This window comes from Cornus florida, unplaced genomic scaffold, assembly GCF_030987335.1.
Source record: "Cornus florida cultivar Cherokee Brave unplaced genomic scaffold, ASM3098733v1 CherokeeBrave_3.0.0_Hap2_Chr03, whole genome shotgun sequence".
NCBI lineage: Eukaryota > Viridiplantae > Streptophyta > Magnoliopsida > Cornales > Cornaceae > Cornus > Cornus florida.
In genome coordinates, this window is record NW_026775573.1 from 91,870,844 (window position 1) to 91,942,932 (window position 72,089).

Below are 72,089 nucleotides of genomic sequence, written 5' to 3' on the forward strand. Positions count from 1 at the left end.
GTTCAAACTTCCAAAAGTTCGTTCTAACATAGATTCAAACTTATGAGAGATTCGGTCTACAAAATCTTCTAACTTCCGCCCTTGAGAATAAGCGGCTTTGGCTTGATCTTGAGCATACCTATCTTGTTGGAAAGCCATCATGCGGATGTTACCATAATAGGCCCATTTGCCATTACTTAAGCAAACTTTTCAACCATATCTTTTTCTTTAGGTGCAACTCGTGAACTTTCCACTAGAAGTTCACTAGCTTGCATCTTTTCTAATTCGGCAGGGTCATAGATAGACTTGCCTTGCCTTCTTCTACTAACAATGGAATAATATGTCTACATGTCCGGTCGGGCATGCCAATATGTTTGGCTCACAAAAATCATATCCCTTCCGGGTAAATGGAAAGGTTATGGGCATGCCAGGAACTGCTGTCGTTCCAAAGTGGAGCTCCAAACAATATTCCAGTTGGAGATTTTGGGATTAGGCAATTGTATGAAGGACTGGAATGACCACCTTCAAAGGTTCTTTTTGCCTTGAAAAGGGACTTCGGGATTGTTCTAGTGCTAGTGGAAAGGAAGATGAAATTTAAAGTGCAAGACTTTGAAATAAAGCAACTAAAATGTAATTGATGGAATGTAAGAAAGGAAGTACTGCACTTGTAATTGAAAGAACTATGAACTACTTGCTGGAAAGTAGGAAAAGAAAATGTTGGACTTAGATATAATATTATGTAAATACATTGCAAGGAATGTAGAGATACTCGAAATGAAAATGATAAGCAAAGTGTTGTGTTGTTGTGTGTGTTGAATATGATTTGATGTTGCACAAAAATGTCCTGTTTATAAAATCTTCCGCACAACAATTGAAGGTGTAGTTCTGTGACGACTCTGGTTTTTAAGCCAACGTGTCCTGTGATGAACCGTAAGGATGATCCGATAACGGATCCAAATGCAAAAGCGAAAATAGAAAACAAGACTCTAAGAACTCAAAGTGACCTTCCATGAGGTCGTGGAACTCAACAAGAACTGATGCGAAAGCAAAAGATCGAAAATATGACAAATAAGCCCCCAGTGGAAAAATAGTCATTTCTGAAAACTGCAGATTCGGGTGCCATCGAGCACACCGCTGGAAGGACAACAAAAAACTAATCAAGATGGACTCAAGAATCGCATGATTCGGAGTCCGGACAAAGGAAAAACAGCATGACGAAGAAAAACGAGCACTTAAGGCAAAAAGGGTAAATTGGTAATTATTCAGAAAGAACTGGGTGCAACCGAGCACCCTGTTGGAAAGACAGTGAAAAATTAGTCAAGTTCAAAAAAAAATTCACTTGAATCGGAGTCCGGACGAAGGAGAAAAGCCCAAAAGAAGAATTGACGTCACGGTGGCCCGACGAGGGGCCATGACAGCCCCATGCGCACGCCCATGCGCGCGCCCATGCACGTCGCGCGAGCGCTGAGTGCACCATGGCTGGCAGCAGCAGCCCATAAAGTTGCTATGGGGTTATTTTTCAGAAAAATCCAGAACAGAGGCTGAATTTGGAGACCTAGATGAATTTTTTGCAAAAACACAAAGAAGAAACCCCTCTCAAAATTGAGTTTTCTATGTAACTCGCAAGAGAATTCAAAAAAAAACGCAACGTAAAATGCCCAAAATGCCCTCCCAAGGAATCTGGTCCAGCGGGTCAAAAAAGCTGCTAAATAGAAAACTGAAAGCTAAACTTTGCGATCGATTTTCGGCACCAAGACGACATTTTCTGGAAAAACACAAAAAAGAAACCCCCCCCCCCCAACCAAAATCACGTTTTCTATTCAACCATGTTGAAAGAAGGAAATAAAACTATAGTGAAAAGTCTATAATACCCCTAGATCAGAATATGCAAAAAAAGTTCGAGATGAATTCACAAGAGGCTCAAAACACAAACTATAAGGTTTTGCCCGGAAACGACTATGCACACAAACGTAACTTACCTATTTAGACACGTTACAATGTTCCATGACTTAAAAATATAGCCGATGCAAAATCCGACCCCCCAACGAGCAAAAAGGTAAAAATGGACTTGGAATGGAAAACATGAAATCCAAAAATGTAAAATGGAGTCAAATGACCATTTGGCCCTTGACCACATTTCATACAAGATTAATAAGACCCTATGAAAGAATGAGAATGGAATTCTCACACCCAATGCAACCATGGTAAAGCAATGACTTGCGATTTTTCAAGATTTTCACGATATTTCATGAAGTTAAAAAGTACATAGAATACAATTTAATGTTCCTTGGCCTCCGGCCACATGTCATACATATCAAATACATTGAAAGAAGTGTACTTAAGTACACATTACATACATGGAATCAAATATACATATTTTGACATATAAGTCTACAAAATGACATTTCATACTAACATTCGCATGAAATGGAAACTTGAAAGCTACACGACATCCAAGGAATGCTAGGTGTCACGAACCAAGTCTTCGTACCTAAAATATGCTCCAGTATCGTAGGGGTGAGTAACATAAAGCTACTCGTAGGAGATGAGCATGCATTAACCTAGCATTTTACAAATTTATCACCTTAAGGTGAAACATGTTAAAGGGGATCATGCCACCTAACATCTATGTCCAAGTGAGACTCGGGGAGCATCCTAAGCTACCTTAAAGTCTAAGCAATAAGAATCATGATATACATACATGTATAAAATGAATCACGGTTGGGATAATCCAAAAAACATGACAAGAAGAATGCTTGAGCATAGATTAAGTCTAGAGTAATCCATACAACATGACAAAAGTATATTTGAATACAAGTTAATAAGAATCACATTATCCATGCAATTCAACAACAAAAGAGCATGTTATACAATGCAACAAGGTTTAAGTTCTCAAAGCCATCAACTTAAAATCTAAAGCACAAAATAACAATAGTGGTTCATGCCACCTAACGTCTTTGTTATAAATGAATCAATAGGATCAATCCTAAGCTTTATTAGAACGTCAAAACACGATTTTCAATATCGATGCAATTTAACCAACATTGGAACTTCCAATACAACGCATAAAGCACAATTTCGCAAAGTTAACATCCTGTAACTTAAAATGGAACGACAAATAAGAAACAACAAGTTACAGCATCATCTAGTTATCAACTTGAAAATGAAATGCGAAATCAAACAAAGTGGATACTCGGACGTCACGCCGGATCAGACCGACAACATAGTTACTTTAGGGTTACTAGCCCATGGGTAACCTCCTGATGTGCGCACTAGACCATATAGAGGGACTATCTCCCGTACTAAAACCACGTCCTAGCCATAGTCAAACAACGACATCCCCAAGTTTTCAAAATTAACAAGTTATGCAACAACGCATATATCAACAGGAATATGCAAGATAATCAACTATCTACTAAGCACAACCAAATTTGGAAACCTATACAATACATGCTCTATATCCACAACTAATACGATATGATGAATGTCGAATCTTTAGTGTGAGATTCGTTACACGCTATATATGAAAGATGTTAAACACGAAGTGTGCAAATCATTACACAAGGTAACAATATATTCAATAAGGAAAATATATTATCACGAATACAAACATAGCAACTATGTTATCCAATGTTCAAAACATAACCAAATGAATATACAACAAGTCTAAGTCCATAATTTGAATATAGAAACCACTTCTAAAACACAACTAGATCATAAAGCAAATTGATAGAATTTAAATAGATAAACACAATTAAATTCTCTAGATTCCGATTCAATTCCAAATAACCTCAATTTAATACATGTTAAAGGACATGGCATGGTCATCACCTATATCCATTCTAAAACTCAATTAGGTTGTTGGAACAACAAAGTAGAACTTTAATTAAATCATGCTAATTTAATTACCAAAGTTCTAAAACAACTTCTAATAGTCTAAAATTAATATATACTAGTAAACAAGTCATGGCCAATACAAATATCAAGTTAAAACCTTAATTAAGCTAATGGGACCACAAAATAGATTTTAATTAATTCTTTTAATTAAAATCTCTTGATTTTCAAACTTAACCAAATGCTCTCAAATTAACCTATGTTGGAAAACATGCCAAAGACTAATGTAATATCACATTACAAGTTTATTTCATTCAATTTACGATCATGCGAATTAAACCTTCACTAAAGTTAAATATAAAACAAAAGTTGCAATTCTCATGTAATAAATCCCAATTTAATATATATGAACAACCATACCAAAACTTAATTTTCTAGCATGCCACAATACAATTCTGAGTTGTATATCACCATGAGGATTAAATCTTAAACATGGAATTTAATTAAATGAAAGGTTTCAAAACCTAACCGAATATTCTAAATCAAATATATGTGAAGCTATATGGCATGTAAATCAAGAATATCAAGTCGGAATTCAAATAGAGTGAATAGTGCACTCGGGGCAAATTAATTAATAATTACTAACTTTCAAAACACCTCCAATAACTTTCAAATTCAACTATGTTGGAGAACATGCTAAGGCCTAATTTAATATGCTAACACATATTGATTTTAAGTTAGTTAGGGCTACGTGAATTAATCTTTCACCTAAGATAAATATTAAATAAAATCTTTAATAATTATTCAAATGTTTCAATTTTAATACACGACGATGAGCATATCAAGGGGCAATATAAAATCATGCTATATGTTTAAACCAAGTCATGAGCAACCAGGAAAATTAGATCCCGTACAAGAAAAATAAATAATAAAATCTCTAGATTTTATATTTAATCATGCAAACAAGTAGTATAAGCATCACAGGCATACTATATAACAAGAATTTAAATCTAGAACATCTCCTACCTCAATTTGAGATGAAAATCCCAAAGGCCCACCAAAATAAAAGTGCTCCGAATTCGACGATACCGAGGTTTTGTCTGGGACAACACGATCTATATGAAACTCCAAGAAGCCCCATGAAAATCCAAACTTGACCTCAAACCCAAACTCAAAACTTGGCCAAAAATGGTTTCTAATAAGGGGTAATGGTAGAGCACGACGAGGCGAACAACAAATGCTAAGGCCGAAGGATTTCTACCAAGGAAATCAAGTGGAGGAGAAGAAAGAGTGAAGGCAGCCCCTTAGGCTCCCATGGCTGCCAGCCAAGAGGAGGAAGAAGGTCTGAAAATCTGATTTTAAAAATTAGGGCAACCTATTTATAGAAATCTCAAAAAGTGCCCCGAAAAGGCCCCACCGAGTCCGGAAAAGTGGATTTTGAGCAAACGCGCTCAAATGGAAAAACTCCATGAACAAAAAGGATTTAAAATAAGAAAATATGAATAATGGAAGAAACGGCGTCAAAAACTAAGTCCCGGGCAGAAAGTTATGCCCCGAACAAGTTCGGCGGCAGTCGGGTCCAGAAACTCTGAAACTGGGGAAATATGACCAGAAGGAAATTCTATGAATTTACCAGTCAACGAAAAATGAAAATGAATCCCGTACAAGGATTCAGGCTCCAGACGAGATATTTTGCAATAACTTTCGTTAATTGCACAATAGCCCCTACAAAAAGGGTTAACTGCGAAACTGTCCCAGAATGAAATATCTTCCAAAAGATATTTTCTTAGATACCCCTGAAATAAAATATCTTCAAAAGATATTTATGAAAAATACCCCAAGAAATGAAAAAGATTCTGAAGAATTGTGCATCTATGCCCCTGTGGACACCGGGAGCAACTAGAGTACTTTCTTGCAAAAGTGAAGATACGTATTTCGAGGAAACCACTCAAGATAAAGGCACGTGAAGTCAAAAACCAACTCCAAGCATGAGAAGTGAGGTTGTGCCAAAAACTAACAAACGGAGATAAGACAAAATAGGGAAAATGACAGAATAGGGAAAAGATGAAATAACCCATAGTGTCTGAAAAAAGAAAAATGCGAAAATGACTTGGTCCTCAAAGAAAGTTGTCAATTCACATGAAAGAGTCTCAGAAACCAATTCCGAGCACTCGAGATGACACTAAGCGACACGAAACAGAGCTCAGAAAAGAAAATTAAACGAAAAAAATTCATTCGTAAAATTTCAGGAAAAAGGAAAAGAAGGCAAATGACCGGGTCATTACAAGTTCCATCAGCAACTGAGCCTTCCACATGGCTTGTACTTAGACTGCCAAGTGTCCCACAACTTGGTAGTTTTCTTCTCCTTCGGAGTTCTTCTCAGAATTCTTCTGAAGTGTTGTACTTTAAACTTCACCCATGTTTCCCATGAATCCCAGTAACGTCTAGTAGTTGGCCATAGTGGTTGAATGGAGAAACTAAAAACTTACACTTGGCATGCTTGTACACTGCTAAGTGCCCCATATCTTAGTGGCTTCCTTCATGTCCGCAAAGTCCTTTTCTTCATAAAATTCTAAACTGCATACATATTATATACTTACGTATATGTATATGTATGTTTCTCTCAATTTTTGGTAACTCCTTCCTTAGCTGAATTTTCTTCTTAGCACATTTCCAAAGCATTAAGTCCCCACGATCAAGCAACTTCCTCTTAGATACACTAACTATATATATATATATATATATATATATATATATATAGTTATATATGTAAAGATACATTTCCCTATTTTAGAGACTTGCTTTGATTTAGCATAAAGATTCAATGCACCTGGACATAATGGTTTTCATGGTTGTTGGCACATCCCTGCAAAATAGGAGGAATTGTAAAACCATGTTCCCCACTTTCTTCCTTTACTTGGTCAACCTAATCTTGACATATCCTGGAAATTTTCATATAGCAGTCCTATGCCATATGGGTTCGAATTGTTTTGGTGACACATGGTATCACCTGAATGGTTTCTTTCAAAACCTTATTTTAATAGGGTTAGCATATTATGGCAAGTTCCATAGAACTCACCACATGTTTTCCTTTTATTGGTCTAACATCATTATTTTCTTTGATCTTATTCCACAAATTCCATGTGGCGATGGCTGAATAGTTACATGTGTCATGTCTTGGATGATCAAGTGAGGTTGTATGTATAGTAATATCTCCATGTAACTTCTTTCTTTCCAAATTATTGGAATATTGATCCGGTGTGGTAAGTTCTATGGAACTCACCATACTCTTGATTTAATGGACTCCAAGTGGCAAAAAACAAGTGGCTTAATGGTCATTGCCTTGAATTATTCAAGTGAAGTCATATAATAATGTTTCATTGTGACCTTCCTTCTCAAGTTTGTTGAAATTGTAATCTGGTGTAGTAAGTTCTATTGAAACTCACCACATGTTTCCTTCTTATTGGTGGATGATTTCTTTCTTAATTATCCACCTTATACGTGAGTTTATGTGATGACACTTGAATGATATATCCCTTATGGTCATTAAATCAACTTAAATGCAGGATGATGCTCTAATGTAATTTTTTTTTCAAATAATTAAGCAATAATATGGCATGGCCAGTTCTCTCAGAACTCGCCACATGTCATCTTTCCATTTGTCCAAAACAATGGGATAACACAGTTATAAATAGAGAAACACAAGTTATTTACCTTGAGTGAAACCGACACCGAAAGTCAACAAAATAGAAGTATATCCTGGGTGTTCATAAGTCTTTTTCATCTGCATACACCAAATAATTATTGGATGCCCAAACTCATCAATAGTATTAGGCGGACAACAAAATAGTGTTTCTTTTGCTTTCCTTAAACATTATATCTTCTAAGAAAAGTCAATTTCGATAATATAAACATGCAACAAAATAGAGGTGAGATCTTTGAAAGAAGATATGATAAGCGAAAGTTCCTCTTAGTGAGTAGTGTTAGGATATGTGTGCCCTAGCATAGCAAATTCTAATTTTGGATTGTAAAAGTCATGGTTTCTTATCTGGATATTATTATTAAAGTATTATACAATAGGTGAATGGAATGTATTATTTTTCGATTCATTATGGAATTGATTGTGTCCACTTGATTACAAAATATATTTATATATGTATATAATGGCAATTAATACTATGTTATAAATTAGTAATCATAAATGGTTTAAAGCCAGAAATTATGGATGGACATTTAATTAGTTAAGACTTAAACCAAGTCCACGATAGATTGAGATATATTGCAAGAGCTGTCGTATGCAATTGCTCTCTATCACAGTCATGGCTTTTGACTCTCAAGCATGAGAGAAGTATAGACTCTTTTATTAATTAATAATTACTTTGATTTGTTCGGCGGATACCTCGGGATCCTTAGATCGACACTTTGGGTAGTTATGTAATTAATAGTTAGAGGTCTATATTCTCAATATTTGCATCAGTGCTATTTGTATTCATTTTGTTTTGATTATGGTTGATCACAAATTAAATTCGAAGGCCTTCATATGTTTTAGACAAATGTTTTTCTATATTTATTTATTTAATAAATTATTATTTTTTGTCAAATAAATATTTTATTGTGATCGAGCCGGAAATAATCAAAGGTAACAAAATAATTATATTAATTATGTTGTCGGATTGATGGCTTTAATTATCCGATAAATAATTAAGCACAGAGGGGTCAAAGTGCAACATTGACTTAGAGGTTATTTACTATTTAATTGGAGTGCAATTAATTTCTTTTAGTGGAGTAGAAATTAATTTATGAATTAATTAAATTGGGTCCATGGTTTAATGGACCGGACCAATTATTAATTTATAGGAGCCAAGAAAATAGTAAGCCCAAAAGGATTCTCACCAATAGCCCAAGTTGATATTAGAGTCATGTTAGAATTGAGAAAGTTGAATTAGAGATGGAGAATGATTTATTGTTTCCTTATTCTTATTTTTATTTTGCCTATATATACATGAGTTCATGTATATTTTAGGTGTGACTTTTAGAACAAGAAAAAGGAATACACTTTCTCTCTCTAGATTTTAGGGTTTTGTTTTCTCTTCTAAAGGAGGCTACCACAAGCCTAGATTCCAAGGTCATTCATCAAGGCATATTGGTGATTCCTAAAGGGAAGATAATAATCAAGAAGAAGGAGAAAGGATCTTGCTAAAGGGATCTACAATAAGTGAGAACATTCACTTTAGAGGAAAGTTCAAAAGGTTTACTCAGACCTTTGATGTAAGTATTCAATCTATTTATTGAATTATACATCATTTTTATTTATCTTTGCATAAAACTTGTCTCTATGTGATGAATCAAGATCCATGATTGCAAATCTCTCAAAAGTTTTAAAAACTTGCACGTTTCCTAACAGTGGTATCAGAGCCTGACTCAGCCGGAAGTGTGCCGACGAGGACGTCGGGCCTCCAAGGGGGGTGGATTGTGATGACCTTGTGGGCGGGTGCGAGAGACACTGTCAGGCTACCACACTGACGAGCTACGGGTGCACAAGTCCCACATCGCCTGGGTATAGGAAATGTGAAGTGCTTATATGTAAGTACATCATCTCCAATTGGTATGACACCTTTTGGGGTGAAGCCCAAGAGCAAAACCGTGAGGGCTCAGACCCAAAGCGGACAATATCATACCATGTGGTGGAGTGGGTCGTTACAAGTGGTATCAGAGCACATGGTTTGATTCATTACTAGAGAACATGTGTTTATAAAAATCATATTCATTGATCCAAATTATATATACATATATAAAATTATTGATATATGTTGATGTATGATTTATTATGTTGATATATATTAATACATGATGATATATGTATAATTGTGAATAGATGATGATGTGTGTTTGGGCCATAGATGAAGCTTATAGGTATATAGAATGTAATTTTATTTTTGGATGAATGTAATTAAGGCTTTGTTTTAGCCGTTTGAAAATTCAATGATGTAATTTAATTTTTTCCATTGTATTTCAAATTGTAAGTATTTATTAAAGCCATGTAATATTCATCAAAGGATGCTATGAAGCTTCAAGAGGGTCCAAAAGGGTTAAATTATGCTTCAGTAATTTTTTGGAATTTTTCTAAATTTTTCAGAATTTTTCTGGAATTTTTTTGAGGCTTAATTTAATTTTCTAGAATTTTTCGGATTTTTTGGAATTTTTTCGGCGTTTTTCCGGTGGCCGGAGCTTCGCCGGTGGCGAGAAGGGGCGTTAGAGGTCACCCGGATCAGATGTAGCGTAAGTGGGTGAGCCTAGTGCGTGTTCCACACGCGCTAGGGGTAGACACATGCTGACGCGTGCATTGCACGCGCCAGCCAAAGAGGTTTTGCCCTCCACGCGCGTGATGGCGCGTGGAGGCGCGTCCCACGCGCCCCAGGTGCGTGGGAGTGCGTGAGGGCGCGTCCCACGTGCCCCAAGCGCGTGCCGGTGCGTGGGGGCGCGTGGGAGCGCGTGCCGAGTCTTGCAGCCTGCCCTAGGCGCGTGCCAGCACGTGTGGGGTCCTCCGGGCTCGTTCCAAGCGGCGTTTTGCTTCTCCTGACGCGTACAAGCTTCCTATGGGTGTTTACAGACAGTTAGAGGACGCCCGTACAGCAAGAATAGTTTTTAAATGTTAAAAGCTGAATCCATTGGCCATTTATATTGCTTCTGTCTGTTATTTGATGCATGGAATAATTTAATGTTGATTATAATTGTTCATGCATTGGATCCATGATTTTTTAAATAAATGGCTTGATTTATATTAATTAAATTATGAAGATAAATTGGATTTGATTGCTAATTAATTTGAGGGCTTTTATTGGGAAACAGAAAAATTATTTTTAAATTATTTTTTGCCTCAAATTAAATATTAGTGGATCATTTAAAATCCATATATTTTCTAAATTTAATTGGATTAAAGTCAAGATGTTTTGCATGCATTAAATCATGAATTGAAAACCCTAGTTTTATATTATTAAAAATTGAGCGGGAGCAAGGATTTTTATACATTACCCCATGGCCTTCGTAATTATAACCATTGTGATTAGATCTTTAAAAATAAGGCTCCACGCATGATTTAAAGAGTCTAAATTACAAGAATGGTTGTCTCACGAAAATATATTTATTAAATAACCATTATAGTTAGATCTTTAAAAATAAGGCCCTACGTATGATTTAAAGAGTCTAAGCTATTAATGGCAATATATTTAATATTTGATTTTTTGTTGGAGCATTAATTATGTTATACGCTCAATCTAACATCAATAGTATTAGCTCCCCAACGGAGTGGTCTATACTAGGTGATTTTAGAAAGGCTAAATCTAATCGGGAATTATTTCATATATAGATAAGGCATTGTCTAAAAAGATATGGAAATAATGAGTTGTTCTCGTCAATAAGCAATAATGAATTCCGCCAACCGGATAAGTTATTGGCATATTGATTGCCCGATTTTTCATGCAATGTGGTTAAGGTACCCACAATTAATTAATTATTTTATTCTTGCATGATTATTATTATTAACTTTATTTATTGTATAAATGCTTTTATTTTCAGATTTATCATGACTAGTCCATTCAGTCCACTTGCAAACATACTAAAAGAAAATCGATTAACTGGACCTAATTATATCGATTGGAAAAGGCAACTAGATATTGTACTCACATATGAGGGGTTGAATTATGTGCTTACTACTCCCAGACCTTCTCCACCTTTGCCTGAGGATCCTCCTAAGGAGCATGAAGTTTTTAAGAAATGGAATAAAGCAGATGAGATGACTAGGTGCTACATTCTTGCTTCACTCTCGAATGTACTCCAAAGTCAACATCTTCAATATCTCACTTCTGCAGACATCATGCTTAACCTTAAGGAAATGTTTGGGCAAATTGGTAAGAGTGCACGCCAAAATGCTATGACAAATTTGATGACCATTAAGATGGTCCAAGGTACTTCAGCTCGGGAACATGCTTTAAAAATGATTGGTTTTTTAAATGAACTAGAGATCCTTGGATGCAACTTGGATGGTGAACTTCAGGTTGACATAATTATCACTTCATTGCCAGACTCATTTAACTCTTTTAGGGTTAATTATTATTTGAATGAGCTTGAGTACACACTCGCTGAACTTTTGAATGAGTTGGTAACCTTTGAAGGGATAATCAAAAGCAAGGGTGCATCTATCAACTACACTCAGTCTGCTGGACCATCCACTTCTAGGCCCAAGAAGAGGGGCAAGAAAAAGAAGAAGGATGGTGCCAAAACTGTGGTTGTGCCAAACAAAGAAATCCAAAAGGATAAGGGAAAGAAGAAAGTGCGGGTTGAAGGCGAAGGAAACTGTTTCCATTGCGGTCAACCGGGTCACTGGAAACCTAACTGCCTAATACTTCGCACACAAGGCAAAGGAAAAGGTATATTCATTGTTGAGGCATGTAATGTGGTTGAATCTATAGATTCCTGGTGCATAGATTCTGGAGCCACTAATCATGTTTGCAATTCATTGCAGGGATTCCAGGAGTCCAGAAGCCTCAATGAAGGAGAGATATACTTGCATATGGAATCTAATGCTAAGGTGGAAGCTACAGCAGTGGGAGTGGTTCATATGCAGTTTGATAGTGGGAGGAGTCTTATTTTAGAAGATTGTCTTTATGCGCCAAATGTTAGGCACAATTTAATTTCAGTTTCTTCATTGGTTTGCAAAAATTATATTCTTACTTTTGGAAAAAAAAATTTTAATTAAATTAAATGGTTGTGTTATAACTTCTGGTGCATTGAAAGATAATCTATATGTTTTAACTCCTAGCTCATATCAAATGCAAAATTATGAACTAAATGCAACTTCATCTAGATTGAATGTTAAAAGAAAAGCAGTTTCTCCAAACTCATTGTATCATTGGCATCTACGATAGGGTCACATCAATCAAAATAGAATTCAAAGGTTGGTTGAGGCAGAGGAGCCTATGCCAACTTGTGAATCTTATATTGAAGGAAAGATGACTCGAAGGGCTTACTCAGCCAAAGGATATAGAGCCAAAGAACAATTAGAGTTGGTGCACACAGACGTGTGTGGTCCCATGAACACCCAAGTGAGAGGAGGGTTTGAGTACTTCATCACTTTCATTGATGATTATTCACGTTTTGGATATATTTACCTAATGCGACACAAGTCAGAAGCTTATGGAAAATTCCGTGAGTTTCAGGCAGAAGTGGAGCGTAAATTAGGTAAACTTATCAAAACACTTCGATTTGATCGAGGAGGTGAATACCTCTTGCGGGAGTTCAAGGATCATATGGTCAATGAGGGTATTGTGTGCCAGTTATCCGCACCTGACTACCCTCAACAGAATGGAATGGCAGAAAGGAGAAACAGAACTTTACTTAACATGGTTAGATCTATAATGAGTTTTGCTACATTACCTCTATCATTTTGGGGATTAGCCTTAGAATCAGCGATGTATATTTTGAACTGTGTTCCATCCAAGTCTATTTCAGGAACGCCATATGAGCTGTGGTTTGGACATAAACCTAGTTTAAATCACATGCATATATGGGGGTGTCCAGCACACGTGCGTAAGAAACAGGCAGACAAGTTGGAAGCAAGATCAGATGCATGCTTGTTTGTTGGCTATCCTAAGGGCACTAGAGGTGGATTATTTTATGATCCCAGGGACAATAAGGTTATTGTCAGCACTCATGCTGTTTACCTGGAGGAGGATTATATTATGAACCACAGACCTAGTAGCCAGATAGTGTTAGAGGAGATGGTTGGCATATCAGATATACCCCCTGTGGACACATCTAATATAAATACTGAGAATGATGAGACACAAGAAGTCCCTGTTGAATTACCATCCTCTAGAACATCGATTCCTGCACCGGTCCTTCGGCGTAGTGGGAGGACTATCATCCAACCCGAAAAACTCACGCTTTTGGGTGAGGTCTATGAGGCCGTCCCCGATAAGCATGAGTCAGACCCAGTAAGCTATGCGGAAGCGTTGACCGATATAGATGCAAATCGTTGGAAAGATGCCATGAAATCAGAGTTGGAATCTATGTATTCTAACAAAGTCTGGGATATTGTAGAACTTCCTAGTGGGGTTCAGCCCATTGGTTGTAAGTGGATCTACAAACGAAAGAGAGGAATGGATGGGAATGTTGAGACATTCAAAGCTAGACTGGTTGCCAAAGGCTTCACTCAACGTGAAGGTATTGATTATGAGGATACATTCTCACCAGTTGCAATGCTTAAATCTATTTGCATTTTTTTGGCCATTAGTGCTTATTATGACTATGAGATATGGCAGATGGATGTTAAGATGGCATTTTTAAATGGCCATCTTGAACAAGACATCCACATGAGGCAACCAAACGGTTTCGTGGTTAAAGGTCGTGAGGACTGTGTATGTAAGTTGAATAGGTCTATTTATAGACTTAAGCAAGCTTCACGCACATAGAACATTTGTTTTGATCAGGCAGTCAAATTATTTGGCTTTGAACAAAACGTGTTTGAACCTTGCGTTTATTAGAAAAAACAGGGTAATGTCATCATGATTCTCGTTTTATATGTTGATGACATCTTACTCATTGGTAATGATGTAGAGGCTTTGTCATCAGTTAAAAGGTGGTTGTTCAATAAATTTGAGATAAAAGATCTTGGAGAAGCAAGCTATATTCTTGGGATCAAACTTATGCGAGATCGGGTTAAAAAGAAAATAGGTTTGTCTCAAGAGTCTTACATTGACAAAGTTCTGATCAGGTTTGGAATGGAAAACTCTAAGAAAGGGTTTTTGCCATTTAGACATGGGTTGGCTCTTTCTAATGAGCAATCTCCCAAGACTGATAAGGAAATTGAGCAAATGAGGCAGGTACCATATGCTTCAGCAGTTGGTAGTCTCATGTATGCCATGGTCTATACCAGACCGGACATCTGCTACTCTGTAGGGATTGTCAGTAGATATCAGTCCAATCCTGGACTTGATCATTGGTCAGCTGTGAAGAATATCTTAAAATACCTTAGAAGATCTAAGAATCTAATGCTCATTTATGGAAGTGATGATCTGGTTCCAGTCGGATATACGGATTCTGATTTTCAATCAGATCCAGATGCCAGGAGATCTACATCTGGATATGTGTTCAAGTTCAATGGAGGGGCAGTTAGTTGGAAGAGTGTCAAGCAGGGTTGTACTGCTGACTCAACCATGGAAGCAGAATACATTGTAGCCTCTGAGGCAGCAAAAGAAGCTGTTTGGTTAAGAAACTTTCTAATTGAACTGGAGGTTGTGGAGCATATAGATCGGCCTATGACGCTTCATTGCGACAATAGTGCAGCTATAGCCCAAACCAAGGACCCAAAATTTCATAAAGGAACAAGACACATTCAGAGGAAACATCATGTGGTTCGTAATATAGTAAAGCGAGGAGATATACTTGTGGCCAAGATTGCATCGGAACATAACCTTGCTGATCCATTCACAAAGGCTTTACCGATCAAGATGTTTGATCGTCATATGGAGAACATGGGAGTTAGATGTGATTCGAATTGGCTATAAGTGCAAGTGGGAGCTGTTAGGATATGTGTGCCCTAGCATAGCAAATTCTAATTTTGGATTGTAAAAGTCATGGTTTCTTATCTGGATATTATTATTAAAGCATTATACAATTGGTGAATGGAATGTATTATTTTTCGATTCATTATGGAATTAATTGTGTCCACTTGATTACAAAATATATTTATATATGTATGTAATGGCAATTAATACTATGTTATAAATTAGTAATCATAAATGGTTTAAAGTCGGTAATTATGGATGGACATTTAATTAGTTAAGACTTAAACCGAGTCCACGATAGATTGAGATATATTGCGAGAGCTGTCGTATGCAATTGCTCTCTATCACAGTCATGGCTTTTGACTCTCAAGCATGAGAGAAGTATAGACTCTTTTATTAATTAATAATTACTTTGATTTGTTCGGCGGATACCTCGGGATCCTTAGATCGACACTTTGGGTAGTTATGTAATTAATAGTTAGAGGTCTATATTCTCAATATTTGCATCAGTGCTATTTGTATTTATTTTGTTTTGATTATGGTTGATCACAAATTAAATTCGAAGGCCTTCATATGTTTTAGACAAATGTTTTTCTATATTTATTTATTTAATAAATTATTATTTTTTGTCAAATAAATATTTTATTGTGATCGAGCCGGAAATAATCAAGGGTAACAAAATAATTATATTAATTATGTTGTCGGATTGATGGCTTTAATTATCCGATAAATAATTAAACATAAAGGGGTCAAAGTGCAACATTGACTTAGAGGTTATTTACTACTTAATTGGAGTGCAATTAATTTCTTTAAGTGGAGTAGAAATTAATTTATGAATTAATTGAATTGGGTCCATGGTTTAATGGACCGGACCAATTATTAATTTATAGGAGCCAAGAAAATAGTAAGCCCAAAAGGATTCTCAATAATAACCCAAGTTGATATTGGAGTCATGTTAGAATTGAGAAAGTTGAATTAGAGATAGAGAATAATTTATTGTTTCCTTATTCTTATTTTTATTTTGCCTATATATACATGAGTTCATGTATATTTTAGGTGTGACTTTTAGAACAAGAAAAAGAAAATACACTTTCTCTCTCTAGATTTTAGGGTTTTGTTTTCTCTTCTAAAGGAGGCTACCACAAGCCTAGATTCCAAGGTCATTCATCAAGGCATATTGGTGATTCCTAAAGGGAAGATAATAATCAAGAAGAAGGAGAAAGGATCTTGCTAAAGAGATTTACAATAAGTGAGAACATTCACTTTAGAGGAAAGTTCAAAAGGTTTACTCAGACCTTTGATGTAAGTATTCAATCTGTTTATTGAATTATACATCATTTTTATTTATCTTTGCATAAAACTTGTCTCTATGTGATGAATCAAGATCCATGATTGCAAATCTCTCAAAAGTTTTAAAAACTTGCACGTTTCCCAACAAGTAGAGGGTTCCTCTGGTTGAGTGGAGGTTCTCTGCAGTGTCAGAGCTTCTCTTTTTTCTCCTTCTTCTTATATTCAATTTTGCTTGTTTTCTTACTCGATCGTCTTATTTCCTTTTGTTTTGTGTGTCTTTCTCTTCTCTGTTGGTTGCTTTGGTCCTAGTCCCTTGCACAATAGAAGGGTCCTACGTTTGCATCTCTCTTTGGTGGTGTTCAATCAACGTTCTGTTTTGTCATTGGTTTTTGCTGTGCTGGAGCTTTCTCCGTTCTTCTGTCCATCGTCTTTTCAAACCAGGATGGCATTGTTTGATTTCTCAACACGTTCTTTTTTGTTTTCGGGTATCTGGGTGCTTATGGTTCTCTTGGGTGATCGGTGGTCGTTTGTCACCAAGCTCTGGTTCTTCCCCAGTCAAATGGGTGTATGGTGATGGTGGTGCGTCTGCTACTGAGTTTTCAATGATGGCCTCACCCTCGTTCATGTCTCTTTGTCCTACTTTAGCTGATCGATCTCATGGGAGGCATCTGTATCGCGCAACGTTAGATGCTTTGCCGATTCGCCGGTGGGTCTCTGCTGCCGGAGATGAGTCGTCGGATTCCTTCCTGTTGCTGGGTTGTCTTTCGTCAATGTCGATGTCGCATCTATTCTTTTGCATTCCACGTGTCTGGTTTAGGTCGGTGAATAGTCTGCACATAGGCCCACACCTTAATTACTTCATTATAGTGCATACTTTGCTTGTGGAGGACGACTGGATTGTGCAATCTGGTGTAGGAAATTTCTGGAAGGGGCCTATGGGCCAGACCCAACACATAGCCTCAAATGGGCCCTTTAAATTTCTGAGTTTAAATTTGATTTGGGGATTTGTTCAGGCCCATAAGCTTTCTGCTCTTGTTATTGGGCTGCTTAAGTGCAATTTTCCTACTGGATCCGCTAACATACATGTGGGTTCTTCAAGACTTTTTCTTTTTTGCTTAGCGGATCTTCGATGGGTTCACCCTGGTGATGGACATATCCTGTGGGATATGAATGTTTTTTTATTGGACTACTTTTCAAGTAGGAGGTGCTGAAGTAGCCTCTCGGAGCTCATGGAGATATATCAAGACTGTGGTTGTCACTGGTTTATTCCCAACTCACACTGCTCTCTCGGCGGTGGCACAATATTTTCGGGTGGATGCTCTTTGCAACTTTCAACCGTTTACTGCCTTTTGCTTTGGCGAGTTTGGCAGGGCGTTTTATCATGTGGTAGACAAGACCTTAGAGTCATCCAGTGTAGGTAGTTTTGGTGTGGTTGCTTTATTTTCTGTAGCAACTTTGGTGCTCCGGGATGTTCTGATGCTGGTGATCGAGCAACGTATTCCCCCTTTGGTGTTTGACAAGGCCAATAGGTGGCGTTTCATGATTTTTCTTGATGATCATGGTTTTGGCCGAGTAACATTTCTGTGTATGGAATGTAAGAATACAGAGCTCCATGTTGTTTCATGTCTTGTTTGTTGTGAGCTCTTCTTCATGTACATGTTCTTCAGCGGTTAGTAAATCAGTTTTTTTTGCCAGAAAAAAAATAGAAAATAAAAAAATAAAAATAAAAATAAAAATAAAAATCTTTGAAGGAAAACATCTTAAGATAGAAAATGTTTCAATATAGGTTATCAACAATTGATTGTACATTTGTATTTATATAAAATAAAAAACAAGTACTTGTACATTCGTAAACAAAACTACAACCCCTTGTATGCTACCAAAAATGCTATAGATAATTATCAAGGTTATAGCAATGACATATTAATAATGACTCACTATACTCCAATACTACAATATAATTCACAAGTCCATTATTATTGAGCCTATACATGACTGATACATATGGGAAAGAACATGCTGAACTTCTCTTGAACTATGCTCACTCCGAACGAGATCTACCAACAAGGGGAACAATTGTGAAATATACCTCCTAAAAGAATCACTTCCCAAACCACTCAAAATCCGTAATGCTGACACAACCACAGAAGTTCTGGCTGCCAACTCTTCCTTCTTTGCCGAACCCAATGGAATAATCCAGTGAAGCACTGGCTTATTAACTGGCTTCTGCTTGACGGAGCATAAACCAGCACAGTCCAGGTATATCTGCAAAACCTTTTCACATACAGACACAAGTTGTGGTTCTATGTTTATCTCCTCAGACAAACAAGGATTATTCATGAGTAAATCATGCAGAAAGTTGATGTAATTCTGGTACGACTCATTTTCAAAATGAACCAGGGGCGGTTCAGAGATCTCCAGGATGGAGCATGCTCTCTGCAGTTTCAGTTGAAGAGCTGTTTCAGAGTTCAATAGATGTGCATGAGACGCAATAGATGAAAAAATTTCGAGCAGCATCATGACATTGCCTGCTGACAATGATTGTCGGTGCATCTTGTACAGATCAGTTATAACCTGCAACAGAATGATTCAAATGAGATACTCATTGCATTTTCAACACTAAATGCACAATTACAGGAATCTTCCAAAAAGATTCACAAGCTTCAGTTGTTATATAACTATTTTACTTATTCGACCAATGATAAATAATCTATGTAGTTAATTCCATCTAATATATTTAAGGCAAGTAAAAGAAAATAAAAGAGGGTGCAGGATCACCAGTCTTTCTCACAATAATCAGAAACATTTATTATGTTAATGATCTTTCAGACATCAGTTCTATATCTCTATAAAACAAACTTGAGAGAAAAATACAAAGCAGCTCATAATTCAAAGATCAGGAAGCAGATCCGCAGATTCTAACATGTTTGCATCATTTATGTGCACCAGGATACATACCGTTACAACAACCAACCATGAACCAAGAAACAATCACGAAACACGACAAAAACTAGCACCACACAAAGCACAAAGATTTAGCGTGGTTAGACACAAATTGTGTCTACGTCTATGGTTAAGATCTGACAAAAAGTTTCACTACAAGAAAAAAAAGGAGATTACAAGTTTCAGACCTCCAAACCCTAGCTCTCTCTCTCTCTTCTGCAATTTTCAGTGTCTCTTAATATACCACTCCAAACCCTAAACGCCCTTATAGAGAGGGCTACAAGAGAGACTAAACAGGGTCCATGACCCGCAGGCAAAAAAGGGGTCAAAATGCGACCCAAAACCAAATTTGGGTCACATCACACATACAATTGTACATATGTGTGCAAACATACAAATAAAATTATGCATCACATATACGCTACAAATATACTATAATCCAAGGCTTGCAAAATTTGCACACAAATACAAATGTATAATAGTAAGCAACAAAGATAAATACATTATGCATCTCTTAAAATTCTAAGATCTAAACAGAAATTGCAAGTTATAGAGTGCCTGATTCGTTTGATTTAGTCTTCTGAAAACAATTTTTAAGAACTTGGAAAACATATAACAAATTTCATAGAACTACAATTTCAGAGAACTGCATCTGAAAACATGCTTTCTTTAAACTCAAATTCTAAGAAAGTTTTCAACCAAATGAAATTTCAAAATATATTCTGTTATTTAGTTCTTTTAAAACAAAAAACAATTCTTCGAAAAGTGAACCACATGCCCAGAATGGTTGCAACACTTATGCATGCATAAAACATGCACACACATATAAATGAACCAATATTGCATAGTTGTGATGTTCTGGCCCGAATTTGGTGCCGGGTCACGCCTGACCTTTTTTTTTATTTTTGTTAAATGGTTATTCTATTTCTTAAGCCAAAAATTATAACTTTTGGCAACTTCTGAAACTTTTGTTCAAAAGAATAAATAAATAAGAAAGCCCAAGCGTATCACAGACGGAACTTTTGCTCAAAAGAATACAAAAATAAAAAAGCCCAAGAGTCAAAGTAACAAACAGAGAAAGAGCAAGACTGTGAGACGAACAACAAAGCCCTAGTTGCAGAGACAAATGACGAAGCAAGGTCAGTTCTTTCTTCTTCTTATCTCTCTTCTCCTCTACTTCTTTCTCTTCTCCCTTCTCCTCTACTTCTCTTTCTTCTCATCTTTGCTTACTTCTCTCTTGAGTCTCTTCGTCTACTCCTGTCATTTTTTTAATTTTTTGGGCTTTGTTTTTTTTCTCGTTTTCTTTAACAGCTTCTCTCTCTTCATCCACTTTTTCTGTCTCTGCATCTTTTTTTTTTTTTTTTTTTTTTTTTTTTTTTTTTGTGGGCTCTGTTTTTTTCTTTCTTGTTAATTGTTTTTATTTCTTTCTGTTTATTTTATTTTTATTTTTATTTTTTGTCTGTGCTCTGTCTTCCTTCCTTTTTTTTTTCAATTTTTTATTATTATTATTATTTTTTTGTATACAGTTTTTCGTTTTTTTTTTTTTTTTTTTTTTTTTTTTGTCCCCCTCTCTGTCTTCGTCTTCTCTATCACTCTTCTTTTTTCTTCGTCTTTGAATGTTGTCCCTGCTTTTACTTTTCTTTTCTTTTTTCCCTGTTCTGTTCTTTGGAATTGGATATATGGATTTCCTTTTTCATTTTTGATATTAATTTTTAGAATATTGATGACTTATGAGATATGAATGCTTCCAGACAAACTAATCCACCATCAAGAAAGAGATGTACAATTTAGGTCACAGTTCAGTGCCTTCATATTCCTAGTTGATCTCTAGACACCGTAAGATAACAAACCTTCAGTACGCTTGAAGATTTCCAAGTCATTATTCTGATCTGTGGACAACCTTCGTTCTTAACGAATTTGCTTCTCTAGTGATTACTCTCAGTAATTAGTCATCCAGATTGTGTGTTTGTGTAGAAACACTTCGGTGTTGGTGACATTTAAGCTTCACAAGATGATGAACACCTTGCGCAAATTATATCCTGGACTTCAGTTCCCAATCAAATATTTTCCTCCCGAATTAATCTCTTTTTTTTTTTTTCTTTATTTCTGCATCTCTAAATATATCTGAATTTGGTCAATTTTAAGTAATTTGTTAAATTTCACACCAAGCACCCAATCCAATTTAGGCATGACTCCATCAATTGCTATGAGGTTTTAAACAATACTTCAAATGCTACTTTACGAAATTCTTGGTCAAAATTTTTAATCCTGAATTTAGTTATCTTTCATTCGGGCGTCACATTAGAATTTCTGTACAGAAAATTAACATAATTTTAAAACAAGCATCTAATAAAACTCCTTGCCCAATAACCAAACCCTGGAAAAGAAAGAAAAAAAATGTTTGATTCTAAAATCCACCATTATAATAACGATATATTGAAGCAATATTCTGAATATCAGTTACCAATATGCTAGCCTAACCACACTTGAATAACATCTCAACGTGGAAGGTTGCAGGTTGCAGAACTGAGTCTGAAAAGAGGGTGGTATAAATAATTTGCATATCATGGAGATGTTTCTCCAAAACAGATAGGCTAAGCTGGACCAAACGGACTGTGCTCCGGGTCTATGCAAGTGAAGCACGTAGATCAAGATGAAATTACTTCTCAAGAAAACCCTATTATTCTTTGAAGATATATTGATATAAATATAGTTATAGTGTTTGTTTTTCCGAGAGGTATTTCTTTTTCTGAATTTTCTTAGTATTTAATATTAATTGGTATTGTTATGTCTGAATGCATGTACATTCAAATACAATCATTCATGCACACATGTACAGAACACACACAAACACATGTAGGGAGGGAGGGAGGGAGGGAGGGAGAGAGAGAACCTGGGCAATGAGCAGTTGCGAAGCTATATAACTCTTCATTCTTGAAACAACATATGCTGCAGTTTGCAGGTTTTCTTCCTCAGAATCATTATTGATCAATCCAGGGCGGGAAACTGTTTCCAGATCATTGTAAGAATCAAAAACATCGATGCTATCCATGGTCTTTACAAGCTTTAAAAACCTTGGAAGAGCAGAAGCAGCTGCTTCTTTCAAGCCAACAAAGACATCTCCCCATTCATCTTCTGAAAGTCTGTCTCCTAAGTCACCAACCAAACGCATCAACGCAGCTACCCCAGTGCTTCCAGGACCTTGACCAGGACTTTTTATGAAACCTATCAGTATTGAAACTACTTGAGGTAGTTGAGACCTCACCACAGCAAAGAAAAAGACAAATAGGTCTACTAGACATTGAGCTGCCACTGTAGAAGTTTCAGGATCCCATGTAATTCCCTCAGAATGAGAAGATCCGAAAACTGTTGAAGACTGTCCATCATTCATTTGTGTTTCTTTGTCGTCGGGCACACAATTGAATATGGGAAAAACTACAGAATTGAAAACACTGATCCAAAATGGGCATGAAAAAAGATGACCATGATCCTTTAAGATGTTGAAAAGCACTTCCAAAGCACTTTTTCTGATGGCTGACCTAGGGTCCGACGTTAGTTTTGATAACCCTGAAACAAAGTTTGCACAATAACATGAAGGTAATTAAAAACAAGGTTTACATCCAACTTCAGAATATTAACACCCATGAGGACCAATAACTCTCATCAACAGACAGAAAAGACAATATAAATTGATATGACAAAGTGGTTACTGTCTGAGGATTCCAAGTATGATATCTACGGCCTCATTGCAGGAAGATTGTTTTAAAATTTATGGCTTCTTTGCAGGGGGCTGAACGTCAGGGAGATGAAAGATAAAAAGGAAGTGTTTCTTCTTGAAAGACAAAAAAAAAAAAAAAAAAAAAATAGAAATCATAAAATTGGTTTTAAATATCAAAAATCTTTCAGTTAGCAGCTGATCAAACACTGGATTCTGTCAACTTTTCAACAAGTGCATTCTCCTGAATGAAATCTTAGAGTTAAAAGCAAAATACCTGTGAGCAAAGGAACCCAAAAGGAAACGTGATCACTCTTATCAGCAAAAGTTTGTCCATCTAAAGCATCATTGTTTGCTTCTTCAACGGATGAAGCCTCAACCTTGCTCTTATTGTTGCAAACCAGACCCCCATCTGCCAGTTTGACGGCGCAGAACCGGAGAAAAGCAATGGCATTGAGGCTAACATCACTATTAAATTTACTATTTGTGAAAGTGATGAGGCATTTGACACAATCAGTAAAGGTCACTATCTCCTTCTCAGTTATGTAAGGAAAATATTCTCGTACTATTTTTTCCATTGTTTCGAAAGCCAACAAGACAACATTCTTCCTTTCATCAGCTGCTGCAGCTGTAAACACCTGAGAAAGGAAAACCAACATAAGAAGCAAAACATTTGAAAGGGCCAATTTGGCCATTTCCATGTATCAACATCTGTAAAAACAGGAATGGTTTATAAGTGGAATGTGAGTAAAACACACTATTATATATAGACAACAGATCAAATTTTAATGCACGGTACAAACCCATAACTGTGGATCAGCTTCAGCACCTCATAGCAAGATAATTCTAAAAGGAACTATACTGTTAGGAACATGGTGACAAGTCTTGACACTTTCCAGAAACATGTCCGATAAATCCTTTAGCATCATAAAATAGAAATGACCTTTTCTTTTTCAATTTTGAACATGTGTGGCTGATGATTCTCAAACTCACCCAAAAAAAAAAAAAAAAAAAACACCATTGATACTCCCTCTGTCCAATAAAAAGTGTCCATTTTTGGGAACCTAACTTTTTAAGAGAGTAGTTTTTAATGTTATTTTGTTATAGTGGTAGGGAATGAATTTCCAAATATATCCTTCTATGGTGGGTCCACAAGAGGTCTTATTTTGAACTTTAATTGCTTTTATAATTTCAAGGCAAGTTAGGTAAATTACAAACATTTAAAAAACAGTACACTTTTTATGGAACGGAAGGAGTATAAGAATTGCAACAAATTGAAAGACTGCATTTCAGAGTATGGATAAAGAGCCTAAATGTAGAGAGAAAAATGATGAGCAATTATACAGGAACCACTAAATACTTGAACAACTTCCACGAAACAAAATAAAGTGGGATATTCAGGTGACATAAAAAACACAGAGACACACGAAGGAAGGAGCGAGAAGAGTTGGGAGAAAAATTGAGTCATCCAAGTAGTGTATCTGAAAAACACACACACACACACACAAGCCAGGGCATAAATGTGTGAAAACAATCATGCCCAGAGTTCAGTACCCAACTTGGATGAACAGCGTCGTATTTTTAATTTAATCATGACAGGGCCAAACGAGGAAGAGGTGGGAGAGGAATTGAGTCGTCCAAGTAATGTATATGCAACTCATACACACACAAGCCAGGGCATACACGTGCAGAACCATGCATGTCCAGAATTTAGTACCCAACTAGGATGAATGGCATCATCTTTTTAATTTGACATGACAGGGCTGAGCCCAGTTATCTTTTCTATAACATACTACACGCAAGAAAAGCCAACTTTTTTAATTGTGAAAGCTGACTCTTTAAATTGTGAAACCAGTTACCATGGTTTTATAATTCAAAGATTTACAGATGATTTCTTTCTTCTGTTCCGATCTAATTTTTCCAAATTCTCACATTTTTTTATGGCATATAATCAATAATGAAATTTCAAATACTTCTTAATTCTGTCCAACTACTAAAAAATTCACAAATAAGTTTCACCTTTAATACCTATACATTTGTGATGGATTAAAACAGCTCTATTTTTGCTCAAAACTTAGAGAAGTGAGGACTATATTTTAGATAACATGACCAAGTTATTTCTGTGAAAATATATATTCACTTCAATCAGACTCTAGGTTAGAATATGGACCTTCCTGCCTAATGCATAATGTTAGTTGATTCTGAACCATGCATAATCCATAAACAAAAAAATTGAAGACACTCACATACCATAAAAACACTTTTCCAGCCAGATTTTACATTATTGACACGGCTGAGGACCATCTGTGAAATACACCTTACTATTAACTCCCTGATTTCAGAAGAGCTGCTTTTCTGCATGACGATCACAAATGGTTTCAAGAATTCATTTTGGAAATTGTAGTTTGCCAGCTCTTCTCGCTCTAAAAATTTCATAGCAAGCTGCCGTAAAGAATCCATGACAAAAATAGCAACTGAGAGATTTTCTGACAAGCCAACTGACACAAAGAAATCTGAAAGAACACTCCATATACGAGACCACACCAATCTGATGCGGTTCATATTGTAATGCCTGCAAAATAGAAACAATTGTTTAATTGTATATTTCATCCCACATTTTTATCTGGAAGTTCCTGTTTTAAACAAACAAGTTACAAAACTCTCATCAGAAATTTTCCAACATTAACGCAAAGGTGATTTCATCACAATATCTTCCTTTAGAAAGGAAAAGAAAACACTAAAACAACACGTTTGGTTGAAGGGAAGGAAGGGGGAGGGATGGAAGAGAGGATGGACAGAGCAAGCCTCCATTGTTTGGTAAAGGAGAGAGAAAGAGGGGAAGGATGAGAGGAGGGATGAAATCAAAATCCTATAAAGGAGAGAAGATGGATTGCATATTTAGTTATCAACAAAAATTAATAATCTCATCCATCAGCGAACTACTCATTAATTTTGCAATAGTTACAGAAAGCAATTTACTGCTAGACAAACATAACCTGGAAGAAACAGTGTATACTTCTTATTCAATCTTTCAAAGGGATATGAAAACTTCATGGAAAGTAACTATATTTGAGAGAGAGAATAGAATCTTACGCAACTTCGACCAATTTTGTGAGGCTGAATACACGAGGGTCTGTTGGAGACTGCAATTCTGACATAGAAACTTTGCAAAGTGCCTTCACAAAAGCTACTATTGCCTCACTATTTAACCTTTGGCTATGAGCAAATATGTGGTTCAACTCAAAGTTTCCAACCTGGTCAAGCAGATTCAAGTTTGAAATGAAGTTATTAATCTGCTCTGGCGTTACCAGCCCGGAGTTATTGACTCGAAGATTAGTGCTGTCATATGATCCCCCTCGAACAACAGCCACCACAGCTGGATTCTGAAGAGTTCCTTTTTTCTTTAAAGATGGAAAACCAGCGGACTTCAATGTTTTTTCTTCAGCTTCACTGTTAGATACAGTGAGAAAGGACGCATCAGAAGGAGCACCCTCTCCCAACAGTTGAAGGTGCTCAAATCGAGAGAGACATGTTAAAATATGCTCCCAGGCTTCCTGAAGATAATTTCCATCTTCAATGGCAATCGATATCATTGCCTGCCAATGTGAAATATTACACTATCCACATAAGTTATAACAACAACAACAATAATAATAATTAAAATATATATATAACAATACAAATAAAATAAAAATAAAAATAAATTAAGACTTGCTTGCAAAATACACATGGTAATTGCTTCTAGGATAAGGAACAACAATGCAACACAACCACTGACTCCAACGAAAAGTAAATCTAACTGGACCAACTCACCACAAAAATATTACTTTTCTATATGAACAAATATAGATGGCTAATTATAAGGAAAGAATTGGCATAAAGATATGTGAACAAACTCCACTCATGTAGAGACCTAAGAAGCACGAACACGGGACACAGGACACGGGTACAATACGACACGGACATGGGGTGCATGGATACGGCAATAAAATTATAATTTAATTTTATTATATAAGAAAAAATAAATTTTTTTCTCAATTTCTTCTTTATTCATACTTATTTTAATTAGGCCCACAAATTAATAAAATAATTTGTTTGCCTAAATTCAATTTTTTTCTTCTTTAAATTCATTTAAATACAAAGAGAGAAAGATTTATCTTTGTATCCAAAAGGCACAAGACTTGCCTCTTTAACCAAACAAGAGGCACAAGACTTGCTTTTGTAACCAAACAAGTGTTGAAAGAGATAGGTTGCAATCTAATCCCCCTCTCTCTCTTCCTCACCTTCTGACAATCACAGACATCTCTCTATTTTGGGCCAGTTCTCTCTTATCTTCTCATTCCTTTCAAATGTTTTCATATTTTATGTCACTGATCTCTCTCACCCAAGGTCCTCTCTGGTATATCTCATACATCTCTGCATCAACTGATTTTGAAGGCATCACTGTGTTGGACACGTGTCCAAGGCTTGGACACAAGTGTCCGACACTGGTACGCCATCCCATTCAGGCGTGTCCGTGCTTCATTGGGGGAGACTATTTGTGTGAACATCCTGATCCACGCATTTCTAACTGATCTAGAAGGGAACAAAGTCCATAGTTGGAAGCATAAACATACTCTTGATGTTTAGTTATAGACAGTGCCCAGTCATTCATCCAGAAAGAGGAAAAAACTTTTAGGGAACAAAAAAAAAAAAAAAAAAGCAAGAAAGAAAAAAAATAATAATAAACGGGTTACCTTGACGACATCAACATTTTTTTGCTTCATATCTGCAGCACAATGGAGGTTAGTAAACTTAGCTACAGTGGTAACAAAGGCATCCCTCTGGGTTTGCATACCCATTACTGCAGTAACATGCACAGCATGTCGGAAGCCCTGTAGGCATTGAGAAGTAGCTGCCTTGTCATCACTCTGGTCCAGAGTTACACTGAATGCAGCAAGCATTGGACCCCAACAGACCTCCATCATAAATCTCAATATCATTGCATCTGCAATGGTATGATAAGCAGACCTGAAACACCATATAAATGAGGATTCCATTATTATTACTAACCCTGACAAAGGTTCAAAGAAAGAGATATAAGGTGAGCATCATTCCTAAGATTCAATGATCTACACCAATTTATCACAACACTTGGTCCAGTAGGAGAATAATATGCATGGAATGGAGGACACTAATGATTATCCAATCTAAACAAATTGATGAATCAAAAGATCTCCAACTGGAAACATTTATACACTAAAATTGCAAAACCCCCATCCCCTGCTTGTGCTCAAGTTTGAAGCATCAATCCTTTGTAACAGGCTGACCATGCTTATAAATGACAGACAAAAGCCACAATAAAAAACTATAAAGGCCTTCACAGGATTTATATCATACTTACTCTGATTTTCCCAATTTTGCTTTAAACTGCTCCTGAATATGCCCTATAAGAACCCCATTTGCACCCCACGGTTTTTCTTCTGTCTGCTTCCAAACAAGATTGAGTATATTGTCCAAGCCCAATAGTTTATTAAGACCGTTCGCCTGCCTGCTATATGGTGCGGAAGATTCAGCATTCAGCCTGATCTCATTTTTAACAATTTGATCATAAAGGACACCCAAAAACTCTTCAGGTAAATCCTTGCCATCATTGATCCCTCGATTATTCCGGATGAAATCAGCCTTGCTCATCTTAATAGCAAAACCAGGGCAGAGTTGAAGTCAGGATGGAATCTATCAGTTCAACATTTGCCAATTATACTTACATATTGTGAATCTCCCAAGTTTGCAATAAAAATTTGAATGCTAAATATGGGAAATGATAAGTTCATTTCATATTCTCTTAATTGATTACCTATTTTAGATTTCCAGCATACACTTTCATGTTCCAACCTCCTACTCAATTTTCTAATAAAATCACCGAATAAAATAACAGTAAAATATCCATATACTTTGCAGAAAATTATAATTTGAAAAAAAAAATGACAATAGAATATCTCTCAGTTTATCAGGTGCAGCAAGGCATTAAAAACAAAGTGCAAAATGATTTTAAATGTGATACTCTCTTAAATAAGCAACTTGTTTTTTAACTTCATTGAAGAAGCAACTAAGAAATATAAAACATGAAGATTTTAAAGATTTAATAGTGTCACAGCCAAAAACAAAACAAATAAATCATGACTCTGCCATTGTGGTAGAAGATAAATGGAGAAATATCAGCAAGCTCACCTTCTCTTTTACCATGTTATTATGAGCATCAGTGTTAAGCATTATCACAGAATAAGCAAGAACATAAGCAGTATCTGCCGTAGAAAATGAATTTGGATTGCATTTACAATAGCGCTCAGCAAATTTTTCCATGATGCGGTCAATCTTCTGTGCCTCCCCAGGTAACCTGAAGCCCCTTAGGAAAAATCTAATTGCTTCGCCGAAGTCCATTGCTTCAAAGTTAAAGGAATCCACGTAAGCATGCATAACTTTTAAAGAGAAATCTTCCCTTTCACCCAAATAGTCACCAAGCATAGTTTCGTTTAGCCCTGTAGTGTTCCTCAGAAATGAAGCCACGGCCTCCGGAGAATCACCAATTTTTTTTGTGCTTATTAAAAACTCAATACCCTTGGAAGGTTTTCTATTGAACAGAGAAACACCTTTCTGCATTTAACCAAGTAATATTGTCAGTACATAGTATTCCCGAAATAAAAATATAAATAATAAATAAAAAAGACAATGTGATAACTAAGGCACTTAAAAATCATAGTAACTGCTCATGACACTTGCAAGGCAACCATCTTCCAATGAGTTAGTGCAGTTTGAGTATTACAAGAAATGACTAAGCACTATTATTGATAAGGAAACGGTCATTTTTCTCTCTCCAAGTAAAATCATTACTTAACCTGAAGCTCTAATTTATAAGCTCGACGTTGCTCAAGAGTAGCAGCATCTGAGAACTCAGAATTTGCTTCTGGATGCAGCTCACTATCAGGGACAATTCCTTCTTCAACTTTCAGGGTTGTATGATTATCAATCGAATTGTCATTGTCAGAGTTCTTTGGCGGATAAAAGTCCCCTATTCTCAGTTGTTGGTCCATCCAAGCTCCCATTGACTTGATGATTCTAACCAAGCATTTTACCGATTCATTCCGAAATGTAATATCCTGGGCTGGAGACAAAGTGGTAGTGGAACCAGAAGGTGGACCTTGAGCAGTTTTCAGAAGGCCATTGACAGTCCTGCAAATATCTGATGGAATTAAAAGGGTTTAAATACAATTTTTACTAAACCTTGATGCCAAAATGAAATCATAAATTCAATCATAAACGAATGTATTGTGCTGCATCCAGAATTCATATCATATGAGCAATGGATTATCGTGGGTCAACATAAACTTGCTTTAGCAGCCCCATGTCTAAAAAGTGAACAACAGAAGTAAGAAATTAGGGATCAATTAAGATTCAAAAAAGTTTCAAAGTTCCTGCATGAAGGACCCAGCATTATGAATTACCCCAATAACGACTGTTTGTGATTTCCAGCAAAATGAAATGACATCTTTGTCCATCCCCTCCACTTCCTTCTCTCTCTCTCTCATATTCTGCTTATTTGGGTGGAGGGGGGGAGAGTTAAAAAAAATATCTATTGGGAGAAAAGGAGAAAATTGGCAAGACAATTTACAACAATAATTCTGACAAAAGCTCCTCCATCATCAACGCAGAATTATAAGAGGTGGCAAGATTAGTTCATGCAGGCAAATTCAATGAAATTCATTTTAAATATTATTTTCGCTAGCTGTGGCAATAATGTGGTTATAGGAACTTATTACGTAGTTTTTTGATGGATTCAAATTAAAGTTGCTTAATTTTCAAAATCTGTGAGATCTGAATCACTGTAATGATATCTTTTTCACTGTTGTACTCCATTGGATTCCTATGGTGATAGTATTTCTTTGAGTAAAAATGTTGATTACTTTGTGAATCAGTTCATATCTTGACATAATTGTTCACGGTTTCTGAATTTCTAGAAAGGTTAAGAATAAAAGGTTTATTATTGTAGTTTTTGGATTCTTGATTTGGTCGAGGGTAGTGATACTTCTGTCCCAACATAGAAAAGTCATATTAGTTTTTTTTAGCTTGGCAAGAAACACACTCACACACCCACTTGCCTCTATGGGGATTTGAACCCTCGACCTTCTAAGTTGCAAGGCGAGGAAGTACCACCCACTAGGTTACAGCCTTTGGTAAAAGTCATACTAGTTTATATTCTATGATAGTCTAATACACTTTTTGTAGTAAAAGATTGTACGTATACCATGAGTTTTGGTGAATTTATACTCATTGAAAGTTTGTATTATGTTTTGCAGCTTGTCAGTATTCAATCAATCATTTGAAGAGGAACTCTTGATTGCCTTGTTTTGAACAACAAATAATGAAAATTTTATTATTTACAATGGGACAAGTGATAGATTTAGGCTCTTTAATTTATATATACATGGTTCACCAAGATTTACAATATATCAATTTTACACAAAAATAAATTTGAAATGTTTAAAAGACTAATACATACATCCTATTCAAGTATTAAGAAACAAAATTTTCCAATTCTGAATTTCCATGAGATTTCCTTGAATGATGGCAAAGTAACAAGAAAAGTAAAGTGAGAGGGAGAGTTTTCTGGAATTGTAATGGTCGCGAGGCTTGAGGGGTCAAAAAAAATGTTAACTGGAAATGAAATGAGAGAAATCTAGTTGGGCCTGCCAAAGGAGACAAAAGATTGTATTGCAACATGACTCGCCAATGATGAGTTATATCTTGAGACATCTTAATGCAAGCAAAATCTCAACTAATCCATTCAATCCAAAATTAATTTAAAATTGATTCAAGTTCAACTCACCTATTATGGTATCATGACTCAACATCAAATTGGTCCCTTGCGAAACCAAGTCGACTTGGCTGATATTACTCTGAAGTATCATATTTTAAGCCCTAGGCAAGTAGATAGTTATATAATGCAGAAGCTAACGTATAGGCTCAAACACATGAGCAACAAATAAAAAGATCGGGAAATCAGGATAATGAACTCAATGCACAGTAATCACCACCAGATCCACTAAGCTAGCAGGTGTACTTAAGTATGTATGAACATGATATACTAGAAACGTATGAGATTGGATAGGGGAAGATGTCATATTCCACAAGCTCATTCAATAGTTAAGACACAAGGGAAAGGAAGAAATACAATACAAATCCCAAATACCTTTCAAAGATGTTTGGAGCATCCACATCACAGTCATAGTTGACAAAAATATCAATGATAATCTGCGAATCCTGGCAGATCATCTCTAGTACATTGAGGACAGTCATCTTCTGTAAGAAACTAGGCTGAAGCACATTCTCAAGCACCCGAAGGATGAGGACAGGAAAGAAAATTCCAATTTCTGATTTCAAACCTGATCTGAATTTTGATAGCAGCCTTTTAAATATTGAACAGAGAAGTTGAAATATAGTCATAACTGACACTGCACTGTTCTTTAACAATGATAAGCAAAGATACTGCTTAATAGAATTGAGAAACCTGTACCAAGAAAAGAAAAGAAAAGGTTAGAGTCTTTATATTTTAATGAGATTTTTTATTAAAATTGGCAAAAAACACAATTGTTACTAAACAACTACACCAAAAATAAAAAATGAAAAAACCAAATTTAAAAAACCAAGAAAAGGCCTAGAAACATTCTAACGGCATTGCGAATCAGAGAGCTGAAGTGAGATTTAAAAAACCAAATTTACAATTAAGGTTGACCCATTTTTTTTAAATTCTTCCCTTACTTTCTGTTAAGTGAAGAAACAACCTGCTTTGATTAATGGGGATAAAGCATCATTGAAATTTAAAGAAGATAAATTTTTTTTTTTTTTTTTTTTTTTTTTTTCACAAGTAAAGAAGATCATGTTTTAAGCACATGATTCCCACCCTTCCAAGCAAGCAAAACAAAGGTGGCTACTACAGGCCAAGTATTCTTTAATCAACCAAAACCTGCAAAAGAGTCCAGAAGTCATTGGAAAAGAAAGTGAGAGGAATAAGCCTGGTCGTGGGCCTAGGGGGTTGAGAGGCTCAGATTATGGTGGAGGGTGATTGTGAGCAGCTATGTAACCCGGACACAGACACATGTATGTGTCTAGAGGTCGGATTCGCTAATCTATAACATTAGTGGACTCAGGGACTCGGGTAAAAAGTGTCCAAAAGTTGGTCAGGGACACTTGGACACGTCCATGGACAAAAGATTTGCAACTACATACATGCTTATTATTAAAGGTTTTTGTCCTTAACAAGAAGTTTGTTAAAAGAATAACTTTAAATAATAATAAGTCTTTAAAGTATTAGCCAGTTATTTAAATTATTTTAAGTACTCCGTAACTGAATAATAAACAATTTTTAATAAAGAGGAGTCAGAGAGGACTTCCCATTTGTCATGTCTTCTCTTAAAAATAATAAAAAAATAAAGAAAAAGTAAGTTGGTACAACTAGCTTACCGGAGTTAACTTTTGCCCATACCACACTCTTTTTATTTGTACTACAGCTGTACTCCACCATTCAGAAAGCCAGACTGTATATTATACTTATAATACATACATATATATATATATATATATATATATATATATATATATATATATTACAGCTAATGCGTAAGTTCGTAACCCAATGTTAAATATTATATATCTATATAGGGGAGTACAGCTGTAACCCATAACACACGAGTGTTTTTACGCTCGGCCAATTACAAATAAATTGGGCATTGATAGCGCGTGAAAGGCAGACCATCATATTCAACCTTTCAAAGACGTTTTTCAACCAGACGCCATCTTCGAGTCACAGAGCTTCCTAACACCGCGAATGGAAGCCGATTCAACAAAAAAACATGAAAAAAATTTGTGATCCTTCACAAGCATCAACCCATACATCCCTGTGTGTTTTTGTTATCAGCCCTGTCCGAAGTAAAGATGCAGTGTCCGTGACTGTGTCGTGTCGACATGGACACTCCGGCCAGCACCAGCTAGTCCAGGTAACATAGGTGAGCAGATTTGGGGAGTTGAGCGGGGGCTGGTGCTCTTCAGAGGTGAGACTTCCGAGTGGGGTTAGGGCATGAAGATTTATTCGGAAGGGGTAGGATGAATTCCCAAAACATACTAGGTTTCGAGTCAGAGATGGTAGGGGAATCTACTTTTGGGAGGGCATTTGGTGTGGTGATTTCTCTCTTGCGCTCACTTTCCCTAGACTCTTCCGGATTGCCTCAGATCGTCAGGCTATGGTAGTCGACTACTATCGTCTTGATAGTGGGAGAACATTATGTGATGTTCATTTCTGGAGGCATTTCCAGGACTGGGAGATTGACGATGTTACTAGTTTTTTGGATCTCTTGTATTGCCATGAGATATTTTTTTTTTTATGAGTAAAGATATATTAGAGAGCGTTCAAAAGGGGAACGCATCCCGAGAGCTATACAAGGGTCGAAGCCAAGAGAGAGGTCCTAAGGACCCAACAAACCCAAAAAATCAACGATTTCTTCTATAAATATACTACTACTCGCAGTGAAAAACTGAGAATAGATGAGAGAAGAAGATAATAATTTGGGAAATTTTCACCACACTAAAATGATGGTATCCTATTATCCTATTGTGTATTTATAGTTACAATATTAAGAGACAGATGGAGAGATTCTCTCAACAAACTTAGGGGCTGTTTGGCATCTACTTTGTTTTTGTGTTTTTGTTTCAGGCCCGCTACAGTAACCCAAATGAAGCCCAAAATATGTTTGGTTGGTTTTGTTTTGTTTTGCACAGTTATAAAGTATTTCAATAAAGAGGCCCAAAACTAAAAACACCATTTTGGTGTTTTATCTTGTTTCAGTACTGTTTGGACAAATTTTCACTGTAGCGGAGGAAGTAGCCGGCCCAACTTGTTTGACGTATATAACATTTTAGGTCATTTTTTAGGCAAATTTTCTCTCTCCTCTCCTGATACTCTTTCTCTGCGATTCAAGGGCGATATCAAATACAACACCGAAGCTAGATTTTCATCACCACCGACCCAAGCCTACCTAAATTGAAGAAGATATGAGGTAGAAAAATCGAAGCGAAGAGTGAGAAACCTCAGAGAGGGCCAAACGGAGAGAAGCGAAGAGAGTGGTGAAGCTCTCGGCAACAGCCACGGAGTCCCTCTCGACCACTTTGAGCGCTCCCAGAATCTCTTTCTGACCAAATTTTGAGGGTTTCGATTCACAAACTCCGTTATCTTCTTGATCTTCATGAGAATTCATTCTGGTGATGCGTTGTTGATTGCTAATTCGTTTCGGTATCTGAAATTAGGGTTTTTGAGGAGATCGTTGTTGTTATTTGAGCTTTGTGTGCGCCTCCTTCTTGTGCATCCATTTTCAGGTGGTTCTTTGAAGGTCACACCAGTTGGCTGCGAATTTGATCGTGAATCTGTGACTGATTAATGTTTGGGCAAGTTTTCAGTCCGAGCCCTTAAATGGATTTTCATCACCACCGATACATGTGTGTGTGTATATATATATATATATATATATATATTTTAATTTTTGCAATAAAGATATTACATGTGTATATAAACTAGTTTATAGCAAAAATTAAAAAAAAAATATATATATATATATATATATATATATATTTTTAATTTTTGCTATAAACTAGTTTATATACATTTTTTTAATTTTTGCTATAAACTAGTTTATATACACATGTAATATCTTTATATATATATATATATATATATATATATATATATATATATATATTTGTGTGCCCAAACATGTTTTTCATATTTTTATTTCTGACATTTTCACAACAAAGCATAGTTCCAAAACGTACTTCCGAATTTTTCTCCAAAACGCTCTACAATAAAAACACTGTTTCTGTTTTAGCCAAAAACAAAACGCCAAAAACAAAACGCATGCCAAACGGGCCCTTATCTGTTTGTTGTTACAACAATAAGAGAGAGATGGAGAGATTCTCTGAATAAAACTATCTGAGATTCTCTCAACAAACTTATCTCAACGAATCTATCTGGATTTCCCTTTGACCTGATTTCCTGGGCTATCCAATATATCATTAGCTAATCTCTTAACACCCCCCTTCAAGATGGTGGTGGAGCAAGGACGAACCAGCAGCTTGTCACTTAGTAGTTGAAACTAGGGTACCGATAGAGCTTTGGTGAAGAATTTTGTTGTCTGGTCAGAACTTGGAACAAACACGATTTTTAGAGAGCCACGTAAAACACGTTACCTTAAGAAGTGACAGTCAATCTCAATATGTTTGGTTTTGGCATGAAGAAATAAGTTGGAGGCTAAGTATGTAGCATTACAGGATGGTGTAATGGGATTTTCCACTCTCTCGAAGAAGGTATGTAAGCCACTGGATATCAACTGTTGTGTGCACTAATGCCCTAAATTATGATTCAGCACTTGATCTAGAAACAGTGGTTTGCTTCTTAGTGGCCCAAGTGATGAGGTTAGAACCAAAGCAAACACACAAGCTAGTAGTAGAGCATCGATCATCCGGAGAACCAGCCCAATCAGCGTCAAAAAATCCCCTCAGATGTTCATCACGAGATTTAACAAGATGCATAGATGAGGAGTGTTCTTGATGTACCGAAGAATCCTTTTAATGGCTACTAAGTGAGTCTCACATGGCTGATGCATGAATTGGCAAACCTAATTCACGGCATATGTAAGATCAGGGCGTGTGATGATGAGGTATTGCAGTGCACCAACGAGACTACGATAGGATGTGGCATTAAGAAGGTCACCAGCATCATATAAGGATAATTTAGAACCAGCAACAACGGGGGATAAGCATGGTTTAGCTAGAAGGAAATTAGCTTTCTTTAGAAGGCCTCAGCCTTCTAAAGAAATTAGCTTTCTTTAGAAGGAAATTAGCTTTCTTTAGAAGACTGGGAGCATATTTTGTTCGACTCATTTGGATACCACGAGAATCACAGTAAACTTCAATCCCTAGGAAGAAGTGTACTGACAGACCCAAGGTCTTTAATCTCAATTGTGCAGTTTGGTGAGGACTGTTGAGATGAAAGCATTGCTGGAACCAGTGATGAGGATATCGTCCACATCGACAAGGAGAATAGTGATATCATGGTCAGCATAGTGGAGAAACATAGACACATCAATTTTTCTTTGAACAAATCCAAGCTCAAATAGTACAGCACTAAAGCCATCAAATCATGTTCTTGGTGCTTGTCGCAACCTATAGATGGATTTGTGAAGACGACAAACGTGATTAGGAAAATCCTTGTCGATAAAACCTGGTGGTTGCTTCATAAACTGTTTCATGAAGAGTGCCATGTAATAAGGCATTTTTTACGTCAAGTTGACGAATACGCCAGCATCGATTTATGGCAAGAGAGAGGACAAGTCGAATAGTAGGGGGCTTAACAACCAGGATAAATGTTTCATCAAAATCCAGCCCATTCTGTTGATGGTAACCTTTCGCAACAAGTCCGGCCTTGTGTCGTTCTATAGAGCCATCAGCATGTCGTTTAATCTTATAAACCCATTAGCATTCGACAGCATTCTGGGCTTGAGAAGCTGGAACAAGTTGACGAAGAAGGGCATTAAATTCATCAAGCATTGCAGCTCGCCAATGAGGTGATTTGGATGCTTAAAGGAACCACGGTCTGGAGGCATCTTGGCAGCGGGTGTTTGCTCAAATGACCTATAAAGAGGTTCTTAGGTTGAAGAGTGCCATCACGAAGTCGAGTCACCATGAGATGTACTGATCTGGTTGGTTCTAATGGCGGTTGGGTTGAGTTAGGACATGGTAATGAGTCAACATGGTTTGTAACACTAGGCTGTGAGGGTACAATATGTCACCTGTGATAAGTGATGACAGGTTTTCATGGCACTGTGGGAATGGGAATTGATGTGAGCAGTTGGAGGTGTTGGTAGCAGTGTAGGAATGGTAATTGGTGGGACTGTGGTAACAGTTGGTGGTGTAGGTAACAACAATAGAGGTAGGAGCAGACCACGAGATGTAGGTTCAATTGGTGCAACCCAATCTTCAAGCAATATGGATGGCTTAAGAGGACCAGTGGTAAGTAGTTGAGTAAATGGGAACACATCTTCATTGAACCAAACATGGCGAGAGAAATGTACTTTACCAGTTTGTGGATCAAGGCACCGAAATCCTTTTTGTTGGGTTCCATAGCCCAAGAAAAAGTATGGCACTAATTTTGGAGACAGTTTGCCTTTCCTTGTATCGCCTAGAAAGGGAAAACATTGACACCCAAATGTGCGAAGTGTAGCATAATCTGGAGGTCGATCAAAGAACATCTCATAAAGTGACTTGTGTTGTAACCCAGGAGAAGGTAATCTGTTTATGAGGTAAACTGTAGTAGAAAAGGCTTCCATCCAATATTTTCGTGGAAGAAAGGCATGATGACAATATGACAATGTTCAACAATATGACGATACTTGCGTTCTGCCTTGCCGTTTTATGCTGAAGTATGAGGCCATGTGATACGATGTTCAATGCCAGTATTAGTGACAAAAGCTGCAAAAACTTTGTTAATAATACTCCTTTCCTCCATCAGTTTGAAGATACTTTATAGTGGTGCCAAATTGATTTTCAATAGCAAGCTTAAATTTGAGAAAGTAGTCAAAAGTTTCAGATTTTTGAATTAATGGATATATCCATGTTATCTAGAAAAGTCATCTACAAAAGTTAGATAATAACGAAAACCACCATGAGATAATTCAGGAGCAGGCCCCCCACAAATCTGAGTGAATAAGATGTAAAGGGCCAGGAGATTTTGTAGTGGACCTTAAAAACGGCAAGCGACGACTTTTATTAAAGGAACTTACTTAAGAAACTAGAAATATTATTGTTTCTAACAAAAAGACGGGCATTTATTTCTAACTAAATAATCAAGAACATGGGGTGGCCCAGATGCTTATGCCAATTATCTAGATAAGTATTCTTTCAAACCATGAATGCAATGACATTGGAAAAAGGAGAAGGCTAATGGGGTTGTTAAAGGAAATAGGGAGTCTTTACTCTTGCCATGGTGAAGTACTCTCCCAGTCTGTCGGTCTTTTATAGAGAAACCATCACGAGAAAAAGAGAGGACACCATTATTATCATGGACAAAAACGAGAAACATAAAGTAAGTTTGTTGTTAAATGTGGCACATGTAAAGTATCTTTTAACTTAAATTAGGAGTAGAAATATGCAAATCACTAATGGAACGTATAGGTAAGGTATTACCATTTGCGACCACAACTTGATCTGAACCAGAATATGCTTGTCGGTTCACCATGTGTGAGTCATCAGGTGTCATGTGATTGGTAGCAACAGAATCTGGAAACCATGTGGAATCTGATGGAGAGGAGAAACTTGTGGCAGAGAATGTTGCAGGGTCTCTTCCATGGTGTGTGGCTGGGGATTTCAATGTGGTTAGGTCCCCGTCAGAGAGATCTACAAGTGGTCGATGGACTCCGGCTATGATGCAATTTTCAGAGTATATTGATGGACATCAGCTTATTGACCTTCCATTGGAGGGACCTACTTTTATATGGTCCAGCGGTAGGGAGGTGACCACTCTTTCCCGCCAGGATAGATTCTTGATTTATGGGGAGTGAGAGGAGAAGTTTCCTGGCGCAGTTCAGGTTGTTTTGGCTAGGGTGTCGTCAGACCACATTCCTTTGGTTTTGGATTGTGGAGAATTGAGACCTTGTTGTACTCCATTCAAATTTGAGAACATGTGGCTTAAAGCGGTTAATTTTATGGGGAAAGTGCGATCTTGGTGGGAGGAGAACATAGTGGTGGGAACGTCGAGTTTTGTTTCGTCAAGAAAGCTTCGACTCCTGAAGAACAAACTCAAAAGATGGAACAAGGAAGTGTTCGGTAATCTAGAGTGGAGGAAGAATAAAGCTCTCGCTGATATTGCTGAGATTGATAAACTGGAAGGGGTGGGTGGTATTGTTGAGTCTCGACGTGATAGGAGAGCAACTTGTCAGGCAGAGATTGTAAAGATTGCTATTATGGAGGAAATTTCATGGCAACAGAAATCTCGGGCTTTGTGGCTCAAAGAGGGAGACCGAAATACAAATTTTTTTCATATAACTGCAAATGCCCAATAGGAGAGGCAATCATATTGGGCGGATTTGTGTGGACGGAACGGTGTTGAGTACGAAGGAGGAGGTGTGTAGGGGGGTCGTTTCTTTCTACCAGAGGCTCTACTCTGAGCCTCTACGTTAGAGGTCGCGGCTCGATGGCCTTCATTTTGACTCTATATCTATTGTGGATAGGGATGGGTTAGAGAGTCCTTTTACAGAGGAGGTTTTGAAGGCTTTGAAGAGTTGTATTGCAGAGCTAGGAGGTGGTAAGACAGGAGGTTATGGGCACTTTTCATGAGTTCCATTCTAATGGGAGGTTCGAAAAGTTGCTGAATGCATCTTTTATTGCTCTAATTCCTAAGAAGGGTGATGCTTCTGACGTTAAGGATTTTAGACTAATAAGTCTGATTGGGTGTAACTATAAGCTTATCGCTAAAGTTCTTGCGTTAAGATTGAGGAAGGTTCTGGATGGAATCATCTCTGAATCTCAAAATGTGTTCATTGGGGGCAGACAAATCCTGGATTCCGCTCTCATTGCAAGTGAATGCGTGGATTGTAGGCTCAGTGGCAGTGTTCTTGGAGTTCTGTGTAAGCTTGATATTAAGAAAGCCTATGATCATGTTTGCTGGAACTTTTTGTTTTATCTGCTAGAGAGGATGGGTTTCGGAGAGAGATGGAGGAGATGGATCGACGCGTGCGTTTCCTCTGTCAGATTTTCTGTGTTGGTGAATGGGTCTCCATTCGCGTTTTTAGGCAGTTCTCGTGGTTTAAGGCAAGGGGACCCACTCTCCCCATTCCTGTTCATTATTGTTATGGAGGCTCTTAGTAGGTTGATGAGAATTGTGGATTTGAGATTTATCAGGGGCTTCAGGATTGGTCCAGATTCAATTTAGCAGTTAGAGATCTCTCACCAGCTTTTTGCGGATGACACTCCAGTTTTCTGTGAGACAGATGTGTCCCAACTGAGATATTTGAGATGTGTCTTGGTCTGCTTTCAGGTAGTCTCATGTTTGAAAGTCAACGTGAGCAAAAGTGTGCTTCTTCCAATGGGGGAGGTTTAGGAGGTGGTTTCTCTTGCGGCGGTTTTAGGATGTGGGACGAGCTCCTTCCCTATTTCTTACTTAGGCTTGCCGTTGGGTGATTCGTCAAGGAGAGTGGGGAGTTAGGACTCGGTGATAGAGCGTTTCGAGAGAAGGTTGGCTGGGTGGGAAAAGCAATAGCTTTCGAAGGGAGGGAAAGTTACTTTGGTGAAGAGTACATCATCCAATCTTCCAACTTATCTTCTTTCACTTTTCCAGATCCCCTACTCTATTGTTGGAAGACTTGAGATGCATCAACGGAACTTCTGCTGGGGCAGCCAGGGGGAGGAGTTTAAATTTCATCTTGTCCGGTGGGAGTAGGTGTGCAAACCGTTTAAGTTAGGCGGTCTTGGGATTAAGAGATTGCCCATTTCAACGGTGCGCTCCTAGGCAAGTGGTTATGGAGATTCGGTAGCAAAAGACATAGGTTATGGAGGAAAGTTGTTTCATGTCGTTTTGGGAAGGAGAAAGGGTGATGGTCATCTAGGCCGGTCAGATCTGCTGTCGATGTGGGGGTGTGGAAATCCATTGGGAAGGAATGGGATGGGTTCTCTAAGCATATTAGATTCAGAGTTCGGAAAGGAAGGGACGTCCAGTTTTGGGAGGATACTTGGTGCGAGGATCACCCATTATCTTGTTTGTTCCCAAGGTTGTTCAGGATTGCTGTTGATAGACATGCTTTGGTAGCTGACTATTATCGACTCGGTAGCGGTAGGTTGTCTTGGGATGTGCGGTTCCAGCGATCCTTTCAGGATTGGGAGTTGGACGACGCCACTGGCTTGCTGGACCTTTTGTATAGACAGGAGGTGGATGGTACTGGTTCGGATTCCTTGACTTCAGTGCCTTCTTCGCAGGGGACTTTTCAAGTTCATTCCTTTTTTCTCTGCCTTTCCGGGTTTTTCACGATTCCATTTTCCCATGGAAAACGGTTTGGCAATCGAAGGCTCCTCTTAGGGTGGCCTTTTTTGTTTGGACTGCAGCTTAAGGCAGGATTTTGACTTTGGACAATTTGAGAAAGAGAAGACAAATCATAGTCAACCGGTGTTGTCTGTGTAAGAATGATGGAGAGTCTGTGAAAGAGAAGACAAATCATAGTCAACCAGTGTTGTCTCGTGGCTCATGACTGTTGGAGTCTTATTTAGGGTATGTTTGGCATCCAATGGGTTATGCCCCGGACTTTAGGGGATTTGATTGACGTATGGAGGGGCCAAAGGGTGGGGGCTCATGCTCGTGCCTATTGGAGGGCTGTCCACGTGAAAAAAGCCACCTTTAGTGGAGCTAAAGTCCTCCAAACAGCCTTCCAAGGAAACCCGTTACTCATCGGATTCATAAGGCATTTATAAAACAACCTCACCTTAAACACTCATCCAAAAAAAAAAACACCTCACCTTAAACACCCCTCTAGAATCCCCCTTCCACACCATCCCATCCCTTCCTTACCCCTCCACCACTTGACTATAAATTAATCCCATTAAATTAGTAAACTCCAACAATTCCCAATCATTAAAATTTCTGCGAAATCTCACATCCCAACTAACTCTCCCATTCTCTAACCTAAAATAATCTGCCACCACCGCATGCTTCACCACAACCATCCTATAAAAAGAGAACTAATAATCTCTTAACACTCCCCATCACCCAACTAAAAAGAGAACTAATAATAACATATTTCAAGGTCCCAAGAAGATTCCTCCCCTTCGGAGTCGTCTACGACGACGTTGATACTTTTTTTATTATTCGTTCTCTCTTTAGTTATGTGAAGAGGAGTTCATGCTCCTCTTCTGTTGATTTAATTACTTTTTTGGATTCTTTGGGGCCTTAGCCCCCAGTTCCACTATTGTCTTTGGGACGCGTTCCCCTTTTGAACGCCTTTTTTAATTCATTATTACTTATCAAAAAGAAAAAAGATTCCTCCCCTTCTAAAGATCTTCTATTCCACTCCTTCCAAATGCACCACCAAACGCAAGAGGGGTCGCCCTCCAAAAGTCACGGGCGTGGGCCCCAATGCTGCAACCTCTCCACACATCAAACAACTCCCTCGCCAGGAGATTATGGGAGATGTTACTGACTCTTGGGTGTGGCTTCCCTCTCCTCAGGCGCTTTGATGTACGGTCTCTTTATAGGTGTCTTTCAGATACTCCGACACCCCTTTTTCCATGGAGGGCTATTTGGCGTTCGAAGGCTCCTCTCAAAGTGGCATTTTTTGCATGGACATCCATCTTAGGGAAGATTTTGACCCATGATAACCTTAGGCGAAGGACACAGGTAGTGGTTAATTGGTGTTGTATGTTCAAGAATGATGAGGAAACGGTTGATCACCTTCTTTTGCATTGCCCAGTGGCACGGGATTGCTGGATTTTGATGTTAGGTTTGTTCGTGTATCAATGGGTTATTGCCAGGTCTTCCAAATGTTTGATTGAGGCTTGAACTGAAAGTTCCTACTTTATTTGTGCAAAGGATGAATTTTATAAATAATTGGAGAAAGTGAATACATTGTGTCCCTCCTCCACTACATTATCAGTTACAATTAATGAAAGATTATGGTCTTTTCAAGAATCTAGGAGCCCCAAGGTCCATTATATCCTTTGATTTTCCTTTATATCTTAATAACCTTCACTTTGCTATTTATTATTGCAATGGAAGCCTTTAGTAACTTGATTGAAAAGCCTTACAATGAAAATATGTTAGAAGGCTTTGTAGTTAAGGGGAGGAAAGGAAGCTAAAGATTCTGGGGTTTTTTGAGAATCGTGTCCAATAGAGACTATTATCTTTTTCTTGACGGGATCTTCTTTGTTTTAAGCTCCAGTGGCCCATCAGTAAAATTATGTAAGAGTGAAATTGTGCCAGTAGAGAACATTAAGATGGATACTCTCTCAGTTAATCTCAGCACAACAATGAGTTCTTCTCCTCCTAGTAGTATTGGGTTGATTCAGGAATCTTCTTTCAAGTCAAAAGAAGTGTAGGATTGAGCCATTGCGAAATTGAAGGACACCGTGTGGTTGAAAAGAAGTTGGCTTTTCGAGGAAGAAAATTTAACATTTATCGAAAATACACTTCAATATTAAAAGTATCTCGACTTTATTTTTAGATTTTGATTTCCTCAGCCGCCATAAAATTGGATAAGCTTCCAAGAGACTTCATTTGGCATGTTCGAGGAGATACATTTACTTCATTGATGGGAATTTTATTCCGACCCCCTAAAAGGTTGGTTTGCTTAGACTACATCTTGTGCTAAAGAAACTCATGCAGGCAAATTGTTGTGAGAGATTGACAGTTTAGAATAGTTGTTAGTAAAAGAAGGTGCCTATTATGAAGTATGGTCGGATAGGGAGCTCAAAGAATTCATCAATTTAGGACTTATAGGGTAGGTCGTGTCCATGCAATTTTCCTTGAGGGTATACATTTTCTTCAAACAATTGAAGTTTAACTTGGAACAATGAGAATGTGAAGTTCTGGTTAGGTAATCAGTGTAGGAACCTTCTACTTAAGAAGTACTTGCATCTTTTTAAACCAAGAAACTTGATGTAAAGAGCTAGTCTATGGCAGAGGGTTATTTCTACCAGAATTGGGGAGGAGTGGGGTGGTTGGACATCGATGGAGGTGACCATGTAGGCGGGGGTAGGGGTTTCGAAATTCATTCTGAAGGGATGGAATGAGTTTTCAAAACACATCCAATTCAGGGTGCGGAGTGGGAGGATGGTTCGGTTTGGACGCAAAGTGTGGAGAGGAGTCTCTTGCTTGCTTTTGTCCGAGAATTTTCAGGATTACAGCGGACAGGCTCACTTCAATTGCTGACTGTTATTGGCTTGTTAGTGGTAGAGTGACTTGGGATGTGCGCTTTGAGATGCACTTCCAAGATTGGGAGTTGGAGGAGGTTGTCAATCTCTTGGCTCTGTTGTACAACCAGAGAGTGAAAGAGGAGTGCCCTGATAAGTGGAGCTGGGTGGGTCCACACCATGGGATGTTTGGGGTGAGATCATTGGATAGGAGACTAGTTGGCGTTGGGGGAACTAGTTTCCTTGGAAGTTGTGTTCTTTGTGCAGACATCAATTTTGGGAAGAATTTTGATGATTGACAACCTGAGGAAGAGACGCTTGATTGTAGTGAATAGGTGTTGCATGTACAAAAGAGATGAGGAGTCTGTGAATCATCTCCTTTTGCATTGCCCAGTGGCTCAGGATGTTTGGTCCTTGTCCTTTGCCATTTTTGGTGTGTCTTTGGTTGCAAGCCCGTGATGCTTAGAGGGCACTCCCCTTTTCGTTTGGAGGGGCTTGTGGTCGGACCGAAGCAGACGATCTTTTGAAGGATGTAATCTCCTATTTGGGCTTTAAAGTATTCTATTTTGAGTACATTATTATTTTGGGTTAAGAAGAGAAATTGTAAATCTCTTGATTATTATAGGGATTTTGTTGATAGTTTGAGCATTTAGTGAGCCTTTTGGGCTTTTTGTGCAACTGCCTCTCCCCAATGAAATTTTACTTATCAAAAAATTAATAAATAAAAAATAAAAGACACTTGGATAAACTTACCAACTTAGGAGAATATGTTGTCTTCACTCCAAAAGCTTCAATCGGTAAAAAATTAATAGAAGTCTTTAAGAATGCAGATGCTAGGGAAGGTAGTTCAAAATTGTAGCTTATTCTCAACTTGAATAGTGCACTTAAAGCCTTTAATAACTATGGATTTCATTGATGGATTAATTGCTAGAACTAACAATGGCAGCTTATTAACCTCTAACCTAACTTTAGTGTATGTCTGTGTGTGCATATGAGTAATTTTTTATTTTGTTTGATAGTTACTGAGAGTGGCAATTCATGTTCGCGAGTCATAATCGTGGTATTCTACTAAATAGTTCAACCCAAACACAACCCGTTTAATATTCGTGTCAGTAACTCTCAATACTAACCTAACCTGTTTATTAAACAGGTTACACGTATAACACGTTTAATGACCTATATACTAAAATAAAACATTATATTACTTAAATTATTAATAATACTCATTTAAACGATAAATACTAAAAAAATATAAGTTTCAATCCAACCAAATTACTAAATAGTCTCTAGTTTACAAAAGAGTAAATTACAACGCACAAGTTTAGATAGTTATTTTGGAACTTAAATATAAAAATTTTTATGACAAATGAGTATAAACGGGTTACATGGATTGAACTCCTCAACCCAAACACGAAACGATTAACTAAACAGATTAATCGTGTTAACCCGTTTACGACCCGAACCCGTTTAAGGTCAATACAAACATGCTTAACTCGTGTCGTGTTCGAGTCGTGTTGGCGGGTTGTGTCAAATTTTGCCATCCCTAATAGTTACGGGATTTATTATGAAAGATTGAAAGTTACTTAGTTTCACCTATTTATCAGAAATCACATAGTAGCTGACTAATGGGATTCCTTAGCCATTAGTATCTGTAACCTCTATAGTTTTTCTAATATGGTCCAAGGGAACAATTTTTTTCTTATATTGATTCATGTATATGTAATGAGGGGCAGAATGAAGATAGCAACATCCATAGTGTGAGTGTGATAACTGCACAGAAAATGCTTTAAAATTTCTATTCTGTTCAATCAACATTTACTCATCAAACTGAAGAAAATTCTGTAGGGCGGCAACAGAGTCAGACATCCCGATTCAACATCGTTAATTTTAAAAACAATTATTCCTTTTATCAAAACATCACTTAAATCACTCAACTTCTCATTATTTAGTCTATTCTCAGTTTTTCTTCCTTTGTTTCTAGCCATTAATTTTAGATTTACATAATCACAATAAACCCATTGAATGACCTAAGATACAAAAGGAAAAAGAACCCCTAGCTACATTTGGCATAATAAACATTCAACTCAAAAGAGGAAGTCAACAAGAGATAATGAGTAGGAAAACTGTCACTTGCCTCTCATTAGTGCGCCAAATCGGACCCCCATTGTCCATGATTACCTTTAGCAGCTCCAAAGACAATATCTTTCCCCTGAGAAGGATATGATCCTCGGAATGCTCCTGTGATGAGAATTTCATTGATAATTTACACAAATTTTTGAAAAGCATAAACCCATCTTCCCTAATCTTACTGCCAGCACTAGAAGTGGAGCTGGCACCATCGCTCGACTCCCCATCGCCCAATTCAGCTTTTCGATGTATGTTTGCCCCCGGAAGATTCCCATTCCCATTTTGCAACACTAGAGTTGGTTTTGAATCCAAAACTGATTCATTTACTTCCACAACCTCATTAATAATGTTCTGTACAAATTGTATGGAGCTCCCTTCATTCAAGTTCCTATCGGCAAACTCCAACAAATCTGAAACAGAAACCTTGTTAAATTTAACCATCATGGAGTCCTCCTCAACCCTGGTAAAAACAATAATCATCATCTGAGCAAGAACTGCCTTTGCGCAGATCTGATTGGTTCCATTCAAGCCACCAAGATAGACATTGTAACAAGTCCTAACAATGTGTACCAAGTAATCACCCCTGATCAACACGAACGGGGATCTAACAGCAGAAAGTAAGAGTTTGAGTACAGCAAGCTCGAGGTTGTCTTCGCCCAGACTGGAACACTTGCAGGCAGCTTCCACAAGGCGGAAGAGGAGGGAGTTATCGGCACGATCGATTTCACAGCGGATGAGGGCGGAGGAGAACAATCTGAAGAGGCAGTCGAGGGCAGGCTCAATGACCTTGGCAGATCCAGAATTGAGGGCGAGAAGGAGGGGTTGAAGGAAGAATTCGGCATCAGATAGAGACACAGCGTACAAAGGGGAGGAGGGATCGTCGGGGGAGGAATCGGAGAGGGTTTGGAGCTTGTCGAGTGCAGATTTGCAGGCGGCGACGAGCTGGGAATGCTTTCTCCAGGCAACGTTCTTGATGATCTTGTCGAGCGATGGCCCCAAAACGGAACCACAGCGGGAGGGGCCGCCTAGGGTTTGCGAAGCTGACATCTTCTTCTTCGTCTTCTAAACATATATATTTTGTATGGGTGTATGTGTGTGTGTATATATATGTATATATATAGAGAGAGAAGCTGAGTAAGTGAGCGGATGTTGATGTAGCAAATGTGTGAATAATTTTGATGTTGGAGTGAAGAATGTGTAGGGGTGAGAAAGAGGAATGGGGAGGAGGTGGACGACGACGATGGGAAGCCAAAATGTTACTAGAAGTAGAAGAATATGGAGAGGATTGAATTTTCTTAATTAATTCGGTAGGAGTGAGTGACTACTTTTCTTAAACAAAACGTAACAGACACAATTGATGGTGGGACTTCGTTTTCAAGTGCGCTCTCTCTCACTGCTAGCGGCGAATTCTTTCCTTCGACTCCCTTGGCCGACACCACAGGTATGCGTATTTAATTTTATTCCAACCCCGTTACATTTGGTAACCCACCCGCTTCTTTGTCTCACTTGTTAATGTGTTGTGTTGTGTGTGTGTGTGGACACGCATGAACTATATTTCCTAATATATTTGTGTAATTTGTTTACTTTTTTGCCCTTCACACATCTCGTCGCTTATATAAATCGTTGTGTATCTCATATTTCATATATCAATACAATATACAGTTTCTCTCTTTTATATTCTTAATATGGTATCAGAGTCAGTCTAAGAATTCATAATATTGTATTTCAAATTTTATTCCTGTTGTTGGTCTAAATGACGATTACTTCAGGCGCAACTAGCGTACCAACCCCGACTCCGGCACCGCAGATCATAGTCCGCAAAGACAATTCTACATTTCCAATTGGAATTATACTAGATGAGACTAATTACTCATTATGGTCTCAACTTATGGAGATGCGGATTGGCACTCGTAACAAGGCTGGGTATCTCACCGAAGAAGCGACAAAACCCGCACCTAGAGATCCGAAATTGGAGGCATGGACAACCAAAAATCATTGAATCAAGAGTTGGCTCATTGACTAGAAGAGCCCATCATGGATACAGTAATTTATTCGTCTTCCTACAGCTAAGGAGATATGGGAGGCGGTGTCTAGAACCTTCTATGACGAATCGGATGAAACGTGTATTTTTTAATTGAATCAGAGGTCTTTTTCTACAAAGCAGAATGGCCACCCTCTGCCAACATACTATAATGAACTTGTTGCTATTTTTCAGGAGATTGATCATAGGACTATGTCATAGGCAGGAATAGTTGAAGGAGTGGTTCAATTGCACTCGACCATGGCGAGGCTTCGAGTTCATATTTTTCTAAGCGAATTTGACTCTGAGTTTGAACACGTTCGTGGAAAAATCTTGCGAAAAGATCCAAAGCTTGAACTCGATATTGCGTATGTATATCTCCGGAGAGAGTATTAGCAGAAGCAAAAGATGGGAAGATCTCATCCAATCTTTGAGAGCTTGACGATGATAGCTAACCAAACTCAAAAATAGGAGTAATCAGGGTACTGGAAAATCTTGAGGCGAGTATGTACTCATTATGGTGAATCATGCCATTCGAAACAACAATGCTATAAGATTATTGGCTATCTTGACTGGTGGGCTTTTACGAAGAAGCCTCGGAAGAATATTGGAGGAAAAGCCATGGTGACTTTTACGGAAGAGGAACAAGTGCAACCAACGGCAAATGTTGTTCACCCGGGTATACTTGGTAAAGCTTCTGTACTCTCTATGATATCTAAGAATAGTGCTTGGATTATTGATACAGGTGCATTGGATCATATGACTAAGGACTTTGGTCAGTTAAAATCTTTTAATCCTCCTTCTCAGTCAGTTATTTCCATAGTTAATGGTAGTACCTCTCCTATTACTGGGGAGGGGTCTGTTACTTTGTCCGATTATCTCACTTTAGATACTGTTCTTATTATTCCATCCCTTGAATATAACCTTCTTTCTGTTAGCCAAATTACCTCTACCTTTGCATGCATTGTAACTTTTTGGCCTTCTTTTTGTGTTTTGCAGGACATTTTAACCCGGAAGAATCTTGGTTATGGTGTTAGATGGGGCAAACTTTATTCTTTGGAGTTGATGGAAAAAGGGGGGTCAAAGTTCAGTCAAGCGAATCAAATAAGTAGTAAAGATAAAGCTCAAGCAATCGTATAGTTATGGCACCTACAGCTAGGGCATCTTTCTTTTGGTTATCTTAAGAAGTTACAACTGCATTTATTTTTGTGTTTAAGTGATTTAAACTTTCATTGTGAAATTTGTGAACTAACCAAAAGCCATCGTACTTCTTATTTACCAAGTTTGCATAAAAGTTTAGAACCTTTTGCGATTATTCACTCAGATGCATGTTTGGGGTCCTGAAAAAATTCCTTCACTTTCTAATGCTTGTTATTTTGTTACGTTTATTAATGAATATACTTGAATGACTTAGATATCTCTTATTCGAAGTAAGAGTGATGCAGGTACAACATTGAATTTCATAATATGGTGACAACTCAATACCAAAGGCAAATTCGCATACTTTAATCTGACAATGGTAAAGAGTTTGTGGATAAGATTTTAGGTGTTTTCTTAGGCCACCATGGAATCCGACATCAAACCTCCTACACCTATACTCCACAGCAAAATGGACTGGTAGGGCGAAAGAATAAACAAATTATGGAAATAGTTCAGGACTCCCTCTTTGGCATGAATATGCCGAAGTTCTATTGGGGTGAGGTAGTGAAATCGGCTACTTATTTAATCAACCGAACACCATTAGTGTGATAGAGTTCCAAACTCCCTAACAAAAGATACAATCATTGTTTTCCATTCCTCATCTCCTGAAACTTGAACCACAAGTATTTGGACATACGGTCTATGTTCACATGCTTAAAGTCATGCGGAGTAAACTTGATCCGTGTATGAAACGGTGTGTCTTTGTAGGTTAACTGGAGTTTTAGAAAGGATATCGATGTTATGATCCTCAAACTCGAAAGTTACATGTGACCTTAGATGCGTCGTTTCGTGAATTAGAATCGTACTATTTAAGAGGAGTTTATGGGTCTTCTCTTCAGGGGGAGAGTCATAGTGAAGAGAATAAAGATGGTGGAAAGAAATTATTCAAATTGGAGGAAAATAGGGGATGTTTTGAAGTTTTTGAGGAAACAAGCCGAGCATCGCAGCGACCACTAGTCAAGTCCGCGGCGCTGACCCAAAATTGTGCATATATCTATGTATTTCCCGCAATGACCCCCCTGTATTTCCGAAGTTACCCACATCTACACCATTAACCAAAGGATCAACCTAGAATGTTCTTCCTCAGGTAACCTCAAATCCCATTCTTAATGAACCTAATGAATTTCCTGTCCATAAAGAAAATGTAACCAATAAATATCAATAGATGTCAAATAGGGGAGTACCAAAGAAACAATATGAACTCGATCCCAAAGCCAAGGCTAAGTACCCAATTAGTAATTATTTTCCCCCCATAGTTTGTCAGAATCGTATATATTTTCTATTAATCAATTGTCCACTGTGTCTATTCCTAGTAGTGTGCAGGATGCATTAGCAGATCCAAAGTGGACTAGGGTAATGAATGAAGAAATGGAGGCTCTTTAAAGGAATAACACTTGGGAATTTGTCCATTACCCAAAGGGAAGAAGACGATTGGGTGTAGATGGGTGTTCATAGTGAAACTGAAGTCTGATGGCAGTATTGATAGATACAAAGCAAGGTTAGTTGCGAAGGGATATGCGAAGGGATATACACAGCAGTACGGAGTGGATTATCAAGCGACTTTTGCTCTAGTTGCCAAAATTAATACCATCCACATTCTTATATCCATAGCAGCAAATCAAGATTGGCCTTTGCAACAATTCAACGTCAATAATGATTTCCTTAATTGAGATTTAGAGGGAAAAGTCTATATGGAGTTACCCCTTGGAGCTAAATGCAAATCCTCGTGTAGAACTGAAGTATGTAAATTGAAAAAGGCGTTGTATGGTCTAAAGCAGTCACTCCGTGTGGAGGGAAATTTTTCCACCAATCACAACACACCACACATCCGTAAAATAAGAAAGGCCCATCGTTGGAATGACTGGCCCAAAAGCCCAATGCAGCCAAGAGCCCAACAAAAAAGACACCAAAAATTCAAGTTAGCCCAAACTAAAGAACGTGGCCCAGGACAAATGCATTCAACATCCCATAACGCCAGTCATAAAGAGAAATCGCAGAAAATAAGGAACTAAAACGTGACTTCAAAGGGAACTCGAATAAGTTTAACTCAAAACTCTTATTTTCTTTCAAAGATTCAATCTTTATACATTAAAAGGTATAGTGACATAATAGGTACCTTAATTGAGGTATTTTCATTCAAAGATTCAATCTTTATTAAAACTCTTTGTGACTTCGAAGGAAACTCAAATAAGTTTAACTAAAAAATCTCATTTTCTATCAAGGATTCAATCTTTATACATTAAAAAGGTCTAGTGACTTAAAAGATATCTTGATTGAGGTATTTTTATTCAAAAATTCAATCTTTACTTATTAAAACACTCTTCGTGACTTCAAAGGAAATTCAAATAAACTTAACTCAAAACTCTCTTTTTCTTTCAAAGATTTAATCCTTATACATTAAAAAGGTCTACGAACTTAAAAGGTACCTTGATTGAAGTATTTTCATTAAAACACTATTCGTGACGTCAAAGGGAACTCGAATAAGTTTAACTCAAAAGTTTCATTTTATTTTAAAGATTCAATCTTTATACATTAAAAAGGTCTAGTGACATAATAGGTACCTTGATTGATGTATTTTCATTCAAGGATTCAATCTTTATTCATTAAAACTCTTTGTGACTTCAAAGGAAACTCGAATAAGTTTAACTAAAAAATAATTATCTAATGAAGTATCATCTGACCGCCTTCCAACTTCCATTAATCACAAACCCAAACAAACACTAAAAGTGAAATGGAAAAAGAAAGGAGTTAAGTTCTTTGAAATTTTTTTTTGAGTCCGGTCCCACATCCAAAATCGTTAACAACGACCCCAAGAAAGGCTCTGTATGAACATATAAATAAGAGATCAATGAGAAGAGAAAAGGCATCGATTACATCTGTCTATATTTCTTCTATTAAGCTTGTTTCAATTCCCTCACGCTTCCTTTGCTATAATTTTTTAATTTTATTTTTAAGTGTTCTGGTGTTAAATTTTTGCACTTACACTTTGGCGCTATCTGTGGGAAACTCTACAAAAAGCCTCTCACTATCACTTTTCATGCGACATCGCTCCAGAATGGCGATAGATCATATACCGCTCAATTACAACAACTAAAAATCATACAAAAAATGTGCGAGAAGATGCAAGCACAGTTTGACATCTTGCAACAAGCCAATAAGGCTAGCACCGAGCAGATCAATACGTTAAAAGCAAGCCAACGAGACTAACATAGCGCAAATCAATGTTCTGCGCTAGGAGAATGAAGGACTCTAGGCTACCGTTCAATAAGTCAATCCACCCCCCAATGGAACATTAACCAGCGCCGCTCAGCATTAAAATGAACCGATAGATCCGCCTCCAGTGCCTCATATCCAAGGACTCAACAACCCTCGTCAACAGTCGAGAGGCAGCAACTCAATATGCCATAGGACACTCTGGACCAGAACGACAGGGACGAAACAACAAGTCAGTCTTGCATCATGGCAGATTCCATATTGGGAGGACCACGAGCCACGCGGACTCAAGCCTTGGAGGTCATGTTGAGTCAGGAAGAAAGAATACCTACGTCTAAGGTAGAGATCACTAATTGCCAGGAAACGATGTTCTAGAAAAATTTTGAAGGGAAGTAGACGAACGGATCAAAGGCTAAAAGCCCAAATGCCTGAAGATATGGCACGGGAATTTACCACATCTATAATCAAGACCCCTTTACGAACAAAATAGAACAAGTCGAGAGACCCAAAAATTTACCATGTCGAAGTTCATCAAGTTCAATGGGACAAGGGATCCCCTCCAGCATTTAGACCACTACAGCTAGGAAATGACTCTAGAGGCGCGAAAAAAAATCTCTTTATGTGCAAAATCATCCAATCCAGCCTCACAAGAGTAGCGTTGGAATAGTTCAAGAACCAACCACACAAGTCAATTTCAAACTTTGAGACATTATGTACGGCATTCCTAGCCCAGTATTTCGAAAGTAAGAAGCAGAAAAAAAATAATTTCTACTCTCTTCACAATTCGACAGATGAAAGGGGAAGACCTCTAGACCTTCTTCATTCAGTTCAACATGGAGTCTTCAGGTATTCCAGATTGTAATCAGGCTACAGCCATAGAGGCATTCAAAATAGCCATGATCCAGGGCACACAGTTCCATTCCTCATTAGTAAAGAAAACTCCAACAAATATGTCAGGGTTGAACGCAAGGGAACAAAATTACATTAGACTCGAAGAGAACGAAACGACAAAGCAACAGAGGGCGACTGGTTATAGTGGAAAGTTGACCAAGAAAACGGTTGAACACCTCAAGAACTCAACGAGAGCCACCGAGAATCGAAGGAAGGGCTCTTGAGAAGAGGTCACGAACTACAGAGGAAGTCACACCTCTTAAAGCCATACTGGCAAGACTATACCAGGAAACAAGGGGCAGGAAAATATTCCAAATCCCTTCACCAATCAGGCAACTAATAGACCAAAGGGATTAGAGTAAGCATTGTGCATTCTATAATAATTTTGGGCACCTAACCAATGATTGCAGGATTATGAGAAGACAAGTAGAGGCCTTGATAGCCAAGGGCGAGTTGGCCGAATACCTTACCAACCCAGGCCATCAAAGGTCATCCGAGCGAACCAGACCAACCCTAAAGGCAGTAGTAGACAGTTAGTCTGTTCAAGTTATTAACATGATTCATGGCCATTCAAAAGAGGATGAGCAGCCAAAAAATTCTTACATGATACAACTCAAGCAAGGTCACAAACTACGAAGGATTAAGGAGATCAACACAATCAAATGCAGATTGAGTCCAACCCAGATTTCCTTCTATAAAAGAGACCTCTAGAGAATGAAGCAATCATACGAGGATCTTCTGGTGATTAGTCTTCTGGTAGTAAACTATTTAGTCAGACGTGTCTTTGTCAACCTTAGAAGTAGTGCCAACATTATAACTAAATGGACATTCGATCAGCTAAAGCTCATTCCAGTTCAAATTCGTCCCACCAGTAATCCCCTGGTAGGATTCGATGGAAGAAGAGTATAACCCGTGGGCGTAATCACGCTATCTGTCACCGTTGCTAAAAGGACTCTGAAGGAGAATTTTGTGATTGTGGACGTCCACCCTACCTACAATTTGCTTATGAGCCGAGGCTAGATCCATCGAATGAAAAGGGTCCCGTCAACTCTGCACCAAGTCATGAGGTGCGTTGGGACGACATGAAATCATAGATATCTGGGGAGATCAAGTAGTAGTAAAATGAGTGTTATCGTACTATTATCAGGCCGGCTGATAAAGGGAAATAACCATTGAAATAACAATTACCAAGCTCCTCTTCCCCCGAGAAAAATGAGGATCTAGAAGAAGAACATCCGACCGAAGAACCCCTAGAAGTAGTATAATTGATCACAGGAGACGAGATGAAACTAGCCAACATTGGGGCACTCTAATTGCCAGAAGAAAAAGAAGACTTGGTAAGAGTTCTAAGGGAGAATATAGATATTTTTCCTGAAACCATTGGGATACGCCTGGAATTGACCCAAGGATGGCATGCCATAGTTTAAACATAGACCCAAGCTACCGTCTAGTGAAGCAAAAGCAAAGGAGATTCGCCTCAGAAAGGAATACAATAATTTCATAAGAGATCGACCGATTCTTGGAAGCAGGGTTCATCGGAGAAGTACAATATCCACAATGGCTGTCAAACGTAGTCGTCATTCAGAAGAAAAATGGCAAGTGAAGGGTGTGTATTGATTTCACCAACCTAAATAAAGTCTGCCTAAAAGATAGTTTTCCACTCCAAAAAATCGATCAGATTGTAGATGCTACAACTGGGTATGAAAGGATGACTTTCCTTGATGCTTATTCATTCTACAACCAAATCCTGATGGACCTGTTAGATGAAGAGAAGACATCTTTGATCAACGAGCGCGAGACCTACTGCTATAAGGTGATACCCTTCAGGCTGAAGAATACAGGAGCAACTTATCAACGGCTGATCAACAAGATATTCGAAAAGCAGATCAGGAGGACAGTCGAGGCTTACATAGATGATATGGTAGTAATGAGTAAGAAATAAAAAGACCACTTACAACATCTACAAGATGTGTTCGACACTCTGAGGAGAAACAAGATGAGGTTAAATTTGGCAAAATGTTCCTTTGGGGTTTCCTCAAGCCAGTTCCTAGGTTATTTAGTGAACAAAAAGAGAATAGAGGCCAACCCTACCCAACTATCAAAGCTACTCCAAAGGAAAGAGTTGCAGACCATAAAGGACATCTAAGTCCTGATTGAACGGATAGCAACCCTGAGTTGCTTCATCTCCAGGTTGTCTGACAAATGCAAACCATTCTTCGATGCCATTAAAGCAACAAAAGGGGAGGTATGGGGAACAGAGCAATGGGAAGCTCTCATAAAACTCAAAGAATATATAACCAATCCACCCATCTTATTCGCCCCAATACCCGAAGAGCCATTGTACCTCTACCTGGTTGTATCCCGATCAACAACTAACTCGACCTTGATAAGAGAGGCAGACAAAAAATAGCACCCTGTGTTCTACTCCAGTAAAACCATGACAGATTAAGAAAGCAGGTACTCAATGGCCGAGAAAGTAATCCTTACCCTAGTCCAAGCAAAAAGGAAGCTTAGGCACCACTTCGAAGCACACTGGATAATAGTCCCCACGACGCATCCGATAAGAGCAATCCTCAACAAGCCAGATCTCTCAAGGAGAATTACTACATAGACAATTAAGTTAAGCTCTTTTGACATACAATACAAACCACGTATGGCGAAGAAATTATGGACAGGTGGTCGCAGACTTCCTCTTAGAAACTGACCCAGAAGATGAGGGACAAATTCCAGATAACCCCCTCTGGGAATTATACATGGATGGCTCCTCTAACTAGAAGGGAGTTAGGGTAAGATTGGAAATTAGAACCCCTGAAGGGACCAAACTCAATCAAGCAATCCGGTTAGAGTTCCCCACCATAAATAATGAGGCAGAATACGAGGCATTGTTAGCAGGACTAAGGTTGGCCAAAGAGCTTCAAGTAAAATATCTTTGAGCTTACAGTGATTCATAACTTATAACTAGACAGGTGACAGGTGAATACACCCTTAGAGAAGAAAGGATGAGTGCATATAGAGAAGAGGTGGAAAAATTAGCAAAATGTTTTGATACAATAGAATTCAAACAAATTCCAAAGGGAGAGAATCCAATTGCCGACCGCCTGGCCTGCACAGCTTCTATGGCAAATGATTCGATGGCCAGACTCGTCCCAGTAGACGTTTTGGATACGCCGAGCATCACAAAAGAATTGTCAGTGCTGGTCATACCAAGAGAATTGAGTTGGATGGATCCAATTATAGCATACCTAGAAAGAGGAGATCTCCCCGACTCAAAAGAAGCAGCTCGGCAATTAAGATTGAAAGCTGCAAAGTACTCCGTTATCAATGGGCAACTTTTCCGACGCTAATTCTCGGGTCTATACCTCAGATACCTAACTCCCACATAGTCACGAGAAGTCCTAAAGCAACTACATGCAGAGGAATGTAGAATTCACTCTAGGGGAAGGTCATTAGCTCATAAGACCCTAAGACAAGGCTACTTTAGGCCATATATGGCAAGACAAGCCGAAGAGTATTCCAGAAGATGCGATAAATGTCAAAGATACGCACCCCTCGTGCACCAACCACCAGAGGAATTGCACACCATGAGTAGCCAATGGCCTTTCGCTTAATGAGGAATGGATGTGGTTGGTTCTTTACTCCCGACAGCATTACAGAATAGATACGTCTTACTGGAAACTGATTACTTCACTAAATAGGTAAAAGCAGAAGCATATGTGTAAACACTAAAATTTTATGGACTTTTGTTTTGACAAATTGACCCATCAAATATGGGTCTCATGTTTAATTAAATTATTCTATTATTTTTGCTCCCTATTTTGTTTTTTATTTGCAGATTATAAAATTTGTGTGTAAAATATGCAAGCGTAACTAACATTCAAGTTAGGAAATTTATCTGAAATAACTTAATATATAGATTCAGGATTCCGCAATCAATTATTATGGATAATGGCACGAATTTAAGAGATCAACATACCCAACGATTCTTCGACAAGTATGGAATCAGCCAAAAAATGTTAGCTATGTACCACCCCTATGGCAACGGACAAGCAGAGATAACCAACATGACAATCTTTACCTGCATCGAGAAAAAACTCGAAGAAAAGAAGGGAAAATGGTTGGATGAGCTGCTAAACATTCTCTGGGCATACCAGATAACCTCAAGGTGCCCCATGGGCGAAAGCCCTTTCGCTCTAGCTTACAGAACTGAAGCCATAATTCCAACCGAGATAGTTACCCTAACCATTCGAAGCTTGGCATTAGGGAAGGAACCAAATGATTAGCTGCTAAAACACAGTCTAGATCTTCTAGAAGAAAAAAGAGAGGCAGCAGCCATTCGACTAGCAACATACCAACAAAGTTTGATGAACAGTTACAACAAAAAGGCCAAACATAGAAGTTGCAACCCAGGGAATCTCATACTCCTGAGATTAGAAGGATACGTGGAAAAATTGGAACCTAACTGGAAAGGTCCATTCCGAGTCTCGGACGTGGTAGGAAAATGAGCATACAGACTCTAACACTTGAACAACATCGTGATTGGCAAACCAAGGAATGAGATGCAGTTAAAAAGGTATTATCAATAGAATAATTGCACCAGTGTTTTTTGTGGTCCTTCTGATAATGAATAAAGTTATTTTGTCTTTCTTCAAATAATGTCCCACATCAACTAAAAAATAAACTTTTTCTTTATTATTAAAACACAGCCCATTGATTTTAGAATCAGCGAGGGGTGCTTATTGGTAATGACGGCCTATTGATGATGGTGGCTCATTATTAAGGAGTTATTTATCAAGGGTCTCCCCCCGCAACCCCTTCTTCTTTTCATTGGGCTCGGCCCACAATACGGCCCATATATAATAAAAATAAAAAAATAATATATATGTATATATGCACACACACACACACACATACACACACACACACATATATAAGCCGAACGGCTCCAAAAGCCGATCACAACAGAAGGCAAAGACCCGAAAAGCCAAACGCCATATCAAATTCCATCAAAATTTGGCTAAGTCCAAAAAAACCAAACGACCCAAAGAGCCGATCACAACAAAAGGCGGAGGCCCTAAGAGCCAAACGCCATATCAAATTCCATCAAAATTTGGTTAAGTCCAAAAAAGCCGAAATGCCTCAAGAGCCAATCGCAGCAAAATACAAAGGCCCGAAGAGCCAAACGCATATCAAATTCCATCAAAATTTGGCTAAAGTCCAAAAAATCAGAACGGTCCTAAGAGCCGATCGCAACAAAAAGCGAAGGCCCAAAGAGCCGAATTCCATATCAAATTTGGCTAAAGTCCAAAAAAGCTAAACATCCCAAGAGCCAATCGCAACAAAAGGCGAAGGCCCAAAGAGCCGAATGCCATATCAAGTTCCATCAAGATTTGGCTAAGTCCAAACAAGCCGAATAACCTAAAAGGCTGATCGCAACAAAAAGCAAAGGCCCGAAGAGCCGAACACCATACCAAATTTCATCAAAATTTGGCTAAGTCCAAAAAAAAAAAAAAAAAAAAGCTAACAATCACAAGGGCCGATCAAAACAAAAGCCTCAAAGAACACAAGCAATCACAAAGAGTGCAAAAAAGAAAACAAATTCTGTTGAAATAAAATTACAAATGGAGGCATGACATACTCTACATCTCCAAACTAAAAAAAAAAAAAAAGAGAGTCCATATACATCGACCCTATTGTTATTCCTTCATAGGATCCTCTATGCCATCAGCTCCACCCTTTGCATTGAATTCTTGCATGAAGGCATCTACTAACTCTTCCCTAGGAGAAAGGGACACAACAAGAATGCCCAAGGGGCTTGAGGGGTATTGAAAAGGGGGTAGAACGTTTGAAGCCTTCTTGTAATGAATTGCATCTCACTAGGTCTAGCAGCTTGCTTAACATACTCCCTAATGACTTGGAGTCCTTGCTCTACGTCATGCTTATCAGCATCACCATATCCCCTCTCTTCCGAGGGAAGCTGACCCTGAGCAAAGCCAAGCCTAAAACCCTTGACATAGCGAAGGTTGGCAATTTGAGAAAAGCGGGCGAACATTTCTAAACCCCCATTCTTTTAAGTCTGGATTACAGAGTTCACCGTCCCAAGCTCTAATTTAAGCTTAGCAGCTTTATCCTCTAACCCTCTGGCTCTCCTACCAAATAATTCGACTAAATTCTGCCGTTCAACACTATCTCTTTTCGCCTGTTTAAGGGCAGTCTCCAAAGACTCATCCCTTTTCTGAAGAGTAGCAAATTAATTCTCCAGAAGAGAGTCAACCGAGAGCTTCTTTATAAGGGCGAACATCAAGAAAGAGCTCTACAGAGAGAAACATGTTACACACATAAATAAATATATATATATATATAATAATAATAATAATAATAATAATAATAATAATAATAAGACAAGAAGAAGAAAAGATTATATAAGTTACCTCCATGACAGATTAAGGAGCAAAAGAAAAAAGATCATCAACACTCATCTGCTATTGAAGAATTTCATCCCTGGATGGCCACATTCCACTGGCCAAACCCATCAGAACTTCTGGTTCCTCAGCTCCAAAATCATCAAGGGTGATGGAGGAACCATTAGCCTTTAGCATCTTGGGAAACCACCTTCCTGCGGATCCCACAAAATCACCACTAGCAGCATTATCTATAGTAGTGACTAGGGCACCTTTGCACTTGAAAGCCCCAGCCATAAGCTTAGGACGCTTCAATGTGGGAGCATCCTTCACCGAAGGGCGCTTAAGGCCTAGCTCAGAAGAGACTTCTTTATGTTTCTGAGGAGTAGGGGTCTTTCTTGCCTCAGCAAGAATGCTCTTCTTCTCCTTTAGCAGCTTAGTAATCGTCTTCTTCTTTGTTATACGGGCTCTAGGGGGTAGAAGTTCCATGGCTGATTCAGAAAGTAAAAGATGAGCAGGGGAAACAGAATCAGCTTCAGCATCAGAAGTGTCAAGGTCAATGAACTCCTCGGGATTTTGAATAATTAGGGGAGGATCCCTGGAGATTGCCTCAAGAAGAGAAGAGGACCTGAGCAAAAGGGACATTATTCCAAACGTTCAGCTACAAGTACTCAAATCGGTGTTTGCAAATTTAGAAGGAAAAAAATCAATTTTATGGCCAAGAAGTAGAAAATATAACAGAAGTGTTTAACCATACAAACAAAACAAGAAGACTTGCCCAAGTGATTAAATACAGGGATGGAGGGAGTTAACCAAAGACAATCTAGTGTTTTTGATGATCACAAACCATTAATGGTGTTTATAGACTAAGGTTTACATTGAGTGTTATAGATAAGTCATATTCCAAGAATGAACTCAATGAAGCAATAAAAATCGCATCAATGGAAAAAAATGAATGCAAAGAGACATGAAGTTGCAAGGAACCAAATGCAAGTCCATCCAAAGATAGCTTGGACTACAATGAACAATTAAATAACTCAAAGAAATGAAGAAAACAAGAATACCTCAAAGCTTAAACAATTATGGACAAAGCATGAAGAAAGGGGTAGATAGTATGGTGAGTGTTTAGGATTCAATGTCAAAGTATTTATGAATCTATTTGAAGCTCATCTCTATAGGACCATGCATATCATATCATCATTCATATGTTCCTATATCCACTAGCAATAGATTATGCACTTCATCACATATATATTTGACACATGAAGTCATTGCTAAAGAATGAGTGAGTTCAAGCTTGCATAAGCTTTGAAAGAACTTATCACTTGAGTTAGAAATGATAGGACCATGCACATTAATCATATGTTTTATTTTGGTCTCTAGAAAGTAGAGTCTAAGGCATTGAACTTATTTTTTCATCCATAAAGTCTTTCTTTCCATAACTTGGTAAATGACTTTACGATCCGGGCATTTCTCATGAAAAAACCGTCTTTAGGTTTTTTTGGCTAAGTATGTAAAATATGATTTTTTGAAATAAAGATATTTTCAAAATAATTTTCCCTAGTAATTACTCCTTACATTTTAAATAGCCTAAACTGATTTAATGGGATTTTTTTCATCATTTCTGCATTCGCCTATATGGAAGATTTAGTTTTACAAAATCTGTCGGGAATCCCAATTTGTACTAAAACTAAATTTTCATATTTTAATTTAGTTGGATTTTAATTTTCTTATATTTTTTATTGAATCCAAATGGGGGGTACTTCCTTATTAACATTATAAACTTAAAGTAAATAGACATATAAATACTGTAAAGACATTTGTAATTCCACTAATTTTAAAAGGACAGTCATGAGATTTATTTATTTATTTTATTACATTTTTAATTGATTGTTTGATTATGTAGCTAATTGTTATGTGTCTAGTTGATTTGATTGTTTATTTTAATTACGTGTTTAAATTGTGAATTTGAATTAATTGTTGGTATGAAATTATTTGTTTAAATGCTATGTGATTATGTGTCTGTTAGATTATTTGTGTGATGTGATCTATGAGATTGTAATATCTCTAATTTTAAAAGGATAGTCTCGGTATTTAATTAATTATTTTAATTAGATTTTTAATTATTTATTTGATTTCTTGGCTATTTGTTTAATTATTTAATTATTTATTTGAATTAATTGATTATGTGTTTATTCGAAATACTTGTCTAATTAAATTGTCTGATTAATGATGTGTATTTGTTGGCTTAAATGTTAGTTGTTTACTTGTAATTAATTATTAGAATTAAATGATTTAAATGTTGTTTTTTTGGTTTTATTTTATTTTATTTTAATGGTTATGGACTGTAGTCATGGACCAAACCCAAGGGTCGCATGGACTACTTGAATAGGAGTTTTAACTGGTACAAATAATTACCCATGATAGTGATACACATATATGGGTATATATATATATATATATATATATATGATTATTATATTTATTAATTATCATTAATAATCAATATTAGTAATAACTTTAGTCATATATATATATATATATATATATATATATATATAGGTATATAGGTATATTTACATTATTTCTTTTTAGTAGTATTATTATTATCGTAGTATGTTTTTATTTTCCTTTTCTATTTTTCTTTTCCCTTAAGGTAGCAGACTTGGAATGTAGTGACCCTGGATTTTTCAACCCAGTATCCTGTGATGAACCGTAGATTGACCCGTTAACAGATCCAGATGCGGAAGCAAGAATTAAGACAACGGTCTCTAGAGATACCAATGTGACCCTCAGTGAGGTCATGGAACCCAAAGAAAGTAAATATAAAAGCAAAAGATAAACCAGATCATCTCTTAGATGCAAATGTGACCTTTCATAAAGTCACGAAACCCAAGGAAATAACCGGAAGCGAAAACTAGGATAAAAAGGTTAAATGGTACCCTATGGCACCAATGACAACCAAAGGAACGAGATCTAGTTCAAACTTGACCACGTACGCCATAAAATGGCTTGAACAAGATCAACAAGGTCAAGTGCAGACGAATGAAACAATGTTAACCTATCTAGGCAACAAACCAAATAAGACCCACAAGGTAGCTCCGGTCAACCAAAATGGAGCTTCAGTCGGCCGAGGTGAGCCAGGAAAAAGAGAAGAATGAGCCTTCATGTCGGTCGACCGAAATGGCAAACCAGTTGACCGGTTTGCGGCTCGAGATGAAAAATGGCTACTGGAATTGACAAAATGTTGTTCAAACCAAATTGAACAAGGAACCAGTCAACCGAAACAAGCCATCGGTCGACCGAAATAGGTCGAAAAACTGAAAATCAGGCCTGCTATGCGCCAAAAATGAAGAAAAGTCCCCAAGTCTTATTTAAATCCCCTATGGCACGATCAATTTACATTATATGCTAATGTGTGATAATGTGAACATACACGCAAGTGTAATATTGCATTTTTAACGTACTACAATGGCCTATGACCTCATTACATTCTATTTACAAAATTTTACATGCCAAACCTCTAAGGTTGGAAAAAAATGCATTTCAAAGGCAAAACTTGAAGTTTACATACATACACTTGAACTTTAAAGTTTGTGGCCCTTGGCCTCATGTCATATATATCAAATAGGTTCCAAATAGTGTATCTAAGTACACTTTACATAAAATAAGGCAAGAAGAGCTTATTGAACCTAACTAAGTGTTACAACATCAAAAGTAAAGCTTAAACATGCTAACACTTGCATGTGAACAAGAATACTTTAAAAGAAACATCCAATCTCCAAATCACCCAAGGCAAGTGCAAATCTCCGAGTCTTGAATCCTGTATCTAAACAATACCCCCAGTAAACAAGTTTACTCGTAGGGAATGAGCATGCATCGACTCGATTTCTTACAGATTTTTACATTAACTTGAAACAATTCGAAAGGGTCATGCCACCTAACGTCTATATCAAAGTAAGACTCAGGGATCATCCTAAGCTACCTTAGAGTGTAAATCAACAAGGACCATGATATATATATATATATATATATATATATATATATATATATATATATATATATATATATATATATAAAACGGATCAAGGTTGGGATAATCCAAAGGACACGATAAGAAGGATACTTGAATGTAGATGAACATGAATTCCATTATCAATATAATTGAGCAAGAGTTGGAGTAATTCATACAACATGATGAGAAGATACTAGAATACAAAGATCACATTGTCAATGCAATTTACATGGTTGGAACATTCCAATTAACAAGACAAGAAGAATACATTATATTAAGGACAATGCATAATACCTATGCAAGCAAACAAGATTGGAACATTCTAATTAACACGATAAGTTTTAAATCTTCAAGGAATAGCAACTTGAAATTTAAAGGGCGAAATCAACCAATGTGGAAACTTAGATATCGCCCAGATTAAAACCGTACTCTTGGGATCACTTTAGGGCTATTAACCCATGGGTACCTTCCCCTAGTGCGCACTATAGTGTATGGAGCTTTCTATCTCCCGTACTAGAACCAAGTCCTAGCCATGTCAATTCTTGATTGATATCCCAAGTCCCAAAATCAACAAGTTGTTTAAGTCAAGATTGTAATAAAATATAAGAAATGCAGTAACCACATTTCATGCACAACCAAGATTTTGGAACACACAAGTCATGCCCTAAGTTCTCAACTATGATGGCATGCGAAATGTCAGGAGATCACAGTGTGCATCTATATAGACTAAAACCAAGATATATAGTATAAGAAATCCATTGAAGTAAATATACCACAAGTATAAGATACATGATTCAATTACTTACAAAACAACACATGTGTAATTAAACCATTCTAAGACAAATGTACAGTTTCATTAAGTACATTAATGAAACCATGGTACAAGGGGTCACGTTGCTTGATAAAAAGATAAAAGTCTATGAAATACAAGTCCAATTCATAAGTTGACAAGAGTTCAATATCAAAGTACAATTAATTCCATGGAAGCATAATAGGAAATTTAATTTACTAAAGGGATTAAATAATCAAGATTACAAGGCAAGTCCAAATATTCCATGAACAAGGCATGTCAAGGGTCACGTCAAGGACAAGTTTAATATCAAGTTACAAGTTCATTTCATATAAGACACGACAATGTGAATTAAGCTCATAGAACTATTGAATGGATTTTAATTAATTCATCCAAATGGTCTCAATTTAATATATGTCATACAACATGTTAAGACTTGATTTAAAAACATGATACAAGTGAATTCCATGCAAGATACGGCCATGAGTATTAAACTTTAATATAAAAAAATTAATAAATGAAAGGTTTTAAAACTAAATCAAATATTCGAGATTTAATATATGTAATATGGCATGCATATCAAGAATATCTTGGCCTTATCCAATTGGCTGAGCTGGCCCCACCTTCATTTTGATCGATTGTAGCCATCTTTAATCGATCGGGACTTCCTTTGATCGATCGAAGTTCCTCTGGTGTAATTTTCTTGACTTCTTTCCAAATTTGCTCCTTAGCTCCAAAATTGAGCTAAATGGCTCTTATTAGCCTGTTTGAACTTTGTTATCCTGAAATAGGCAAAAACACAAATAAGTACTAAAATAAGAAAGTAAGATAGATGAATGGACTAAAATACCCTAACTTAAGTGCTAAAATGCATTACATTTAAGCACTTATCAGATGAGAAGCTAACTAGTCCTCGTAAATTGGATCCGTTAAGAGGACAGATTCCACATTTCCAACCGAGACTAAGCTATCTATATAGGGCTTAAGCTACTGGCCATTGACTTTAAAAAGATTCCCATTCTTTGGATCCTGCAACTCAATTGCACCATGAGGGAAGACAGAAGTGACAAGGAAGGGACCCTCCCACCATGAACGGAGTTTGCCTGGAAAGAGTTGCAAACAGGAGTTGAAAAGCCAAACTTTTTTACTCGGAGCAAAAGTCTTTTTGATGATATATTTATCATGGAATGCTTTTGTCTTTGTTTAGTAAATTTTGGCACTTTTATAAGCGTCATTTCGGATTTCCTCAAGCTCATTGAGCTGCAATTTCCGGTTAGAGCCGGCCTGATCAAGATTGAAATTGAACCTTTTTATGGCCCAAAAAGCACGGTGCTCTAATTAAACCGGGAGATGATATGCCTTACCGTAGACGAGTGGTGTAGTGCCGTCAACCCCGAACCCAAAGTTTGTGCACCAAAAGGTATTGGTGTAGAGCTATGATGAATGTGGCTAAGTTTTACATTTAGAAATTGCCACTACTACCTTTCACTAAAAATATAGCTAGGGCAAGTAGGGATCGTCCTAAGGGATTGGTGGGTCGTACACAGTTGAGGAATCAAGATTAGGGTTGGTAGGTTGAGTGATCAAAATAGTGGTTGGTTGGTTGGATTACACTAGATGCAAATTAAACTAAAGTAAACAATAATGCAATAAAGAGAATAAAAGAGAGAGAGAGGGAGAGATCTTGGGGTTTAGAGATCACCACTAAGCATACTTTTCTACACCTTTAATGAATGATTAATGAGGGAAAGATATGTGTTGCAATATTTGTGTGTGTGTGTTTGGCTGTTTCAATTAGAAAGGATGACCAATTAAGCATATATTGTCTAAGCAACATAGTGAAAGCACAATATATCAAACTAAGCCATTAATCCTTTCATTAAGCTCACAATCCAAACACATCACAAGGTTAGAGACATAAGCTACTTGCATTCAAAAGCATGGAACATCAAACAACAAGCATGGATTGTCCTCCCATTTAACAACTACACTACAACTAAACTAATGACATGAAATTAAACTAATTAAACTAAGGAAGAGGCACAATCCATCAAGAAATGAGTATGAACCATCAAATAAACCACAAGAGCATTCCATTAAGCACTATGTTTTGACAATCTCTAGATCTATAGCATTAATACACATAGACATGCATCAATGACATAAGAAATAAAGCCAAACACATGAACATCTATTCTAGCATACATAGACATATGGATAGAATGAAATGATCAATTGGAAGCATTAAACAACATAAATCATTGAATAAACAAGATCTATATATAGAAGTGTCAAAACATATATCACAATACAAATCCCCTCAAAAATACATAAATCAAGATATAGAAAGCATGCTTAGGGCTAACTCTAGCCCCAAGAGGATGTCTAGCCACTCATGGATGATGTCTTCCAACCCTCAAAGGCAAGCTCCATGGAAGAAATCTGCTCTTTGGTTGATGAAGAGCCTCCAATGGTGTCTCTAGCCTCCTCTTCTTCTTTACTTCCTCACTAAGAATTCTCCAAAAATCCCTTATTATGGTTGTATGTGAATCCCCCCTCAAAAGTTGCTCAAATTCCCCTTTTCGGTAGGTTAGGTGATACCCAAAAATGATCTGGCATATACTCTAATATTCTCCCAATGATTGGATAGAGGACAACTTTTTATGAGCTGGCAATTTAAGTTTTTTACACTGGAGGAAGTTTGATCAATCGAACCTTGACCTTGGATCGATCGAACATGGCTGAGATCAATCAAACTGAAGTTAGATCGATCTTCTATGGCAGTGCCTTTTTGGATAAAAACAAATCTGAGATATTTTGAAGATATTTTTGGGAAAAGGACAAAAGTGGTTGGTAGGGTGGTACAGCTGGATAAGATCAATCATTTGGATAAGGACAAGATAGTTCGATCGATCAGAGAATGAAGTTGGATCGATCGAACTCTGAGATCTTTGAATAGGGACAAACATGGCTCAGATCCATCTTGAAGTGTTGAGATCGATGAAAGTTGGATCGGTCGAACTTTTCTTGAGATCAATCGAAGTTACTGAAATTCCACCTTTTGCTTCCTTTTGCTCTACTTTGCTCCTTTCTTTGATTCATCCCAGAATTGCTTCATTTCTGCTCTTATTTGGCTGAGTTAGCTTATTTTGGGGATAAGTACCTGAAAATGGAAATAACACGAAATCAATACAAAGCGGGAAAATAAGATAGATAAAGGCTCAAGAATACCTAAGCTTAAGGGGTTTAAATACACACTTTTCAGCGCTCATCACACCCCCAAACTTAAATATTGTTAGTCCCTAGCAATGAACTACAAAGTAAAGGAATGAAATGAACAACTAAATAACTATAAACTAGAAAGCAATAAATGGATAACGCCACTTTCATAGGGAACACGATTGCACTTAGCACATGCAACAAGCCTTTTAAACCCCTAGGTTACCCCTAGTGGACGAGTGAAGTCTCGTGAGGGTTTCCAGAAATGATACCCATAAACATTAACCTTATTCTTTCAAAAGAGGTACCAATATTGCAAACAAGCATTGGGAGAAAACTATCTCAAGTATACAATGTTTCAAACATTTCCAAGCAATCTCCCAAAATCTCAACATCAAGTAAACAAGTATGGTCCTCCACACATCAAGAAAATGATCATGTAAATCAAAACAACTCTAGAATCCTTTTTGAGTGGACAGGCATCAAATATGTTGCTATCTTAGCCAACTAAAGAAATGATCACATCCTTACCCTCAAACTAGCACACAAATCTAGTACCGATCATCAAGACAAAAAGTGGACCTTTTATTAAAGCTTTATTGTTCTAGGTGCGCTTATTCTTTCCACTCGATTTTTATTTTTATTTTTATTTTTATTTATTATTTATTTATTAGGATCAAAGATGGAAGCATAGTGCAATGTGTTGATCTATTAAGCTTTCTAGCGATCCATTAGGCCGAGCGTTAGGTCAATGACTCCCAAACCAGACAGCTTTAGGGCATTAGGTATTCAAATACCCCTAAGGACTTACAAGTTCAAATCAACTAGGCTACAAATCAAGACAACCTCCATCTAATCATTTCCCACTTCTCACCTTGTGGGAGAAGTCCTCACTTTTTATTACTTTTACAACTTCTTCTTCTTCTTCTTCTTCTTCTTTTTTTTTTTTTTTTTTTTTTTGAATAAACAAGTAAGTTCAATTATTAACCTAGAGTTTGGGCCCTCCACCTTTCGGCGCGAGAAGTTCAATGTTTGATGAGGCTAGAATCCCAGCTACGTAGTGAAAAGGGGTTGTTATCCACCTTTATCAAAATGAAAACTTTCAATGCACTACTAGCTTAATTGGGATATAACCAATTTAATAATCAATAAAGCATGAACCCCACAAATGAATGCTAGTGTGCACCTGTGCTAGTGTAGAATCCTAGAATGAATCTCAAAACGATCACAAAATCAGGATGATGTGGACCACAAGTGCAAGCAAGATATCAAATTTTCGAAAAATTTACTCCTAAATGGCATCCACAAGGCATACAAGGAATATTAGACTCTTAAGTCAAGTAATTTTTAAATTTTAAGCAATATGGTCCTCAAAAGATCAAAATCATAGCTAACATCAATCTCAAATCTCAATCATGCACTTAAAGTTTCAAACTTATGTAGAATGCAACAAAGTCATCTTACCTCCAAACTTAAACTGCACATTGTCCTCAATGTGCAAAGAGAACAATGAAAAAGATGGAAAGAGTATACCATGGTGGCAAAGACATGAAGCCCGGTAGTGACCTAATTCGAAAGACGTCTCCCCCAAACTTGGAATCAACAACCTACTTGAAAAACCACACTAGATCTCAAATGGGATAAGAATGATCAAATTATGCATTGTAAAGCAATACAACATAAGATGAAAGAGAGAGATATGAGATCAAGCCCGATAGAAAAGCAACATGATTACATATAAGGGCACAAGAGAGAATTTTTTTTTTTTTTTTTGAATAAACAAAATGAAATTAAAGAAAGTATGAACAAAGATTGCTAAGTTTAATGTCTCTAGCTAGACGTAATGCTGCTTTGAATAAATAAGTTAGAAATCCAAAAAGGAAAGAAAAAGTTCAAACCAAAGATGCTTAGATCGATCAAGGTCAGATCGATCTCAAAAATTTTTTGATCGATCGAACATACATGAACCTATAGATATGTTTGAACGATGAGACAGAGAGGTCTTTGAATACAGGTTGATGCAGGTTCGAAATTTTTCTAAGTGTTGGAACTGCAGATCGATCCAACTTCATCTTGGATCGATTGAAAGACTAAAGATCGATCTGGGAACAAGTTCGAACGATGGGACAGAGAGCTGAAATATATAGGTTTTCTTCGAACGATTGGACAGAGAGGGATTTGGATGCAGGTTTGATGCAGGCATGATGTTCGATCGATCAAACTTACATTGAGATCGATCAAACAGGCAAAAACTCTTCCATTTGCATTGCATCCCTAAATGTCTTCATACACAGGGTCTATTAGATGTGCAGCTTCCAAATGTCTTTGGAAGACCTGTCCCTCAATGTAGGGTTTTAATCTCTGTCCATTAACCTTGAAAATGTTCCCCTTTTTCAAATTTTGGATTTCAATCGCCCCATGCGGTGCAACAGAGATGACTTCATAAGGACCCTCCCATTTAGTTCTCAACTTCCCCGGAAAGAGTTTCAATCTAGAGTTGAAGAGCCAAAATTTTTGACCGGGTTCAAAAGACTTCTTCATAATATGTTTATCATGAAAAGATTTAGTTCTTTCTTTGTAAAGTTTGGCATTATCATAAGCATTATGTCTCAACTCTTCCAACTCACTCAATTGAAGCAACCGATTCTCTCCAGCTTTATTAAGGTCAAGATTGAGCTTTTTAACCACCCACAAGGCTTTATGTTCCAACTCAACCAGAAGATGGCAAGGCTTTTCATATACAAGTCTATAGGGAGACATACCAATGGGAGTTTTATATGCCGTCCGGTAAGCCCACAAAGCATCATTTAACTTCCGTGACCAATCTTTCCGGGTGGTGTTAACCGTTTTCTCAAGAATATGTTAATTTCTCGGTTAGACACTTCGACTTGCCCACTTGTTTGAGGATGGTAAGGAGTGGCC

The 72,089-nt window shown here is 37.5% G+C and overlaps 1 protein-coding gene across 2 annotated transcripts; it reads right to left on the reverse strand.

Annotated features, from left to right (window-relative positions):
- Positions 1–18,450: 18,450 nt before the first annotated feature.
- LOC132300863 (brefeldin A-inhibited guanine nucleotide-exchange protein 1) lies at positions 18,451–48,739 on the reverse strand. Of its 2 annotated transcripts, XM_059798125.1 has the most exons (11): positions 47,429–48,739; positions 32,552–32,869; positions 30,201–30,534; positions 29,536–29,958; positions 28,709–28,998; positions 28,062–28,335; positions 26,419–26,921; positions 25,576–25,897; positions 23,603–23,963; positions 22,504–23,177; positions 18,451–19,241 (listed from the first exon to the last, which is right to left on the reverse strand). In XM_059798125.1, the coding sequence occupies exons 1-11, from the start codon at positions 48,466–48,468 to the stop codon at positions 18,630–18,632; spliced, it is 5,151 nt and encodes a 1,716-aa protein (XP_059654108.1). In that variant the 5' UTR covers positions 48,469–48,739; the 3' UTR covers positions 18,451–18,629. The 2 variants fall into 2 exon arrangements, with proteins under 2 accessions (XP_059654108.1, XP_059654109.1); XM_059798126.1 differs by lacking the exon at positions 47,429–48,739 and having other exon boundaries at positions 30,201–30,544; positions 32,552–32,727.
- Between the last annotated feature and the right edge of the window lie 23,350 nt (positions 48,740–72,089).

Coding starts and splice junctions, on each gene's coding strand:
- LOC132300863 (XM_059798125.1), bottom strand. CDS start 48,468: ATGTCAGCTTCGCAAACCCTAGGCGGCCCCTCCCGCTGTGGTTCCGTT. Junction 30,535..32,551: donor GCTCCAAACATCTTTGAAAG/GTATTTGGGATT, acceptor AGATATTTGCAG/GACTGTCAATGGCCTTCTGA. Junction 28,999..29,535: donor ATAACATGGTAAAAGAGAAG/GTGAGCTTGCTG, acceptor TTTGCTATTAAG/ATGAGCAAGGCTGATTTCAT.